Source organism: Emys orbicularis, chromosome 8 (genome assembly GCF_028017835.1).
Source record: "Emys orbicularis isolate rEmyOrb1 chromosome 8, rEmyOrb1.hap1, whole genome shotgun sequence".
Taxonomy (NCBI): Eukaryota; Metazoa; Chordata; order Testudines; family Emydidae; genus Emys; species Emys orbicularis.
Genome location: NC_088690.1, coordinates 76,149,119 through 76,219,264, shown reverse-complemented (window position 1 = coordinate 76,219,264; position 70,146 = coordinate 76,149,119). Strand labels below are relative to the sequence as shown.

The following is a 70,146-nucleotide window of genomic DNA, read 5'->3' as shown; positions in this document are numbered from 1 at the left end:
TTAGAACATTCTGGCAGTACTAGTAGGGTTACCATTCGTCCGGATTTTCCCGGACATGTCTGGCTTTTTGGGTTAAAAATAGCATCCAGGGGGAATTTGTAAATAGCTACAAATGTCCGGGATTTCCCCCCCATGCAGAGCGCGGCAGGGCTGCAGGGCAGCAGCCAGAGCCCTTCCCCCACAGCTTCAGATCAGCTGCCGGAGTCCAGCCCGGCCAATGTAGAGCTACTCCCCTCCCCTCCCTCCCTTCATTCTCAGATCGCCGGCCCGGCCGTTCGCATGGGGCCTCGGCAGCTCCTCCTCCTCCCCCCCTTCTCCTCCTCCCCTGCTCCCCCTTCCCTGCTGCCCAGCGCCCTGCTCCGGCAGCACTGTGCGGGGGCAGGGACCGGGTTGTGTGTTGCGCTGGGGAGCGCAGCCACGTGTCCGGCTCCGCATGGAGCCCGACATGCTGTTCTGAGCGGCAGGGTAAGGGGGCCAGGGGGCTGGAGAAGGGGCAGGGGGTTTCTGGATGGGGGGTTTCAAGGGACAGAGAGTAGGGGGGATTGGATGGGTCAGGGGTTCTGGGGTGGGCTGTCGGGGCGGGGGTGTGGAGAGGGGTCGAGGCAGGCAGGGAGCAGAGGGGGTTGGATGGGTCGGGAGTTCTGGGGGTCCTGTCAGGGGGCGGGGAGTGGTTGGATAGGGCGTGGGAGTCCTGGGGGTCTGTCTGGGGGCGGGGGTGTGAATATGGGGTGGGGGTGTGGATAAGGGTCGGGGCAATCGGGACAGGTAGGGTCCTAGGGGGGCAGTTAGGGTGGGGGGTTCTTAGGAGGGGGCAGTCTGGGGACAAGAAGCAGGGAGGCTTAGGGGGTGGGTTCCTAGGGGGCAGTTAGTGGCAGGGGTCCCAGGAGGGGGCAGTCAGGGGACAAGGAGCGGGGGGGGGGTTGGGAGTTCTGAGGGGGGCAGTCGGGGTGGGAAGTGGGAGGGAGTGGATGGGAGCGGGACGGGGGCAGGGCTAGAGTGGGGCTCCCTCCCCTCCCAGTGTCCTCGTTTTTGATTGTGGAAATATGGTAACCCTAAATACTAGTCTAACAGTGAGAGTGTGTGTGACTGACAACCACACTGCTGCTGCTATGGCATCTGCTGACCAGGAGAGTGCGCGCTGTTTTCCACATGTGTCTCCTTAGTGGGTCTCCTGGGAAACGGGGGAGCGGATTGGCAGAGATTGGGGGCAGGAGTTTTGTACTGCAGTTGGAAGGCGTGGGGACAGGGATGTAACCCAGTAAGTTACCACAAGGCCTTTCACCTCTGGCCTCTACAGGCTGGGGGAACGCCCAAAAGAAACAACAGACATCTTGGCTCTCCTGACTATGGGGGCTGGCCTGACATTCCTTACTCAGGTTGTCAGCCTGTGGGGCTCGTTGTCACCGGGGGGAGTAGCCTGAGGGGGGAGACGTGTGGTGGGGGGAGAAGCCCCATGGGAGGGGGAGTGCAGTGGGCCCAGGTGTCTGGCTGTTGCACCCCCCCCCCCTTCAGTGTCAGCTTCCATTCCCGCATGCAGAGCCACTGCAGGCCTCCATTCAGGATAGTGATTTTCCCAGCACTCTTTTGGCTAGTGCCAGGCTGTCCGTGTTACCAAAGAGCAGCTTAGTGGGGGGGGGGCGGGGAAGGGGGGGGGGGGGGACACCCTAGAGCCCAGACCAGGGACCTAGTGTGGCCCTGCAGACAGCAGCTGAGATTTTCCACATGTGCATCTGACCTGTGTGAACGGGTCGGGTTGCCTATGCCCGTGTGTGCATCTGGAAACCCAAGAACCCTCATGCTCTGGGGCTGCCCCATCTGTACGAAAGACGAGGGCAACTATGGGGCCCATTTAACCCTAAGAAGAGCGGTTTCTGCCTTTGGCTGGGGAGGTGTGAAGGGGAGAGCTGGAAGCCTGTGAGGTTAGGTTTCTTGCCCTAAGAAGAGAGCAGCTGCAGGTGAGCTAGTGCTGTTGCTGTGGTGAAGACAGCTCTCTGCTAGTCTTGAGATGTCCGAGGCAGCCTTGTGGCACCAGGTTCCCCCACAAGACAGGAAATGCGGCCTCCTGGCTTCTCACCACCAGGAATAATGAGAACCTCTTGTGGAGGGGCTGGGGCTGGCTGACCTGTGCCCCTCTGGGGATAGCCCTGCCCTTCTAAGCGGCCTGGAAGGGAACAGTTCAGGCAGCAGCGAGCCAGACCCTGAGTTCAGGGAGGTTCTTTTTACCTGTGTCACTTTTTAAATGGGCAGAAAGCGGCACAGGGACTGATTTGGGCTGGCGCTGGAGTAGATCTCTTTGCATGGCATTTGTGCTGCAGGAGCTGGGAGCTGAGCACCGGGGATCTGGGGAACGGACGGAGCCTTGCCAAGCTCCTCGCTATGTGTAGTTGCTGGGGAGGCGAGGAAGAGAAGGTGCCATTGTCTAGGATACAAGAGGAAGTTCATGCAGTTGAGGTTATAGGAAGGATGTACTGGCCTTGAAGACAGACCCTCTGAGCTGGGCAGTCTGCGGTGCTCACAGACCTTCATCCAAACCTGGTTAGGAGGAGCCCCACCCCCGCCTGCCTTCCCTCCTCTGCTTCCTCTTCTCCCTCCCCCTCCCCCTCTGACACCAAGCTGCCGTTAGACCTCCAACTTCCCAGCCTGCCTGCCTGCCCTCGCTAGCCCCAGCAGAATTGTTGGTAATTTGAAAAAGTCTGGTTCAGGGTGAACAAAATGGGTTGTTTTTTTTTTGAGTATTTGTAAATGCCTAGAGCAGGCCTGCACAACTTGTAAAGCGGCGAGGGCCATATTACTCCAAAGAAAACAGCTGAGGGCCGAAACCCCCTGGCCCCGCTGAACCCCACCCCCCAGCACCGCCCAGCCCCCCCGAAACACACCACCACCACCCCAGCGCTGCCTGCCCCATGGAACCCCCCAGCGCCACCCAGCCCCCCCCAACAACCCCTCACCCCAGCGCCACCTGCCCCGCGGAAACAAACCCTCCTTCCCCATGGCTGCCCCACCGAAACAGCGGTATTGAACCTTGGTAATATGTTATAGCGGGCCTCTAAGGTAGTATAATTAAGGTAAAAGAAAAATGTCTTTTTGCTAGAAGTAGAATAAGATCTTCCCCCACTTTGTAATCAATTGCCCTGTTGAATGAATGAGGTGTGAACAAGGAAGGCATGGAAGGCAGGCACCTTCAGACAGCTGCAACTTTTGGAGAGGGGATGGGAGCCAGTCCAGATCAGTAGAACAGGTCAGCCACTGACTCGCCGCTCACCTCCTCAGCCCCCCTCCCACGGCTCGCCTGCTCACCCCTCACCACTGCCCGCCCGCTTGCCTTCTCAGTCCTCCACCCCCCCAGCTCGCCTACTCAGCCCCCCTCCCTTGCTGCTGGCTCACTTGCCCGCCCGCCTCCTCAGCCCCCCACACCCCCCGACTCGCCTACTCACTGCCCGCCTGCTCAGCCCCCCTCCCTCACCCGTCACTTGCCTACTCACCCCCCGCGGGTCGCACAGTGAGCCCACGCGGGCCGCATGTTGTGCAGGCCTGGCCTAGAGTCACAAAATGGCCAGTGGAGGCGCTGCTGTCCCTGCCACCCTTAAACATGTTAGCCCAGTGGATAGACACTCAGCTGGGATGTGGGAGACCCAGGTCTGAATCCTCACTTTGGGCTAGGGCTCGAAACACAGGTCTCCTTCCTTCCAGGTGCCTGCCCTAACCCCACGTTATTGGCATGAGGTGCTCTCAGTCTCTCCTGCAGAAGCTGTTCCGCTTTGTGTGATGAACTATTCTTTGGAGTAGAGGGCTGGGACTGGAACCTCAGTCTCCCAAGTGAGTGCTCTGGCCATTGGGCTGTAGAGTTGTTCTCACATTCGTATGCTGGTCTAATGACTATTCAGGCATTTTACCCAAAGTGGAACAGCTTCAAAGGAGAGATTGGGAGAGATCCACAATCTGGAGCCTCGGTCCAGAGCAGGGAGTTGAACCTGGGTCTCCCATGGTACAGGGGAGCATGCTAGCCACTGGGCTAGAGATTATATGGTGTGGGGAAGGGTACAAGCTCCACCATCTTCTATGGTGTGAATGGCACCTAAATCCCCTGGTGAATCAGGACAACAAAAAATGTACAGGCTAAAACTATCTGGCAAATTCATGTCAAATCTGTGAATATAAGAGGGTTAAGAAAATAACTAGATAAGTTCATGGAGGAGGATAGGTCCATCAATGGCTATTAGCTAGGATGGGCAGAAATGGTGTCCCTAGCCTCCGTTTGCCAGAAGCTGGGAATGAGCGACAGGGGATGGATCACTCAATGATTACCTGTTCTGTTCATTCCCTCTGGGGCACCTGGCAATGGTCCCTGTTGGAAGACAGGATACTGGGCTAGATGGTCCTTTGGTCTGACCCAGTATGGCCGTTCTTATGTTCTTAATAGTTTTGGGTCAACAGAAACTGCATTTTTTTTTGGCTAATAAACTATTTGTCCAAAAAAAAATTGCCTAGCTCTAATCTAACACAGTTTGGCTAACGCAGTTCTCAGAAAACAATTCGTTCCTACAACGGGAGGGAGACGAGGCTGGAGCCCTGCTAGCTGGACTCAGAACATGAGCAGGCTCTGGCTGTGCCTGGGAAGCAGAGAGAACCACGTTCTGGGTAACCAGGCTCTGATTCGCTTGGCCTGGTTACAGCTAACCCTGTTGGGGCACTCACACAGCAGCATGTTCCCGGCAGGAATGGCAGCTCTGCTGGCTTGTCCATGCTGCTTGGCAGTGTTTGTATCAGTGCATGCTGGGAAAAGGTGGCTGTAACTTCACAGAGCAGCTGGTGCCAGGGCAGCCATTTCCCAGGGTGCAGTGCACAACCTGGGAGAAAGGACTGGCTAACCTGCTTACATGGACACACAGGCAGATGCCACAGGCATTCTTGTGCACAGGGTATAAACACAATAACACCCATGCAGTTAGGAGCTGTGAGTTAGCCATGTCGATGTGGACATGAGCCATGTATGAAGTCAAACATGTGCCAACCTGTTAAAACTCAGTAAGTCCTCGTGCGTTCAATTATGATGGAGCTGGGAACCTAGTTCTGACATGGTTCCAGTGTGTAGGGTATGTAGGACCTCAGCTTTGTTTCCCTACGTGGGCGAATGCCTTGGATGTACTCATTGATTCATAGAGTTTAAGGCTAGAAGGGACAATTAGCTCAGCTAGTCTGATCAGTACATTACAGGCCATGATATTCACCCAAATGTCCCTGTTGCTTTAGTCAAACTAAAGTATTTTAGCCCTCAAGAGACTCAACTGTTGTGTGCCACAGGCAGAGAACAGGACAGACAGAGATGCCACCTGCCTGAGACCTCTGTAACGGCAGGGAATTGATCAGGTGAAAATATGGCCAGATGATCCGGGGATCCATGCTACAAAGGAAGATGAAACACACACCCGCAAGGCCCCAGACAATCTGACATGGGGAAATTCCTTCCTGACTCCAGACCTAGCAGTCAGTTAGACCTGAGCATGTGAGCAAGACTCACCAGCCAGGCATCTAAGAGTGATTCTCTGTACCACCTCACAGCACTAGCCTGCCACAGCTGGTAGCCCACCTCTAGCTGTGGTCCATCTCTGATGCTTCACCCCCACCCTTAGATTGTACTGGAGAGTGTTGTAACCAGGTGCTCTGACTCAGCTGTAATCTGGGCCTCCCCCACTACAGAAATAGGTTCAAACCATGTTAGAACATATTCTGTTTTTTTCTTCTTGTCTGTGTGACTGTGATGACCTGTTTCAACCCTAGTAGGAATGCTCCCTGCCTCCCAGTTCTCTGGTCAATTTCCACACAGGATGGTTTCTACCTTGCAGGGTGGGGAGGATGGACTGGCTGGCAGGAAGCTGGTGGCTGCAGATGAGGTTTATCTTGTAGGTGCCGCTGTTTGCTCTGCATGAGGCTAAGAGGCTTCCTGCAGTCTGGACTGTCCCTGGGTATGTTGGCCCTGCTGCGATGATAGTGCAGGTGAAGCAGATTTGCTGCATTTGCGTGGGCTACATCCAGGGCCCCATGTGCAGTGTCATCGCCCAGATGTGCCCAGAAATCACTGTCACCATGGTGGATGTGAACAAGGAGAGGATCCGGGCCTGGAACTTGGATCAGCTGCCTGTCTTTGAAGTACGGCTCAGCAAGGGGACTGCATTCCAGTGACTGGGGCAGGGTGTGGGGAAGGGCAGCCTTCTCGCTTTGATCGCTGCAGATCACTTGGTGGGGAGAAGGGACTCCCTGCCCCAACCTGGGCTGAGCTGACTCTCCGCCGCAACAAGTGTGACTCCAGTGCCTTTTCAAAAGGTTTGTTTTATTAGCTCAGCACAAAAGGTGAATGAGAGCTGGTAAGTGGCTGAGTTTGTCTCGCTGCAGTAACAACGCCCAGTAACCTGGGATTGCCCAGTGGGATTGGATTGGACTGGCCAGAGATGTGGCTGAGCCCAGCATCCCCTCTCCAGCAGCACGTAGCGTCTGATGACTCAAAGGAAGCTGTTACCCCACAGTTATACCTGTAAGTGCATGTCTTGTCCCTGACACGCACCTCCCAGTTGGTGCCCTGCAGCACAAGGCCTGCAGTTGATCCTGGCCAGTGTCACTCTGCTGCTGGCCTCTCTAATTGGTGGGAATGAGTCCGGTCTCCTTACCACCAAGAGCTCTGGCTGGGTGCTGATTGTTGCTTAGCTGGAGATGGGCCAGGGTGCTGGTGGGCTTCCATGTCGTGTTCCTCGAGGTCCCATGCAGGTGACATTGTGAGGGGTGCTCTCCTCTTGCAGTCCCAGCCAGGTAGGACCTTGCATAACTCAGTCTGAGAATCCCAGCCCCGGATGAGGTGGCTGCGGCTGAGGGTGTTATTGCTAAGCCCTTTCCCCCTCTATGTGTTGCACCAGGAGCTGGAGTATGAGAGAATCCACAAGGCGATGCTCAAACCAGCCTCTATCTTTGATGGCAGGAGAATCCTGGACAGTTTGCATGATTGGCTGCAGCAGTTAGGCTTTCAAGTACTTCCTCTGCAGTGTGTGGGTGTGTGGATGTGGATTCAGGACACTGGGGGCCATGGCAGGAGAAGGGAAAGGGCGGATGACGAGGGTGCAGTGGGTTGTCTGGTGATGTGCACACTGCCCTCTGCTGGGTGCAGTTTGTACTGATCCCTATGGGTCCATTGGCTCCCTCTAGCAGAGCCCTGGGTTTTGGGTGCTGGAGGTGGTGGGTTTGGTTTCTCTGTGGCTTCCTCTTTCCAGGTGGAGACAATCGAGAAGATCAGCCAGAGAATCCTGTTCACGGCAAATGACACCGAGCTGGACCTGCTGGCTCCCCCCTAAAGAAAATTCCCTGCCTGGGATCACGTGGTGTGACACGGACCAATCCTGGGGCTGAGATTGTAGCTGCACACAGGGACCCACCTGACCGCTGTGCCATCCTGTAGCCCCAGGGCTGACCCTGCCGGCAGGCCCTCCCACTGCAACCGGCTCAACCCAGCCAAAGCCCTGGTGGGCCTGTCCTGCCTAACATCCAAGCCTTGGCAGATGGCAAAACTGGTTCTAGGGCAGCTTTTTAACTGTTGCATTCACATAATGTGTGAACCTCAAAGTTCTTCACTTAACTTTTAAACTCCTGCCTTCCATGTGCTTGTCTCTCTGCAGTGAGTACATGGCACCATCCCCCACCCTCTCTGCTGGGCAGGGGTGGGGATGGAGCCTGCGGGCAGACTGGTCCCCCGTATTTGTTCCTGCTCAGGACATTCATACAGTGTTTCATAATAAAACACATTTGGCTGCCTTTAGGGCACTGTGGGGGTTGTGTGCTGTGAACTCCTGCCTCTGCTCTGTTCTAGGTGGAAGGGACAGGTGGGCTCTAGGGCCTCTATGGCTTCGTCTCTCATGCTGCAGTTTCCAAACTGCTCTGCAAGAGCCTGGTCCCTCCACCTGGGGTAGATGCTGTTTGGGAACCCCTGCTTTGGCAGGGTTAGTGCTGGTGCAGCGTGCTGGCTTGGCAGCTGTGCAAGGTGAAGGCCAGTGGTCCTCATGTGGACAGCACCAGGCAGGGAAGTGGCATGGTCCGCAATGTCCTATGGCAGGAGTGGGCAAACTACGGCCCGCGGGCCGGATCCGGCCTGTCAGATTGCCACCTGCATGGTGCTGCGGGCCCCACGCCGCTCCTGGAAGCGGCTAGCACCATGTCCCTGAGGCCCCTGGGGGAGGGGGAGCAGAGGGCTCCGTGCACTGCCCTCGCCTGTGGGTTCCTCACCCCGCAGCTCCGGCCACTGGGAGCTGCGGGGGGAGGTACCCATGGGCGAGGGCAGCGCGCGGAGCCCTCTGCCACCCCCTTCCCCAGGGGGCGCAGGGACGTGGTGCTGGCTGCTTCTGGGAGTGGCGTGGGGCCAGGGCAGGCAGGGAGCCTGCCTTGGCCCCGGTGCGTGCTGCTGTGACCCCGGAGCCACTCCGGGTAAGCGGCGCCAGGCTGGAGCCCGCATCCTGAATCCCTCCTTCACCTCGCACCCCAACCCCCTGCCCTGAGCCCCCTCCTGCACTCCACACCTCCTCCTGCACCCCAACCCCCTTCCCTAAGCCCCCTCATACACCCTGCACCCCTCTGCCCCAACCCTCTGCCCTGAGCCCCCTGCTGCACTCCTCCCTGCACCCCTCCCCTAAGCCCCCTCATACACCCCACACCCCTTCTCTGCCCCAACCTCTTGCCCTGAGCCCCTTCCTGCACACTGCACCCCCACACACACCCCGCAATTCCTCCTGCACCCCAACCCCCTGCCCCACCCCTACATTCATGGCCATGCATGCAATTTCCCCACCCAGATGTGACCTCGGGTCAAAAAGTTTGTCCACCCCTGTCATATGGCCTCCCATGGTTGGAAAACATTCACAGGAACAAGGGGCAGGGCCATCTCCGGTTGGTAACACCTTGTAAAAAAATGGTGCATTTTGGGAGGTCAATCCAGGCTTTCTATTGGGCAACCTCAATGACTAGCCTGACCCAGAGCAGCTAACAGCCAAGGCACACTAGTGCCGCCAAGGCCAGTTCTGCCATTGCTTTCCATGTGCTGGGCTCCTGGTTGGCTGCTGGCATTCATGTCTCCTTCCACATAACTGCTGGAGAACTGGCCCCACTCTGCCAGTTGCCTGTTGGTCCCCCTAATGGGCTTTGATTTCTCCTCTCATAAATTAGGGTGTGACAGCAGCACCTCCATGGCATCTCTCAAAGCACTCTGGAAGGCAAAGTGTGAGCCTCAGGCTGTAGTGAGGGAAACTGAGGCAGAGCTTAAGGCCAATGCTTTCAAATGGCAGTGTCCAAACCACGTCCCTCCAGCCATACAGTTTTATGAGGGCTGAGCCCCCCTTCAGCTCCCTAGGACCTCAGCCCTACTGCCAACAACACTTTGCTAGGGAATGAGGGGTGGGTTCCCAGCCATGGCCAGGAGCTGGAGGAGCACAAGGGGCAGTGAGCAGAAGCCATTGCTCCTGAGCTGAAGCTCCCATCTCTGAGCACTAGGCCCTTGCCCACCATTGTGCCTGAGATATATAAAAAACAACCCCCCGCCCAATGTAATTCCTTTGGTTTACCCCCACCTTGCCAGCCTTGTGAGCATCAGCTCCCCTGTTCCAGTCGTCTGCACTGCATGAGAGGGGAGGCCTGCTGGGGCAGAGATTCAGAGAGGAGCCTGAATGAAGAAGGCCCCCCCAGTGCCCCAGAATGGTGTTGACTCCAGCTTCCTGCTGCCTGGAGCTTCTGATGGAACTAACAGGGTGGGGGGGGGGGGTGAGGGGAGTTGTTGCTCCTCCTTTCCTGCTCGGCCCCTCCCTGCCACCACCCTTGAACAAGGCCAGGGCTGTGGAATACTCCGCTTCCCTCCCCTCTGTCCCATGGATGGAGGGGTGTGTCCAGCCCACTGGGTTCTCAACACCGTGCTTTGGGTTTAAGCTGCTGTCAAGCAGGGGTCCTGCGTCCCCATCTCTCTCTCAACCTGGCACCAGTAGGGATTTTGCCCTTAAGGTTCTAAGGAACAGAAAAAAACAGAGATCCCTTTTTGCCTCTTCTCCCTGCCTCCCCTCATGCGCATTGAACGTGACACCCCATAGGGCCCCCAGCTCCCCACCTGCCTTAGCTTCCTATGGCCATCCTCATTAGTGTATAATTGCTTCTTAGTTCTGTGCATGGAAGTGTTTTGCCTGGTGCCAAGTACCCTGTGCCCCTTTCCTGCTGCTTCTGGGGGGCAGAGGCAGCAGAGCAAGGTGGGGGCAGACCATGAAGCTCAGAGTTGGGGGCAGGATCCCAGGAGATGGAGGCACAGCTTGCTGGTTAGAATGGCCTTCACTCAGAAAGTTAGACTCAGACCCAGCCTAGTGCCTCCTAGTGGCCACACAGAGCAGAATAGCTCATCTGAGCCAGCACTCCCAGGGTTTCCTTGGATTTGTTCCAGGTACCCTGGCAGCATTGTACTGGCCAGAGGGGCAGAACCTGGCTCTGCTTCCTAGCTTCAAGACATGGTGATAGTCACACAGCTTCAGGCCTCAGCATTTGCCTTTCCTGAGGCTTTGGGAGTGTGAATTTCTATTTAACATCACTGATTGATGTAGGCAGTGTGAGCAGTGGCTGTGCTGGGGGGGGAGGGGTCAAAGGCTGGCTCGTCCTCACTCTCCTCTGTGCAGTCGAGCTTTCCTAGCCTGCCATTAGGCGAGGGATGCTGCCCGTCTCTGGAATACCTGGCTGTGGAATACAGAAAAAGGCTGCACCCTATATAATATCACAGGCACAGCAGCTTATGCGAGACATTTACCACTTTCTAGGCTGCTTTTAGGAGTGGATTTAATAAAAAGTGCATTTGTCAGAAGTGGGATTCGAACCCACGCCTCCAGGGGAGACTGCGACCTGAACGCAGCGCCTTAGACCGCTCGGCCATCCTGACAGCTATAGAGAAAAAAATCCTCCTGAGGGGAGCTGTGCTTACTTGCCAGGCCTACTCCTTCCAGGCACTTGTACCACTTTGCTTTTACCCAGCTGCACGCCCTGCTATTTCCTCTCCTTCCTCCTGCTGCATGCAATGGGTCCAAGGTTTGTTTCAATGTTTTGTGGTAAGCTGCCACCCTGTGGCTATTTTGAGCCATCGCGGTTAAACTGACTGCCAGCTCCCCCCAGCTTACAGTGTCCTTGCAGCCCTGTGACTCCAGGCAAAGCTGTACCAAGAACAGGAGTACTTGTGGCACCTTAGAGACTAACAAATTTATTAGAGCATAAGCTTTCGTGGGCTACAGCCCACATAAGCTTTCGTGGGCTACAGCCCACTTCTTCGGAAGTGGGCTGTAGCCCACGAAAGCTTATGCTCTAATAAATTTGTTAGTCTCTAAGGTGCCACAAGTACTCCTATCAGAGGGGTAGCCGTGTTAGTCTGAATCTGTAAAAAGCAACAGAGGGTCCTGTGCCACCTTTAAGACTAACAGAAGTATTGGGAGCATAAGCTTTCGTGGGTAAGAACCTCACTTCTTCAGATGCTTGCATCTGAAGAAGTGAGGTTCTTACCCACGAAAGCTTATGCTCCCAATACTTCTGTTAGTCTTAAAGGTGCCACAGGACCCTCTGTTGCTTTTTACAAGTACTCCTGTTCTTTTTGCGGATACAGACTAACACGGCTGCTACTCTGAAAGCTGTACCAGTTTGTTTAACCTACTGCCGTTGCCCTCACTTGTAGCACAAAAGACAGCCAGGCCTCACCCCAACACCCAGCAGGAGACAGGCACACTGGCATTTGGGAAGAGCCCCGTGGCTGGCTAATCGGCCCAAGAGTTTGAAACCACGAGAGAGGATTTGGGGTCAGGCTGTCAAAGGTATTTAGGTACCACAGCAGCTTAGGCACTTTTGAAAAATCCCATGAGGCACCTAAATACCTGTAAAGATCCAGCTTTCAGCACCTTGTGACTTCAGACTCAACCACAGTGGCCTTGCTTCACTGACTGATCTTCTGTTAGCCTGCCCTTTAGCACCCATTGCAACAAGACCTTGATGATACCTGTTCTGTTCATTCCCTCTGGAGCACCTGGTACTGGCCACTGCTGGAAGACAGGACACTGGGCTAGATGGACCTTTGGTCTGACCCAATGTGGCCATTCTTATGTTCTTATGATCTGGAGCGTTTGAGAGTTTGTTCATTCACTATTTCTCTTTATTGCAGCCCCTTGGGCCTGTGAACTCTTCAGAACAAGCACCTAGTTTGTCAGTACATTTTACCCATTGTGCAGCACCTGGGATTACTCTGCACCCCAGAAATCACTGACAGCTAAACTCTAAGCACATAGGCAGCAAGAGCGAGGAACTTGCCCTCCTGCTATACCTCACTTGGGGTCCTATGTGTGGAAACAGCAGCACATGCAGCTGGGGCTTTTAACATTTTAGCAGTGATCAATTAAAATGTTGTGAGCAGGGGAGTCACCTGCCCCTTTATGTAAAGACAGCTCTTAGAGCAGAGGTTCTCAAACTGGGGGTCATAAGCCCTCAGGGGGTCACAAGGTGGTTACATGGGGATCACAAGCTATCAGCTCCGTGGGGCTAAGAGCCCAAAGCCTGGTCCTGTGTGAGGCTGACAGCCCCAAGCCCCTGTTAAATTAACCCCCCATTTTTAATTTATAAGGGGGTCATACAGAGGCTTGCTGTGTGAATGGAGTCACCAATACAAGAAGTTTGAGAACCACTCTTAAGAGTAACAAAGGGGAAGGAAAGAAGGAATAGTCAGCAGCAATAGACCAGTTATTGGGAAAAAGCTCTTTGCTTTTTATAAATTAGCAACAAAGATGCTACCACTTGCAGAGAGACTACAGCTTGCTACGTGCTCTTAAACCTCAGAGGGGATGGGAGTGTAGCAAGACTTAAAACTCTGGCATGTTTTTATTACAGTAAAAGTCAGAGGCTCCTGTCACGGATCGACAGGTCCAGTGTTCGTTCAGAGAGCCCCTTCAGTATGGCAGCCCCCTCTGGGTCACACTCCCACTAGGGGAGGCCTCTTGGCTTCTCTGTCTCCTAGGATCAAACCTCAGAGCTTTCAGCTCCCCTGCTTCATGCCGTGAGCTCCCTGCTGAGTCCCCCTGGATTGGGCACCTGAGGGAGACTGGCACACCCAAAGGGAGCAACGCATCCCCTCCCCACTGCAGGAGTGACTCTTAGCCAGCAGGAGGGTTTATTAGATGTCTGGAACACAGCATAGAATGCCCTTAGATACCAGAGAACAGAAAGTTACAGAATAGGTCATGTGGGTTAGTGCCGAGCCCTCTGACCCCTTCTTTAGTCCCAGTCCAGAAGCTTCTCTCCTGCCTCCAGCAGCCCACACTTAACAAGTGCACCTGGCTCTCCTCAGTCCTTTGTTCTCCAGTTGGTCACACCACACAGGCTTCCTGTAGAGGGTGGGCCATCCCCAACCCTTTGTTGCTAGGTGCCAAGTGTATGGACAACTGGAGTGGCTATTGTTTCTGGGCCTCTCCCTGGGCATAGGGCCCCAGGCAGCCCAGCATTGATCACGGTTGTATCTCTGAAGCTATGAACACACTACAGTTTATGTCGGTATAAGTTATGTCACTAAGGGGTGTGACTAAGGGCATGTCTACACTACAAAATTAAATTGATTTTATAGACATTGATTTTTAGAAATCAATTTTATACAGTTGATTGTGTGTGTCCACACAAAGCACATTAAGTTGGCAGAGTGCATCCTCACTACCATGGCTAGCATCGACTTGTGGAGTGGTGCACAGTGGGTAGTTATCCCACAGTTCCCGCAGTCTCTGCCACCCATTGGAATTTTGGGTTAAGCTCCCAATGCCCGATGGGGCAAAAACATTGTCGCAGGTGGTTTTGGATACATGGTGTCAGTCGCCCCTCCCTCTGTGAAAGCACCATCTGTCAATCATTTTGCGCCTTTTTTCCTGTGTTACCCATGCAGATGCCATACCCCAGCAAGCATGGAGCCCACTCAGCTCACTCTCACGCACTTTAAAAGCTCACTGGTGGTGTTTGCTGACTAGGTCAGACCTCAGTGCAACTAACATTCCCATTGTTATTGCTGCTTGCTGTGTGCTCCAGAATATCTGTGAGAGTAAGGGGGAGACATTTATGGCGGGGTGGGAGGTTGAGGCAAATCACCTGGCGTCCAATTTTGAGCAGCCAGACACCAGGGCCACTAGAAGAGCACAACAAGGCACGCTGTGCATCAGAGAGGTTTTGAAAACCAGTTTCATGACTGGTCAGGCTACGGTGTGACAGTTGTGTGTGTTTCTCCTTGAAGCAAACCCGCCCCCTTTGTTGATTTTAATTCCCTGTAAGCCAACCACCCTCCTCCCTTTGAAATAAAGTAACTATTGTTTTGAAACCATGCATTCTTTCTTTATTAAAAAAAAAAAAAAAAAAAAAAAAGAGATAACAGACAAGGTAGCCCGGGTGACGTGGGGGAGGAGGGAAGGACACGGCCACATTGCTTATTATAGCCACACTAAAATTCAAACTGTTTGAATAACAGCCTTCTGTTGCTTGGGCCATCCTCTGGAGTGGAGTGGCTGGGTGCCCGGAGCCTCCCCCCCATGTTCTTGAACATGGGGAGGAGGGTAGGCAGTTATACAGTGGATGCAGCGTGGGTCTGTGCTCTTACTGGCTTTCCTCAGCATCACGTCCTGCCTCCGCTCTTCATGCTCACTTAATTCTTTCCTGGCCTCTGCCACTGAACGCTTCCATCCCTTAAGCTGTGTCCTATCAGTGCGGGAGGACTGCATGAGCTCGGAAAACATGTCATCACCAGTGTGTTTTTTTCACCTTCTAATCTGCGATAACCTCAGGGATGGAAATGATAGGGGGAGCATAGAAACATTCTACCCTCTATGATTCTGGGGGGACTGCATGGTCACCTGTGCTGCTCAGTTTGCCACGCTGACCAAACAGGAAATTAAACAAAAGTTCCCACAGCTTTTCCTGTATACCTGGCTAGTGCATCGGAGTTCAAAGTGCTGTCCAGAGCAGTCACATTGGAGCACTCTGGGATAGCTCCCAGAGGCCACTACCGTCGATTTGCATCCGCACTACCCCAAATTCGACCCAGCAAGGTTGATTTTAGTGCTAATCCCCTCCTCGGGGGAGGAGTATAGAAGTCAATTTTAAGAGCCCTTTAAGTTGAGGGAACGGGGTTGATTGTGTGGACGCATTTATTTTAAAATTGACCTAACACAGCTAAATTCAACCTAACCCCGTAGTGTAGACCAGGCCTAAGCAGCCCCTGGAGGGATGTTAGTTACACTAACCTAAGCACCAGTGTGGACATTGCTATGTCAGTGGGAGAGCTTCTCCTGCCAACATAGCCACCCCTGCTCGGGTGAGTGGGAGTAATTAAGTTGATGGGAGAGCTCTCTCCTGGCAGCATAGTGTCTGCGCTAACAGCACTGCCTAGGTACAGCTGCACCGTTGTAAGCTCTGTAGTGTAGCCATAGTTTACTCTTGGCAGAGAGTCAGGCTATCTTCCCCCCAGTTAAATATGTACTACACAGGGGAAACTGAGGCACACACAATAGTCCTACAAAATATTAAATTCCCCACTTCATCCCAGCCCCAAGCAGGAACAGGTGCTAGGTGCTGTACCCAACATATACAAAAAGGACAGTCCCTCTGCCCAAGTGACAGTCTAACTCAGACATGGGCAAACTACAGCCCGCGGGACCATCCTGCCCAGCCCGAGCTCCCGGCCAGGGAGCCTAGTGCCCGGCCCCTCCCCCGCTGCCGTGCTCTGGCCCACCGCTCCCGGGAGTGCAGCTGGTTCTGGCCTGGTGTCGTGGCTGCGAGCTCCTGTTGCTGGTAAGGTGGTCAGGGGAGAGGGGAGCAGGTAAGGGAGCGGTTGGATGGGGCAAAGGTTCGGGGGGGGGGGGCGGCTGTCAAGGGATGGGGAACAGGGAGGGTTGGGAGTGAGAGTCCCAGGGGGCGCGTATGTGGATAGGGGTCAGGAGGGCAGTCAGTGGACAGGGAGCAGGGGGGGTTGGATCCCAGGGGACAGTTAGGGGCAGGGGGTCCTGGGAGGAGGTGGTCAGGGGATAAGGAGCAGAGGGTGGTTGGATAGGGGGTAGGGGTCCCAGGAGGGGGCAGTCAGGGGACAAGGAGCAGGGGGGTTGGATGGGTCAGGGGTTCTGATGGGCGCAGTCAGGGGGCAGGAAGTGGGAGGGGGTGGATAGGGGGCAGGGACCAGGCTGTTTGGGGAGGCACAGCCTTCCCTACACAGCCCTCCATACAGTTGCACAACCCCAATGTGGCCCTCAGGTCAAAAAGTTTGCCCACCCCGCTCTAACTGGACAAAGGGCGGGAGGAGAAACAGATTAAGTAATGCACTCACATAGCAAATCAGTGGATGAAGGAGGACTTGAATCCCACTCCCAAATCCCAGTTCCATGCCCCAGGAGCTATGCCACACTGCCTTCTGGTAGCACTTATTTAAACTAAACAGCCATCCCTTGACTTCATAAAATCAACATATCTGGCCCTTCCCATAAGGGCTTAAAAAAGCCCAACCTTCCACTATATAGCTGACTGCTCCTGCATTGGCTGTAGCTTTCCTGATACTGGGGGTGGGGGGGAGGAGGGAGGCGAGAGAAGACAAGGGGGCGGGGAGAAACTTAGGCTTTGTACACCATGGAAAAACCACCAGTATGTCCTCTGCTGCAGCTTGCCTTGCGCACTGTCCCAAGCTGCTCTGGCCTGGACACAGCCCTTTCTCTCCTCTCCTGCCCTAGGCCTAGGATGGGTTTCTACTCCCTCCCTTTCCAGAAACCAGTGACAGACAGGTGGGTGGCAGTACAAGGGCTCAGTGTGGTTACCTGGTATCAGCCTGTCCAAAGTCAGGCCCCATTAAAAAAAAGGTGTCAAGTTAGGCCTGGAATTCCAGGAGTGACCAGTGATTTTGGGTGCCAACACATTGAATTTTAAGCACATGGTAGGGTGGAAAACAGAACCAGAGCAGGTTCATTCAAGCCAGTGGTTCCCATCATCTCAAGCCCTAACAGCACTTAGACATGGAGACATACTGAAGAGTTGCTCTGACAAAACTGGTCCAAGGGACCACACAGTTACCTGCACCAGTTCATGCAGAGGACAGCTGTGACCACCCTGACAGGTTGGGACAGAGACAAGGCAACACCACCCCTGCAGGAGCGAGTCACACAAAAGAGAGCACAGTCCCTTAACTGCAAGAGCCATTTGCATGGAGAGTTTACAAGCCATTCCAGAAAGCACTCAGCTAGGAAGGATAGGGGAAAGGTCACCCTCATGGGAAGGCACTAGGAGCTGGGGCAGAGATGAGGGGAGGGAGTCCAGAGAGGCGAGTATTCTGCTCTGGTTCTCCTACACCAAGCCCTCCAACAGGGCTTTCCACACCATAGACAGCACATTCATCAGTATGGAGTAGCCAAACTGTGTCCCAGCTGGGCTGTTTTATCACCAAAGGATGCCAGTGTACATCCCTTGCCCACCCCCCTACCACTAAGAGAGGGGGAACCCCCTAGTCTCATAACAGCAGAAGAGCTTGACAAAAGAGGGGAGGGGAAATGTGACAGAGGGCAATCGCCAGCAGATCCTTGGGAAACCTTATTGAATTAAGGGAGTTTCTGTACTGGGGAACATGTGATGTGAGGCTGCGGGATTCAAGGACTAGATTGAACAAGGTGGCAGATGAGAATGAACAGGTTGGAACCGTAAATGTGAAGTGGGTTTCCTGGGAAATACTTTGGAGGGGTTAATGCAAATTCCCTTACACAAAACCAAGCCTGCCAGACATAGGCCCTGAGGCTAGGCTGCTGCTTACCTGTAGCAGAGGCTGGAGATCAAGGGCCTGAGCTGCATCAATAAAAAGGCCAATCAACCCAGTCTGGGCTCTAGTTCTGAATCAGACAGCTATGAACTAGTAACAGAGGGAAAGGGATATTTGTGGATGCTGAATTTGTAACAGCTAGCAGGGGCCTAGGGTGGAGTGGGCATGAGCTCCAGGAAGCACTGTACCTTGCATGGAGGTTCTTTTAGTGTTTTCAAAAAGTTTTCACATTAAGAATAAATGTACTTGCTTAAAAACAGCTTGGTGTAACTGCAGGCAGTTACTCGGGCATAGGCAGTGGAGAGGAAGCAAAGCACAGACAGTGGCCAGTTTATGCAGTTTGGCTTGCTGGGAATATCACAGTACAGGCAGGGAACTGCATGGAACCCCCCTCCCCCAGGAGGGAGAACACAAACTGGTCTCTGCCACCACCATGAGGTGACAGCAGGAAGCCAGAGAACTTAAGTAGGTGCCCACAGTGGAGCATAGGAGAGGAAATGGGTGCAGCTGTCCTGAACTGAGAACTCCCAAGGAAGGGGCAGTTGGTTTCTCAAGAGGACGTGAGCAGCCACCATGAGGCAGGTGCTTCACTCCTAGCTGAGCCTTTGCAGTCACCCCCAAAACCCTCTCAAAAATCCTGCAAGCTCCAGCTCAGGAGCAGAGCCTCTGCCACCCCTCCCCAAGTTCTTTAAGGCCAGGGCAGCTCACCAGCAGACAGACCCTGGAGACACTCAGTACCGGGAGTGAGGCTGAGCACCTGCCACTGCTCCCTGAAGCATTTAAGCTTCCACTTTACCTTCAGCAGTGGCTGCCCCCTGCCAGCAACTCTCCCTACACCCCAGCAGCTCCTCCCTAACCCTGCCAGCCCCAGGCATTAGCTAATGGAGAGATGAGGTTGAGCTTTTCAAGGCCCAAACGCCATGTGAGCGGACAGGCCAGTGCTGGAGATAAAGCAGTGGGAAGAGCAGAGCTCATGCTGCTGGGGGCAGGGACTAGGCAGCCAGAGGCTAGACCAGAGGATACTCTAGAACAGGACCTCACTGGCCTGGCTTTGGGGAAGGAAGAGTGTAGCTGCTGACATGGAAGCCCACCAGCCCTTCTGCTCCAGCAGGATGGCAACTCAGCATTCCAGCAGTGGAGAAGGACCCCTCTCCCTGAGCCCAAGCCAACACTGGTGACAGAGGTAGGATCCATTCCACATATGGGGGGCCCAAAAGGCTGTTGGCACCATACTCCAGAGAAGACAGGACACAGCAGTTGCCTTTCAGGCTACTTTAATAGAACCTCCCAACCCTTCAGTCAGAGTCTGAATGACCATTCATACACAGCGGCATGGACTATCAATGCCACTGGGGACCAGAGAACCCCAAATGCCATTTCCTTACAGTCCCTTGCTCATAAATACCTTGGTGCCTCAGAGAGGTGGTCACCATTTCCTCATTAAAAACAGCTCCCATCAGCATGGCGGCCATGACCCTCCCCTACTTAGGCACTAGCAGGATTCAGGAAAGGCCTCCGCTCACAACTCAGCCCAGGAGGGATGTTTCCAATGGAGAACATTGGATTCTTCCAAACAGCGCCTAGGCCAGTGGAACAGGCAGCACTGCAGGGGGTATTTCCCACCCAGCACTAGTCCCATGCTCTTCCTTGCTTCACAGGACAGTTGTCTGACCTCACTGGCCAAGGCCACAATAAGAAACTCAACCAAGCTTTTAAAACAAAGTAAACAACCTTTAACAAAATAAGTCAAACAAAAAGGCAAGAGAACAAGATTTAGGCCCAGGAATTTAAACAGAGCAGCCCTTCCCCCAGATGGGGGTGGGGGAAGCAGAGGTATGCTCAGTGCACCTGCAGGGCTTGCTAACAATATAGCTCTGTGCTGTACATGCCAGGGACAGTCATTAATTGCCCAGTCTAATAACAGGGAGTTCCCCAGACCCTCTCCAAAGAGCACTGTACATCCCCCCCTCTACCACGCTGGCAGGTGTATTTCAATACAAATAAAACCCAAATAGAACAAAAGAAAAATCTTTGAGCCTGGTCAGACTCACCCAGTTGCCCAGCATGCATCCTCTATGACCCCAAGACCTATGCAGATGGGGTCCTTCATTGCCTGGACAGTTTAGCCTGTCCTTCTACGATGGTATGTGGGAATCCCCATGACATCCGCCTCCCCCCATCTCACTGGGTTAACCCACCTGGGCACACCAGAGCAGAGAACAAAAACATTTAAAAAACCTAAAACAAATCTGTGTCAAACAAACATCTGAGAGAAAACACAAAAACAGACAAACAGGGACCAGAAGCAGCCTCCGCTCAGTGCCCACGTCCTGTAAAACCAGCTTACAAAACATCAGCACATCAGCCCCATCCCTCCTCCCCGCAGGAACGCAAAGCCAATGCACCAAGCGCATGGCTCTGTGGAAACATCCAGCCTATGCCACCGGGCACCCTGTTGGGGAAGGAAAAGAGAATTAGAGCCATATGCAACACAACAGAGAGCTGAACAGTCAGACAGCCCACTCCTCCCCTTCCCAAATAGACCATTTACCCAGCCTTTCCTGCAGCTCACAGCTCCTCCTTCAACTTCAGCTCTCATCAATACACTCCAGCCACTGGAGTGCTAGCACAGGAAGCCCATAACCCAGAGTCACTCCACTGGGTAGCATTTCACCTACCCTCCAGCAGGAGGAGTTTCACATTCCTTTGATTCCTGCTCCCTTCCCCACCCTTGCAATCCCAAAGGCAACAGGAGATACTAGCATCCCCTAACCTGGAGAGCAGGAAATCCCTCAAGCAAGGAGATGTTCCCAAGATTAAAATTATTTCAAGGTTTAATTTCATCTTCCTCCTCGCTGGCTTATTTCACTTTCATTCGGAATTTCCCCCTTAGCCAGACTCTGGGCCGTTCATGCCTGGTCTCTAACTCTACCGGAAGTGTCTCACGCATAAGGACAAAGCTGCAATGGCTGGGTTGGGCATGCAGAAGAGGACCATCTATCAACCCCTGGCATTCCAGTGGAAAGAATGTGCAAGTGTTTCTATGGTTCTTTCCTAAACCTACATAAAAGGGTCAAGATACCAGGCTGAATTCGGTCCAACAGCATCCCCATAACTGAGACACTGGGTTTTTAATGCCCTAGCTGTTGAGGCTGAGGGGAACAAAGCCCAAGACGTCTGCAGAGCCATGCAAGGACTCACCCAAAGTTTTGAGCAGCTGCAGCGCTATGGCATTCTTGGCCTTGTCATGTCCACTCAAGCCAGACTTATCACGTTTGATCCACATAAACCCACTGAAGGGGGATGGGTAACCTGGAATCACCACCTGATACCAGAACCGCAGCCAGCCGTCAGGGTTCGCTTGGACACATTTAGTCAGAAACACCGGGATTCCCAGCCGCTGCTTCTTGCACAGTGCATTCAGGTAGTCTAACACGCAGAATGCCTGTGGCAAAGGGCACATCACGGCACCACGAGGCGTCTGGCTCGGACTGCCACTCTTGCAGCCACCAGGCTGCAAGCTTTCTGGGAAGGTTCTCTCTGTGCTGGCACGGAGTTTCTGCTTCATGTCTACTTTCAGCCAATCCACTTCAATTTCCTCTCCATACAGGCCCAAGTTACCTATGCACAAGAGGAAGCAGGTCTCAGTTTCAGAGCATTGGTGCTCCTGGTGCTGAGAATGGGGATGGTAAATGCAAGATACAGGCAAGAAAGCAAGAGGGAGTAAAAATGCACACAGATTCCTCCACACACACACACACACACACACACACACACACACACACACACACAAAGGTATTGGATACAAGACAGTGAGATCCTATTGATAATTCTCTGCAGTTCTGGGTTGGGTTTACACTGACAATGGCTACAGGTTACCAGATATAGGCCTAACCTAGAGAAAACCCCACCCCCAAACTCATCTAGCCTGAGGGACCAGCGACAGCTCTGCTGTCATTTTCAAGCTCTCCTTTCTGCCCTGGTGATTTATACCCCAGGATAGCTGGGGCAATCAACTGTCACAAACAAAAGCAACATCCAAATGGACATGGAAAGGGACAAGATGGCAACCAGTGTTGCCATTTTAAGGCGATACCAGCCTGTCAGGACAAGAGACGTCAGTAGACCAAAAGATACATGCACCCACTACTCCCAGACTAGTGCCCAGAGAAGCCACTGCCACTTGTGGGATCTGCAACGCCCCTGCCATTCTGACTCCTCTTGCCCTGGCCCGCTCCTCCCCACAGAGGTTGAGTACCTTCCACTAGAGTTTTCTTGGCCATGGCCGCAGCTCGGTGGGAGTTGTATTTCAGCACTGCGAGCTGTCCCCCCTTCCGGGAGGGGCTGGGATACAGGGAGATGTTCAGGACCCCCGTGGTCACCTCCTGCAACAGTGTCCGCAGCTGGCCCTGCTCCACCGAGGATGACAGGCCATCCACACACAGCTCACACTTCTCAGTGCTCCTGCAAACCATGATGGGGCAGCCCTTCTGCACCTCAAAGTTGTTCAGAGCAGCAATAGCTATTTGCGCACTGCGCCGATTGCTGTACTTGGCATAGGCAAAGCCACGGTTGAGCCCACTGAAGGTCATCATGAGGCGGAACTCGTACAGCTTGCCCACGCTTTGGAAGAGAGGAATTAGTTTGTTTTCATAGATGTCCTGAGGGAGTTTTCCAATGAATACCTCTGAGCCGGATGGAGGGGGCTCCCCAATCCAGCCTGCAGATACACAACAAAAGCCAAGCAGTAAGATTGTGAGAGACACCTAGTCTCCAACAACCGCGCTTCCCTGAAACTCAGTGTGACAAGAGGCTGTGCCCCCAGGGCACAAAGTGAACCAGGCCTCAGCTTATCCCTTATCTGCAGAAGGATCCTGGGTAGGCAATGGGCCTTGGACACCAGCTCTGCACACAGGACAGGCTGGAGCAGATCCAAAAGGATAAAAAGCAAGGCCGTCCTGCTCAGTGGGAGAGGACAGGGGGAACCCTCTCATCCAGGGGCGATAAAAATGTTAAAAGGTTTTTTTACTTTATAATAATTAAAAAAAAAAAAATTACTTTTTATAAGTAAACCTGTTTATAATGAAATCTGAGTAAATAATTGCTTAAAACATTTAAATAAAAAATGTTAAATCCATGAGCTGCTATCAAAAACTTGGCATTAAAGGCTGCTTTTCTATAGGAGGAAAGATGTCTTCCCCTGATTCTAATTTTGCTTTAGAAATATGGCACAATAGGTCATGTACTGCATTAAATGTTTTATTAAAAAAATTATATGCTGTTGTGTTTAATTAAATTCCCGTTACCATCCTAATGGAGCTTGACAAATCATGAGCAAAAAGTTAATTATCTAGTAAGTAAGCCATATATCAGTTACCATTCACTAACATACTAAAAACATACAATTAAGACTCTGAAAATATAAAGCTCTAAAGTTGCTTAAATACATGTAGCAAAAAGATGCACCAATCTAGTGTCAAGGCTCTACTTAGTCATAAAGAAACATGTTTTAATGGGTACACCAACCAATAAGACAGCACCTTTCTTTAGAAAAGAACTGAAGCACAAATGGAAAAGTTAATTAAAATCAGTATTTAAACAGAGGCTTTCACTTGGTGACTTGAGGATCAGTGATCTTCAAAGGCCTCGATTTAAAGCAATCCACCCTGCTCCCCTCACAGAAGCCTCCAGCTGAGGCCCCCCAGCTCTGGGCCAGGGTTCAGAGATTAAGGGGGCGTTGGGTTGGCTGTATGTGGAGCAGGGTGACCACAGTGCCCCCCAACCACATCACCCTGGGTGGTTGCCCATATAACCCACCTGTAAGACCAGCCCTGCCCCCACAAAAAGTGACAACCCCCCTCATACCACGGCAACCTCACTTCTGCGCTACTGCTGGCTGTGGCGCTTCCTTCCGAGCTGGGTGCCTGCCCAGAAGCCACTGCTCTCTGGCCGCCCAGCTCTGAAGGCAGCACAGAAGGGTGGCAATACCGTGACCCCCCCCCCCTCTACAATGGACAGATTTCACAGGGAGACCAGATTTCATGGTCTGTGATGCATATTTCACACTTGTGAATTTGGTAGGGCCCTAAGCATGAGTCTTTTCGGTACCTCTGAGGGCTCAAGTGGTAGGAGTGAATGCTTAACACATACAGACTTTGCACAGAAGTCTAACACATCCTTGATCTTTAATAGAGAAAATTACTCCAGTTTATAGTGTAGACATACCCTAAGTCAACCTCTATTAGGTCGACTTACAACCACCATAGTAATTACTGTGGTGGTGCATATCTACACTACTCTCCTTGGGTTGGTGGTGCACATCCTCACCAGAAGCGCTTCCACTGACCTAAAAGGGGCAGTGTGGGGAGCTGAGACCCTAGTCTCTCCATTTTGCTGGCAGCTCCCTGAAGGAAACTGAGGTCCCCCTCTGCCCAATTGCCTCCCCATTCCTTGCCAGGAGCAGGGGAAAACCACCTGGGGTTTCTCACGTCCCTGCTCCCGGCTCCAGAGCCATAAAATTGACAAGACAGCCAGACAGCCAACATTCCCGGCCGGGAGTAGGGTCCAGCTGCCCATCTCTCCGGGGAGAGAGAGGCAGTTGGGCTCTAGCTGCCCAGCTTTCTTGTCAACTGACAAGAGCCAACAGCTTATGTACAGAACGTAGTGTCTACACAGACACTGTCGCCCTAATTACACCAACATAAACCCTACACCTCTCGTGGCAGTGGAGGAATTATATTGGTGTAGTGGGGCACTCACATCGGTGGGACAAGGCTGCAGTGTAGACACTGACATAATTAGGTTGATGTAAGCTGCCTAATGTCGACCTAACTACATGCATCCGACGAAGTGGGTATTCACCCACGAAAGCTCATGCTCCAATATGTCTGTTAGTCTATAAGGTGCCACAGGACTCTTTGCTGACCTAACAGTAGCATATACCATGCCTCAGATTACAGATCATTTAGAAAACCTCCTAACTGCAACACCCCTCACTAGCTCACCCTGCCCTTGGCAGACCAACTCTGTTCAGGTAGCTAAGCAGGGTCCCTGGCCTCATCAGACTTCTACACACTGGACTGCTTCTCCTGCATGGCGACTTCCAGCCCAGCTTGCCTTCTCGGTCCTTGGCTGATCCATACCCTCCCTCCCCTCCTGCCCAACATATCGCCTGTACATTTATGCCTGACCTTTCCTAGTTTATACATCCCACCAACACCTCCTCTTTGTTCTGTCAAGTATCAGAGGGGTAGCCGTGTTAGTCTGAATCTGTAAAAAGCAACAGAGGGTCCTGTGGCACCTTTAAGACTAACAGAAGTATTGGGAGCATAAGCTTTCGTGGGTAAGAACCTCACTTCTTCAGCATCTGAAGAAGTGAGGTTCTTACCCACGAAAGCTTATGCTCCCAATACTTCTGTTAGTCTTAAAGGTGCCACAGGACCCTCTTTGTTCTGTGTTTGACAACTTTCAACTCCTGCCATTCCCCCATCCCTTCAGAGAGAGGTGGGCGTATCTTCTCATAGCTGGAGCACACCCAGGCCTGGTCTACATTACAAAGTTCAGTCAACATAAGCTGCCTTGCATCAACCTAGTTGTGCGTGTATGTGTAAACTGGTCTCCCACCAATGCAAGGTCTCCATTACACCAACATAGTAATATCAGCTCCCCGAGCAGCACTGAGCCATGGTTGACATACAGAGGGTGACAGTGCGAGTGTAGACCCTGCATTACCTATGTAGACCTTAACAGTCCTCCAGCAGCTGTCCCACAATGCCTGACACATTCAACTGTCATCTCCACTGCCCAGGACTCAGAGACCAGAAGCCACCCCCACCTTTGAAGTCCCACAAAATTTTTAAATGCCTTTTCCTGACTGTCCAGCTTGGCAAGCACACCTAGCAGATTGCTGTGTGCAGTTGCCCAGCTGATCATACGCTCCAGCCTGGAGTGGACAGGAGATATCAGAACTCCTGTGCCTGTGGGGAGAAGAGGCTGTGCAGGCATAGCTCCAATCCAGCTGTAGAAACATGGACACCTATGAGCAGGTAGCACAGGACAATGAGAATGACAGGGATCAGCAGCAGTGCCATGTGAAAGCGAAGGAACTGTCAGGCATGTCAGAAGCCAGGGAGGCCAACGGTCAATCTGGTTTTATCTGTAGCCAGACAGGACTTGTACCTGCTCATACTGGGGGGGGGGCAGGCATGGGGAGGGGGTGGGTTGGGGATTGACATAACCACCCTATGTGTCACCTCTGGGAGGAACCTTGCAGCCCCATGTCCCTGGGCCAGGACAGCCAATCCCACCAGCTCCTGGAGGGCTGGGCCCATTGCCTTGGGAAACTCACAGCACCACAGTGTCTTCCGAGAGCTCCTGTACCCTTGTGGACACCTCAGCAGGGGGAGGGCTGCAGGCAATGCCCCAAACTCAGGGTGAGCAGAGGAAGTGCCCAATATCTTTCCCAGCAAACCCCTGCACCCCCCCCAATCCTGAGCCCAGTTAAGGGCCACCACACTCTCCCCACAAGAGTTACCTGCAGGTGGGGGCACTGTCCTTTTCCCACTGCACCTCTCTCCACCCCCTCCTCCCCCCAGGCATATTTCCTGCTCACTCAGCCTCTGTCCCCAGCAGCTGGACCCAGGCTGGGAAGAGAGGGGCTGAGACCGAGACGCTTCTCCCACTGGCTGAGGGTGGCTGCTCAGGGTAGCTGCAGAGCAATGGCTGCCTGAGCAAGTGCCTGGCTGGGGAAGCAGTAGCAGCCCACCTCCTCCACTCCCACCTTGGCCCAGCTGCCAGGGACAGGGGCCGAGCTGGAAATAGGCTTGCGGGGGGGCACCTCTTACTCGCTTGCCCCCTGTCTCCAGCAGCCAGTCCTGGGCCGCTGCTGCCTCCACAGCTGGGCTTTCCCAGGCAGCAGCCACGCTGCACAGAGGCAGCCACCTTCACCCAGTGTGCAAAGTGGCTCCATCCTGCCCCCTCTGCTCCCTGCCTGGGCCCAGCTGCCAGGGAGAGGGGCTGAGTGAGCCAGAAACATGCCAAGGAGAGGCACAGCAGCAGGACAGACCCCTCTTGACCCACTGGCAGGACAAGAAGAGCAAGCGCAGCTCGGCGCCAGAGCCATCCTTACTCATACGCAAACTACGTAGCCATGTAGGGCACCAGGAAATTTGGGGCACCACGTTGCCCTACACAGCTGCATGCTGCTCCAGCAGCCAGCCCGATCCCCTGGCCAGGAAAGCTGCCCCCACTCCCACTCCACCCCTTCCCCACAGCCCCACCCCCAGCCCTGCCCCCACTCGACCCCTTCCCTAAATCCCCCACCCCACTCCACCCCTTCCCCTGAGCTACATGCCGGGGGACTGCAGCAGGGGTCGGGCGAGCCCTGCACTCACTGGGCAGCAGGAAGTGGAGCAACCCAGCCTGCTCCCAGCCATGCCACCGGTGAGTGCTGGGGGGGGTAGTTCCTCCCTGCCCCCCAAGTCTGGGAGCCCAGGGAGCAGGCTGAGGCCGGGTCACTCCACTTCCCGCCGCGCTGTGAGTGCAGGGTCAGGCCCGTCCTGCAATCACTGGGCAGCAGGAAGTGGAACAATCCAGCCCCAACCCACTCTGCCGGTTCATGCTAGGGGGGCGGTTTCCCCCCTGCCCCCAAAGACCTTGGGTGCAGCCCCACCCCACCCCCCCACGGAGGCCTGGGGCCACCCCCTGTGGAGGGGTGGCATAGGGCACCACAATGTCTAGGAGTGGCCCTGCTCGGTGCTTGCAGAAATGGGGCATGTGACTCCGCATACCCCCCACGTCACCTTTGTCTGTAGCTGTTATGGGCTTGAGGGGTTCCCCCTTCACACATGCAGAACACCTGAGCCAGATAAGGTGGTGAAAGAGGACGACTTGAGATGACATGCTGAGCAAGATCCTGCAAGCAAGAGCTGTATCAGATTGTGAACAAAGGACCTGGAGGTTGAATACTGCAGACTGTATGGAGAAGGATAGAGTGGACAGGAGAAAGATCCAGGAGTCCCAGCAGGAAAAGACGACAGACTTATCAGGATATAATGGAGCTTCTCCAGCAGCAAAAATCCCTATAGACTCTTGTGGGCCTACATGTTCAAACACAGGCTTGCCCCCCTTTGCAGTCCATGGAGAGCTCCATCATAGCACCCCAATACACCCCTCAACACTCTTCTTGTGGCTCTACAAATACCAAAAGTATTGTGTATCCTGTGCTTGCAACGCTCATGATAATAGTGCAGAGCTGCGCAGACTCCATGCTTCTATCAGAGATGGCCAACAGTGACAAGCCCTGCCTGGGTTCATAGGACTTTCAAAACAGGAGCAAAAATTATGGGGTAGAGAGGTTATGAGATGCAGAAAGTTGCATGATAGGAACTTGACCCTGCAGTTCCACTCACCCCTGTGCAACTTGTTTCTGCTCCTCCATGCACTGCCAAAACACAGCTGGATGGCAGTGAGTTGCACACCAGGATACCTATCCACTGCATATCATTATAGGCACACCTAGTGAGCGTGCAGAACACCAATGCAAGGAGCCAAGCATACAAGTGCACAAGCGATATGCTAACTTCACCAGCTTTATACCTATGTAACTTGCACTGGCAAGAGTTTGTACTGTGGATGTGTCCCAATGTGCTTCACCCTGGGTAAGTCGTCACTGAGTTCGAATAACCCAACATTGTCCCTGGTCTGGCAGAGACATGACAATTCCTTGCCAGCAGAGGTGGAATACACACACACTTACTTGTGATACTAGTTTTCATAGCAACAGCTTCACAATATCAATTAAAATGCTTACATTGTACAGATGCCCCCAAATCACCACACTTCCTCATCAGGAAACTTATCTAGGTTTTCCATTCATTGCTACCCGCTACGGAGCTGTGAATGGACTCAGCAGTTTGGAACCAGTAGAGTGACTGTATTTCTATGCCTAAAGCAACTGAAAAAGCTGTCTACATACCTGAGGGAGGGCCTCCATACTTCCTCTGACCATTGACCTGCACCAGTTGGATGCCAGTCTCCTTCACCCAGGCCAACAGGGCTGTTTTATTGTTCTGATTGACAGCATCACTCCACATCTGTCAAGGAACCAGACAGACACTTTGTCCAAGGTCCCAGTGGCTATTTCTGACCTCACATCTGAGGCCTTCAAAGGAAGCGAGTTAGCAGTGACCCATCCCACCAGTAGACGGACACCCATTTACAGCCCTCCTCCAAAAACAACTATCAAGTGGTATGTAAAACTTTAGACTGTGCTTTCTTATTCTCCAGGGTCAGAGAACATGTGACAAGACTCCTTACATCACAGAGACCTCCAGTGGCTCTTCTCAGTCAAGGTTCACCTACCTAGTCTGATTAAATGGAGCCATGGTAGATCCCATGTTGCAGGGAGCCTCATCAGCTCACTCCCACCCACTCCATGGTGATGAGGACCTATGAAGCTCCCAGGTTGCAGAAGGTTTTCAAGAGAAACACCTCAGTATTAGAGAAAAACTAAAGAGTAATACATAAAAAGGTGTAGCAAGCAGTCAGACAGCCACCAACTCAACAGACTGATGCTAAGATTGGCATCCTATTCCAGATGTATGTCCGGAGAGAATACCATACTGCTGTGAGACTCACTCGCTCCAATTAGAAGCTGCATTTATAAGACTTAAATTGCAACTCAGCTGGAGAGAACAGACTGGAGAAGAATTGGTAAAGTGGCAGCTCCCATACCCCACCCAAAGAGACATCAGCATCTTTCCTGGGTATGGAGATGCCATAAAACAAGGAGTTCTTAAAACCTTTCCTACATGGGACCATTGCATCAGTTTCACTCAAGTTTTTTTTTTTTTTTTAAACCCACTTTAATTAAACTGGTGCAAACCCCTGTGTAGAGGCTCTTATTCCAGTTTCAAAACAAGCATGTTTTGATTTAGCTTAAGGTGATTAGAAGTCAGTTTAAATTGCATTAAAATAAGTGCATCCACACAGGGGTCTGCACTAGTCTAACTAGATTGGGTTAGCAGTCACCCTTTACATTAATACAGGGCAGCTTTCCAATGTAAGCAAGCATTTTAGAGACTGCTCTCAAGCCTCAACTTTAGTTTCTACAGCTAGTACATATTTAGTTGTACTGTTTTTCTAAAGCAGGAAAAATCCTTCCAGAAGGTAGAGATTAGAGAGCAGGAAAGCGATTGGCCCTAAACTCTCTAGTTCTCTAAACCAGCAACAATGCTCCCTGCATACAGAATCCAACATGCCAGGGCACCTCACAGGGGCTTAACACAGCCATGAAAAGGCAGAGATGGCCATAATGCATGTTAAGATTTTAAGTCACCTTCCCCCTCCCCTTTTAAAGATGGGCTTCCTCCCCAGTTTGGGTTGTCATTATGGGGCTCTAAAAGAGTGTCTTATGAAGATGGTTTTCCCCCATTAATCTGGGAATGCAGCACCCTGCCACCAAAGCTAAGCACCTTGCATCTGTTGAGGAGAAACATGGTCTGGCTGCAACAGCCAGCTGAACGGAGTGGTAGCTGAGCAGTTGGGGAAATGGGTGTCAGTCAGAACAGGCAGTGGGTGTGCCAGAACTATCAACGTACAACAGATCGTGCCGAAGCAGCCTTAACAGACTGACATTTACACATAATGAAAACCAAAATTTGTAGCTAAATTCTGGGGAGAGTTAAATTAATTTATCTCTGATTGTTTGGAGGCTCCAAGCCTTTGAGGGATCAGTAGCACAGGCGCCGATTTCCAGACCCCACCCTTCCCCCAAGGCCCCACCCCACCTCTTCCTGGAGTTCCACCTACTCCCCTGCTCCTCCGCAGGGGACGGGCATCACTGGACACGGCCTCGCTGGTCTCCCACATCGGGGCGCACACAACCTCCGGGCTCCTCCACGCTGCCAACGGCGCCACCCCAGCCTCTTGGGACCCACGGGTGGGGGGGGGGTGAAAGAAGAGGTCCCAGAGGGGATCCAAGTTCATTAACGCTCCCGGACCCTGGGGCAGACTCCTCTCCGCAAAGCGCCTGTTTAGGGGAGTCTCCAGGGAGGGAGTTCGGCCCCTTGGCCAGACCCGCAGCAAAACTGGCTGGAACTGGCTGCAAGGCTCCGCCGGGCCCCTGAACCTGGCACTCGCCATCCCCAGGGCCAGTTTGCGGAGCCAAGAGGGACAGCACCTGGGAGCACTCGAGCGACTACCCCAAAGCAGCGATGACAACAACCCCGCACACCCCTCCAAGCCGGCGCCCCCCGCCCCAGGAGGGCCCCGGCAGCCCCGCCCTGCCCTCTACTAGAGGAGCCGCTCACAGCGAAGCTCGCTCCGCGGCCGGCCGACGGGACGGGCCCCCCTGGGGCCGGGGAAGTGCTGAGCCCCGCTCCAAGAGCCCTGTGCCAGAGGAAGGAGCCGCAACAGCCAAAGGAGCTGCGCTGCCCGAGGACGCTGGAGGTTCCCCCTGCCCTCGGGTGGGAAGCAAGAGGCGTCCGGAGCTACCCAGGGTTCCCAAGACAACGTGCTCGGCACCAGAGCCCAGGCCCCTTCACTCGCGCCACCATGCAACCAGACGGGCCCCTGCAGGGGGAGCCCGGGGCGCTCACCTGCGCCTCCAGCGCGCCCTCCATGCTACACCAGCCAAACCCCTCACAGCAGCGGCTGCGCCCGCCGCCCCTTTATACCCTCCCCAGGCCTGGAAGCTTCCAGTGGCCCCGATCGGGGCTCGCTCATTGGGCGCTGGCTGGGTTCACCCCGCCCCCGGGCTGCAGGGTGGGGCTGGCCTCGGCCTCGGCCCTGGGCGCCGACGGCGCACCTCGCTCCGGCACCCAGGGCGAAGCGGCTGAGGCGAAGTCGCCGTCTCTGGGCATCGCTACAAAGTTACAGCCCTAGGGGGCCTGCGGAGAGGGGCGCTGCTCCCAGCGGCTTCCGCGCCAGGTCTGCCGGCAAGGCAAGGGGGCAGGGGCCACGCGGGCAGTTTCCCCACGGAAGGGGTGGGACGGGAGCCCCAGCTGATCCCCTCCACATGCAGCAGCTAGGCGGATAGCACCTGTCACTTCTTCCTGTTCCAGAGCACTGAAGGATGGTTATGTACAGAACCACCCTCCCTCCCCATTAGCTTCCTTACTGTGCCGACACTCACACTAATGAGAAAGACCATGAGAAATAATGGCTGCAGAAACCCCCAACTACTAGCCCAATGCCCTGGCAGCCACAGGCCCAGCTACTGCCGAACCTTGAGGGCTTGATGCTGACACGATGCAGAATAACATAAGGGAACTGAATAGGAATGGAGACTGCTCAAGAACCAGCGCTGTCTTAACGATAATGAAATGTCCTTACATTTGCTAGCAGGGTCAGAAAAAGGCAACATGTTCTGGGGCGGTTTGTGCACTGCCCTGTGTGAACACAGCTAGCAAAGTGTCATGCTCCCCCCTGTCTCTAGCCCAGTCCTTTCAGATGCCCTTGCTGTAGGAGTCAACAATTTTTTTGTGCAGAAACTTACAACTACCTACTCGCAACCAGCTTCTCCAGAAAAGAAAGCAGGCACCAGAGCCAGTCAAACCCACCCAGTTCTGATTTTTCAGGGAAAGTGGCTCATGGAGAAGACAGTTTCTTCATTTCTTTTCTCCCAGAATTAATATAGCCTCTTCCAGCCCTACCCAACCCAGCACAGCACAGCTTTGGTTTGTTCAGAAGTTTTAAAGGAAAACTGCAGTGATCAGTTGTAGCACCTTGAAGTTAAGTATTATTAAATCAGAGGTGCCCTTTTAAGTCAGTGCAAGTTTTGTGACAAAGAAAAATGTCAGGGTTGGATCCTGTTCTATTTGCTTAGGAACCTTATTCCTTAGCCCACCCTCTCTGTAACACTACCAGTTATCTCAGTGAAAGCTCCCATATACTGATACTCTAATAAGAATTCAGGTTTTCCTGACATAACTTTAATAATTCAGCATGCATTTAAATGCATGAGAAAGTAGCAACTCTGCAATTTTCTTTCTTGGTAGTTGGAAAGTAGTTGCCAGTTCCTACATTTAAAAAATGTGCTAAATGTAACCACTCTTACCTTTAAAGAAAAATAGGAGCTGCTTTCTCATTAATTTAAGCAAAATCTGGGCTTTTGAGTTTTACTTTTAAGTATACAATCATGACAGTCTGCTGAAGATGCAACATTTGTTTTAAAGTGATTTAGGTTACATTTCAATGCATGCAACTTTCTAATCAGTCTGGGGTATTTCCAAAAAGCCCAAATCATTAGGTATCCAACTTCCACTAAATTTTGATGGGATTTGGACAAATTTGAAAATTCCAGCCTTGGACAAAAACATGTAATTAGCATTAGGATTTGAAACAGAAGAAGGGGAGTGGTTAAGACTCAACATTGTAGCTGCTTTACAGAATAATCTTGAGAGAGAGGATTTGGACAAAGATTAGGTGAATGGTCTCAGAAGTAAACAATTTCACATTCTACAAGCCTGAAGGGATGCACGGGGCGGAAATGTCTAAGGGCACGTCTTCACTACCCGCCGGATCGGCGGGTAGCAATAGATCTATTGGGGATCGTAGACGCGATAAAATCGATCCCCAATGGCTCTGCTGTCGACTCCGGAACTCCACCGCGGCAAGAGGCGGAAGCGGAGTCGACGGCGGCGCGGCAGCGGTCGACTCGCCGCCGTCCTTACAGCCAGGTAAGTCGACCTAAAATACGCAACTTCAGCTACGCTATTCACGTAGCTGAAGTTGCGTATCTTAGGTCGACCGACCCTTCCCCCCTCCCCCCCCCCCCCCCCCCCGTAGTGTAGACCTAGCCTCAGGTTTAGACAGGCTATAGCAGGGGTGGTCTAATTTTTTGGCCCGAGGGCCACATCTGGAAACAGAAATTGTATGGCAGGCTATGAATGCTCACAAAATTGGGGTTGGGGTGTGGGAGGGGGTGAGGGCTCTGGTTGGGGGTGCGGGCTCGGGGGTGGGGCCAGAAATAAGTTCCGGATATGGGAGGGGGCTCTGGGCTGGGGTGAGGGAGTGAGGTGTGGGGAGGGGGGTGCAGGCTCCAGCTGGGGGTGCAGGCTTGGGTGGGGCTGGGGATGAGAGGCTTGGGGTGCAGGAGGGTGCTCCTGGCTGGGATTGAGGGGTTTGGAGGGGGGGGTCAGAACGTGGGGAGAGGCTCAGGGGTGCAGGCTCCAAGCAGCACTTACTTCAAACAGCTCCCAGAAGCAGCAGCATGTCCCTGCTCCGGCTCCTGCTTGATGGCCCATTAAGGATCATCAGCTATACAACTGACCCATTGAGAGAAGGCAGATACGCCTTGTAACTCAGCAAAGTATGCAGGAACTTGCCCATGTTACTCCAAACTCCATTTGGCTGTAATTTTCCACAATAAGAACAAAGAGGAAAAGACTATAAAAGGCTGATGCCTCCTCTCCATCTGGTCTTCAATCCTGCCTTTTACCTCTGGAGGGACTTTGCTACAAGGAAGCTCTGCACAAAGGACTGAATGACCCATCCCAGCTGTGGATGTACTCCAGAGACTTGATTTGAGCCTGCAGTTTATTTTATCACTGCTACAAGCCTGAACCAAGAACTTTGCCATTACTGTATGTAATTGATTCCATTTAACCAATTCTAGCTCCCATCTATATCTTTTTCCTTTTATGAATAAACCTTTAGATTTTAGATTCTAAAGGATTGGCAACAGCGTGATTTGTGGGTAAGATCTGATTTGTATATTGACCTGGGTCTGTGGCTTGGTCCTTGGGGATCAGGAGAACCTTTTTTCTTTTACTGGGGTATTGGTTTTCATAACCATTTGTCCCCATAATGAGTGGCACTGGTGGTGATACTGGGAAACTGGAGTGTCTAAGGGAATTGCTTGTGTGACTTGTGGTTAGCCAGTGGGGTGAAACCAAAGTCCTCTTAGTCTGGCTGGTTTGGTTTGCCTTAGAGGTGAAAAAACCCCAGCCTTGGGCTGTAACTGCCCTGTTTTAAGCAATTTGTCCTGAATTGGCACTCTCAGTTGGTTCCCGACAGAACCAGCATTGTTAGTTTCCAATGGGAGTTTCCAGATAAGGCTTTTCACTGCACACTGCAAAATACCATCCCCAGTGCACTTTTTAAAAGGTCCCTGGAACTCAAGGAATGGAACAGCAGCAGCAGTGACATTTATCACCCGGCCCTTGTCCTGAGGGAGTGTGGGGGAAGAGTAACAGAGGCCCTGAAATCCTGGCAATCCCAGAAGACAGTCACACAAGAGGCAGGTGTGGGACTGTCAGAAGATTTATTAAGCTTGCTTAGAATGTTTTACACTTTGAGACGAGGTCATTTCCCCTCCAGGCAGAGAAGTGACACCGTGCAGAACCTTTATTCAAACAGAAAGGAACATGAAGCTGTGACCAAGATCCTCAGTGTCTGCCAATGGCCCAGGGCGCCACAGCTCTGCCCAGTAACAGTAATGATTACAGACACACAGCTGGCATTCTCCAAAGTGTCTCAGGAAACATCCTCTCCAGCTCTCTCACTGGCTATGCCCAGGAGCACAGTGTTCTTTAAAAGGCAAAGCAGCATCTCTGCTCCTTCTGGGAAAAGGAATTTCATGATAAAATAATAAATATGGCTTCAAAGACCCCTGTGCCCCCACTGACATGTCATGAGCAAGAACTCTGGCATTTAGAGAGGAAATCTCTACAAGTCTTCCCCTTCCCCCGTATCAGTTGAAATCCAATAAACTCGCTGATGTGGCTGGCTGGAAGGCTAGGGCTGGCACGTTCGCCTCTTGATTTCCTCAATGAGGTTTTCCCTGCGAACATCAACCTGAAAAACAAATAAATGAATTAACAGAACCACTCCCCTCCTATAATCCAGCCTCCTCCTGGAACCATTCTTCTCCAGTCCATCCAAGAATACCCCAAATCGCACGCACTGCCCTGTCTGACAAAAGAGCACCTAGCCGTCCTCCCACAAATCAAGCCAAAGTATTCAGAACTGTTCATTTTTGAAGTAACGTTTCTAATACACACACCCCTTCTCTGCAAAACAACTCCTAGGTAAGTGGCTCTCCAGCTTGATTCATCTCTAGCACAGGGTCCAATCTAAACAGTTTTTAATAACTCCTTTCTCTATGGCATCCTTAACACCCGGTTGCCCAGCACACAGAGAATGCTGCTATCCACCTTCTCATGCAAAGAAGCACAACCATATCCAACACCTTCACAGGCTCTCCATGCCTGTAGGAGCCAGTTCAAAGTTGCCCTTGTTTCTGAACCATCCCTCTGTAGCCTTGCTCCAGCCTATATGTGCAAAGTATTGTCACCAATTCACAGACCTTATCTCCACTCCCCTCCCTGTCCTCATCTAGCATCTACCTCCCCTCTGTCCCCCCACTCAGTTTAGCCATTGTCGGTGGGTGAGCCTTCTCCTCTGCAGTACCTGCCACATCAAACAGCCTTCCTGTATCTCACTGACTCTTCAAGTCAGATGAATGTGCCTAGCTCCTTTGATATCTTCTGCTGCTATTAATTCTAAGGCCTCCTGAGATGCAGTATATGGGAAGGTCCCCATACTAATACAGCTGCATTATATCCACTATTGGGGTATAAAGGAGAAATTTAGCAATGGTACCCAACAATCATTCATGTGGCTGAGAGATTACTGACACCTCAATCTCTCTTCCTACATCCATTCCCACATACTGGGGTGGCTTTGGTCCACTTCATCTTTGGCAAGACAAAGCCTGTTAATGTCTATCTTCAGCCCATCCCTTATATTCAAAGGCATCTGTGACGTTGTGCAGTCTATATGGTTTTATAAAAACATGATAATAAGTGAACATAATGTAACTGGGATATGCTTCATGCAAAAGGTCTCTTGTAAGGTATCATTACAAAGCTTATAATCTACTGAGTATGATCATCTGATTTGTATAAATGTACCACTCTTGTATCTAAATCTAGAAATATAAAATGTAACTCTGAGGGCCTATTGTAATTATGTAAAGTGTGGGCCATTAATGATGGTTTGGAATCTTGATGACTCCAATTAACCAGGACCATTGTCTGCAGATGGTTGTGTTTACCTGTTAGTCTTCCTGTATATGTGTGTGCTGGCAAGTGGGCAATGAAGTCTTGCAGTGACATGTGATCAAACAATTTATGAGTTTGCCCTGCATAAGCTTTATGCAGGGTAAAATGGATTTATCTGGGTTTAGACCCCATTGGGAGTTGGGCATCTGAGTGCTAAAGACAAGCACACTACTGTGAGCTGTTTTCAGGTGAACTTGCAGCTTTGGGACAAGTGATTCAGACCCTGGGTTTGGGTTGAAGCGGACTGGAGTGTCTGGCTCAGCAAGACAGGGTGCTGGAGTCCTGAGCTGGCAGGGAAAACAGAAGCAGGGGTAGTCTTTGCACATCGGGTGGCAGCTCCCAAGGGGATTTCTGTGATCCAACCCGTCTCAGCATCCTCACCTCTTCCCTGGTAGCTACGACTCGCAGCTTGACAACTCCATCCTTCAGCTCCTGCTCTCCTACGATGGCAACGAGAGGGATTCCCGTGTCTTCACAATACTGCAGCTGGTTCAGCAGCTTGGGGTTCTTCTTATACAGCATCTCTGCCTAGAGGGGACCCACAGTACAGCAATACATTTGATACCTGCTGATTTCTCCAAGCACCCACTTGCCATTCCTGTTCTTGGATTTCTCCATCTAGTTTGCATTTGAGGCAGCAGGACCAGATCTCTCAATGACCAGGCAGGGGGGCAGGGCTCCCCCTTCTGAAGAGCAACCCAATTAGAATGCTTCCAAAACTGAAACAGCTTACCCAACATTAGCAAAGTGTGCCATGGGCACAGGTGGAGCTCTTTTCCTCTGCACTGTTTTGCTGAAGCATAGGGAGCCTCTCCTACCAGTTCCAATGGTGGGTCTGGCAGCTGAGGTTAGAGAGCAAAAGATGCAATATTCCCCAGCTAGGCAAGGCATCAGGGGCGTGGCATGAGGCACATAGCACTTTGTCTTAGCTCTGCTGGCATCAGAAGGGCAACCGATGCATGCCATGCTAGAGAGTGCCCTTTGCCCTGTAGAAGAGGTTAGCAATATTCCCAACTTGGAAACCAAGCTGGAGCCAAGTGAGAGCTTGTGTAAAGGATTTCTAGTGCTGCACAACCCAGGGAAAGCAGGAAGTCTGGAAACCATGTGCTACTGCTGCCGCCAGGATGTAGCATGTACAGCTTTTCTTAAAGGGGTGCCAACCCCCCTTCCCAGCGACTGGCAGCTCTGGCCCTGCCTTGTGTACAGCAGAGTGAGTGCCTAACTGTAGGAATGGTGAGGCTGGATAGAAGAGAATAGGCAGCAAGGTCACATTCAAGTAGGCAGGGCTTGCTGCTCACGTGGCATGTCTCCCCAGAGCGTCTCCCTCCTCTCCACTTATGGGATTAGGGTAACACGAACAGGAGGATGGCTCTAGTTCATGCCCAGCACCGGGAATGGAAGGGCTGGAGCCAACCAGTTTCCTTCCTCTCCCTCACTCGGACTCTGCCCAGCCATACCTTGATCCCAGAATCCCACAGCTCAGAGATGAGCTTCAGTCTCTCTTCAAGGAGTTTCTTCTGTGCAGCTGCTACAAGCACTTGTGTCTCTGTGGTCCGGATCTTTTCTTCTGAAGCCTGGATGCAGGGACAGAGTCTTGTGAGAGTTGTTGATGACGTATAGAAACACCCAGCCGCTCATGAGCTGAGACACTCCTCACCCACCCAGACCCTTTCTATCAGGAACCACCACCACTTCACACAGAGCACTTCGCACGCATGGATTCAATGGGGACTGGGAAGCCAGTAGCTTAGACAGTGGAAGGACAAGCCAGCAGCAGCAATGCAGTGGAAGAGTCCCTAGGAACCCCAACAAGCCAAATCCCCACAGTTCTACATTCTATATCCTTGGGGATCCAATTTGGTTTAAAATGCAGTTTCTAGCTTTCCCCACTCCAGTGCCACGGGGTTGGAGTTTCTGCTGGAGATGAGCAATTCCATGGAAGCTTCCCCCCAGAGACCTTCCCAGTGTAACAGATGTACTCTCACTGACATAGCCTTACAAAAAACATCACCAGCTCCATAGCAACAGCAGGAAAGGTGGGACCCAGACTGAGCCAGGTACCACTAAGTAAGCAATGCCAAGCTCGAACGAACACACTCTCTCCCCCTTCTTCCCCACTGGAGGCCAGGAGCTTCACCATCTTTATGCTCTTCCTCCCCTTCTGCCAGTTACTCAAAGTGGCATTTTCCTGGCTCTACTTTGCCTGAGAGCCCCCCTGTAAAGCTCACCTGTTAAGAAGAAGCATTGGGCTTGTGCCCCAAGCTGGAGAGGAGGTGGTGGCCTAAATAGATTTGTTTTCTTAACATGAGAAAATCAGATCTTGTCTGGTCTGTATTTGCAGGGGGACTCTATGGCTGATGAGAGAGCTGGAGTCATGAAATCACAAGAAACCGAAACATAAGCAATTGAGCAGGGAAGGGATTTGCAGTCAGGTTGCTTTAGACTGGGTGGTCTGTCCCTTTAAGGGCCAGGCAGCCCTGTTATGAGGCAGAGCCCCTTTAAGAACAGGTATTTGGACTTGTGAGAGGGAATGATCAGCTCCAGCTGGGAAGGGTCAGCTGCTTCCCATACAGACTGAAAGAGCTCAGAGGAGGAGGGAAGCTACAGGAAGCAGGTTGGCTATTGTGGCAAGGGACCTCCCCCAGGGCGATGGCACTTAGGATGAAAAGCCTTGGTTTGTGTTAGTTTGTGAGTTGTGTGTCTGAACAATAAATGAAGCTCTGAGGAAAAGGGTCAAATCCAGCCTCTGGGATGGTGCCAATCCTGCTGGGACTGTGGAGATAAATTAAAATAGTCTAATAGTAGGCTACTGGCTTAACTCCTGACAAAAGACTTGGCAGAAAAGTTCCCAGGAGCAGACGTCCCTCCAGCCCAGCAGGAAGGGGCTGGGGAGCTGAGGAAGGAACAAGAGCAGAGGTCAGAGGTAGTGCTAAAGCAATGGGATGAGGCACCTTCACAATTCTGCAATGACAGACACTGCTTTCCCCAGTTAGAACGTGAGCTTCTGCCTCCCTGCTCAGTGTATTAAAACCCATGAACACTCCATGTGGTAGCTGTCACTCTGACAACCCTGTGCTGTACCACTTTATCTTTCGGTCAGTAAGCTCTTTGGGGCAGGGGGCTGTGTCTTCCATCTTCCTAGGTGTTAAAGCAGCATCTGAACCTGGGTCTTTTGTTGCCAGATGGAGTTACAGAGACTGCCCAGTCACTACTGTGCTGATCTAATATTTACCTGCCTAAAACTGGTTAATCATGTAGAGCCACAGCAATCTGACTTAGGCAACTAAGTGGCTGACCAACACAGGTTGTGAGCCTGCATGCTCCCCTGCCCTGCAGCTTTTGATCAGCCCTGTGTCAGCAGGGAGGAAGGGCAGGTGCCAGTCTGTCCTCCCCAGGATCAAAGGAGGAAGAGTAGCCAGGTGGCACTCACCTCCACTTTCTGCTCCATGATGGAGAAGATCCGCTCGATTCCGATGCTGACTCCCACACAGGGCACCTTCCGCCCCTTGGGATCGAACATCCCCACCAGCCCATCGTAGCGGCCGCCTCCAGCCACACTGCCCACGCTGACCGGCTCCTCCTTGTGGGCATTCTGAGGCTGCAGTAGGATGGCCTCGTAGATCACCCCAGTGTAATAATCCAGACCCCGCGCCAGGCTCAGGTCAAAGGAGATCTGTGGGACAGGAGGGGAATCCCATTACCAGGCACAACAAATGACCCAGTCAGGCCTGGTCAGTGTCCCTTCACCACTCACCTTATCTGCGATGCCAAACAGGGTCAGGTACTCAAACAGCAGCTTCATGTCTCCCAGCCCCTCTCGGGCCAGCTTGTTCTGAGACAACTTAGGGTCCTGGAGCAGCTGCTCAATCAGACCCAGCCCACCTGCAGAAATGACACACAACTTAAATATACCAGGGAGGGCGACGTGGTCAAGCTCCCATGGACTCGCTCCACTCAGCCTGGCTCACAGCCACCTGCTCACTCCTCCAGCTTCATGCATCTCTATCTCCCTCCCAGGGGATACCGACCATGCATCCTACCTGTGATGTGCAGGCTGCATGTCAGCTCGGCCTGGGCAACAGCAGCTAAACCTCTGGGGAACCCTGACCCTCCCCATGCAGAGACCAAGGAAATTGGAGTGGCTGGTGAAGTGACCCACATGGACTCTCATCTGACCTGGGTGAGGCTGGACAGGGAACCAGATCTCAAAGCTCCACAGAACTCACCATGCAGTTGAACGTATTCCCCGATGCGATCCGCAGCCTCTGGCGAGAGCCCCTTCTCTCCAACCATCTCGCTCTTCACATCTTCCCACGTTGCCTGGGGAGGGGGAGATGAGAATGTTAATCACAGCTCCCAAGGCTGAACCCACTGCTCCTGGGAGTTGTTCTCAGTGGAGCGTTCATCACCATCTCTCCCTGTCTGCCACTGTTCTACTTCATATAAATAGAGCAGCAAAGAGGAATTGGGAAATCAGACTCTAAAGCACCTTGATGCCTCAGAATTCCAGGATCTAGTCAATTTCTCTCATGTGAAGCAGAACAATGTGTGGCAAGGTATAAAAGAAGATACAATAAAAATCGTTATAAGAAGAGAAAGTGAGAACACAGCTAGAAAAGGCTAAGAGAAAATAAGAGGGGAAAAAAATACTGCAGAGATGACAACAGGGAACACTTTGCAGACAAACCTACCCCACAGCACCAAGGGCGGTAAGTATTTATCTCCCCTCTTTTAACAGAGGGGAAACTGAGGCACATAGTGGTTAAGTGGCTTTTCCAAGGTCACAGCTAGAATCAGCTTCAGAGCTGGGATTAGCCAGGGTACCTGGGCTCCTGGTCCTGGGATCACACCACTACAAAGAAAGAGGCAGCGATGGAGGAGGACAGATTGGCTACTTTTGTTAGTGACTCAATTGTCTGTGGAATAATGATGCAGGGTGCCAGCATTTACAAATGAATAGCCAATTACGTATTTTAGTAGCCCACTAGACCAGGCCATTCACCCCCCTCCTAACTACTATATTTCTTGGGAGTGCTACACTACACAGCATATCCAATGAGCATATCCAACACACACTACCCACTTACCAATGCATCCCCTCAGGGCATTGTTACTCTGATAACATTACCCCTTACCCTGTCTTAAAATCATCTTGTAAATCCACCCCTGGGACAGCAGCTCTAATGGAATTCATCAAGCAAGAACATGGAGCAAAGCTATCACAGAACTCAGGGATGCCATAGCAAACAAAGCTTTTGTTTTGATCTCAGGCCAGGGTCACAGCAGTAAAAACATCTGAGCCCACCCAGGACCTGTCCGCTCTACAGCTTCTGCTGCTGCACTGGTTGCGAATTGCAGGTCCCATGTTTGCCAGTGCAAATACAAACTTCCAGGCCACGTCTACACTAAGAAAAAAGGTGTCATTTTTAGAAGGAGACCACTAACACACTGTAAAAACCCTCGTGTAGACAGGGCAAAATGACCAGCTATACCAAGGTAAAACTACACCTTGCCCTTTCTCCACTAGTGTTTACAGTGTGTTATGATCTCATTGTAGAAGCCACACCTTTTCCCCCTAGTGTAGACGAGGCCTGAGTATGCAGCCAGCAGCCTGAAATAGCTCAGGCCTTGTTTCCACTTAAAAATGAGATTGTCCTAGCTACATTGCTCAAGGCTGTGAAAAATTGTGTGACCTCAGCAATATAGTTAGGTTGACCTAAACCCTGGTGTAGATGCAACTAAGCTGATGGAAGAATTCTTCTGACAACCTAGCTACCACCTCTGAGAGAGAGATTAACTACAGCCATGGAAAAATCCCTTCCATCGAAGTAAGAAGCATCTACACTACAGCAGCACAGGTGCAGTGCCACACGCTCAGAGAGAGACAAACTACATCTGGCATTTTGGGGTTAATGATGGAACCGCAAAATGCTAGCATTAACTCTTTCACTGCTGAGCATTCAAACCTAAGCATCCAGCTAGTAGCCTTTCTTGAATGTTGTTAGAATCATTAAAGGAGGCCTCCACAGGAAGAAGAACGCAAGTGTTAGAAGTACATTCTAGAGCAGTGGTTTTCAAACTGGGGTACGTGTACCCCTAGGGGTACAGGAGCTTTCGTCAGGGGGTATGTAAGAAAAATCCTGTAATGGCAGACAACGCATTTTATTTAGGAAGACTCGGCAATCTAGTCATAGGTATATTATGACCCTATCTCAGATGGGGGTACATGGTAGGCTACATTATTTGGAAAGGGGTATGCAGCCTAAAATGTTTGAAAACCACTGGTCTAGAGCAGAGGGCTGCTAAAGACAAGACCAGCTGCTGCAGATTTTGTTTTATTTACAACTACTCAATATAGTTAGTTTACTAACCACTCTGCCTTTTCCTGTGTCCCGAGAGATTTCACTAAAGCAGTTATGTAAATTTTTCTCCCCCAAATTCCTCTGAATTAGTAAACGTTCCAGCAAGTTTCCAAGTGTCCTACTGACACCCTTTGCTAGCCCACATAGGGATGCGCAACTCCCAGTGACGCCAAGGGTAGTGCTTGCAGTGCGCTTGCAGGGGTGAGCCCTGTGTATAAATCTCTCACTGTTAATACTTTCAAACACTGGAAGATAACTGAAGTACAGCCGGGGCGGCTCTATGTTTTTTGCTGCCCCAAGCACGGCAGTCAGGCGGCCTTCGGCGGCATGCCTGCGGGCGGTCCGCGGTCACGTGGATTCAGCGGCATTTCTGCGGGTGATCTGCCGGTTCCGCGGCTTCAGCGTACCCGCCGCCGAAACCGCGGGACCAGCGGACCTCCCGAAGGCCTCCTGACTGCCACCCTCGCAGTGACGGGCAGGCTGCCCCCCGCGGCTTGCCGCCCCAGGCACGCACTTGCTGCGCTGGTGCCTGGAGCTGCCCGAGTACAGCAGACATCTCAGCTGCAAGGATGGCTCTCAGCGCTGTGAGTAGAGGCAGAGCCAGATTAAGGCACAGACACTATAGGCCCCGGCACAAGGGTTCCCCGCTCCTACAGTCGGGTGAGCACATCAGAATCTCAGCTTTCGTAAAAAAAGTTCCTAGCCCTCATGCAGTAGAACCTCAGAGTTATGAACTGACTAGTCAACCACACACTTCATTTGGAACCGGAAGTACACAATCAGGAAGCAGCAGAGACAACCCCCTCCATCCCCCCAAAAACAAGCAAATACAGTACAGTACTGTGTTAAACGTAAACTACTAAAAAAATAAAGGGAAAGCAGCATTTTTCTTCTTCATAATAAAGTTTCAAACCTGTATTAAGTCAATACTCAGCTGTAAACTTTGAAAGAACAACCATAATGTTTTGTTCAGAGTTACAAACAGTTCAGGGTTACAAACAACCTCCATTCCCGAGGTGTTCATAACTCTGAGGTTCTACTGTATTTGCAAAGGAAAGCTCAAAAATACAAACAAAGTGTAACTAGTGTAGCTATATCTGCCTGAGTCTGCAGAGAGTCTGAAACAGTAGCTCTTAGAGGGGGAACTGTCCTATGCATCTCAATTGGGTATGAACGTCAAGACCCAATGCATGGCATAAGGGATGGTCAACACCACCCCAGCACAGGACTGTGTGTATGGCAGGAGAAGATTACAGTGGGCGCAATCCACCCTCCCAAGCAACTACATGTCAGCTACCAGGTTAAGTACTGTGGAAGCTCCCTGCTGTAATTGCTGCCCCTCTAGGAGAGAGCTGGGCCCCTCCTGCTGCTCTATGGGAGGAGAGTGAAGAAGGGGACCCTATACTAATGTCTGTGCCTCTCTGGGAGGGGAGAGGGCCCCCCGCCATCAGGGCTCAAAGTGTGTGCGGAACCACGGCACAAGGAGGTCACAGGGCCCCTCCTCTGTCACGGTGTCCCTAGGGCCCTAGGCTGCCTTACCCTGGCTCCTTACCTGGGCTTTAACTCTGTTTACAGATTTTCCAGTGGTCTGGTTTCTGGCTCCAACTCCTTATAACGTTCTTTTAAGGTTTCCCCCTTCAGTTAGCACAGAGGAGCAAAGTCATTTACAGCCTTAACTCCAGCTTTGTAAAGTCTGCCTGGGAATTACAGTCAAGACTCAGCGGCAAAGAAAACTGTCTAGAGAGGCAGCTGAAGGCCAACTCACTTTTTGACCTCATTCATCTTTACAAACCAAAGTGGAGGTGAGAATTGCTGCTATTGTTCCTCCTGGAATCAAAGCTATTGACCAGTGCAGAGTGCTGGGCTGTTATCTTTAACTCTGGCTACAATACAGAATTGGACCATTACAGCTCATCCACACTAGCCAGCCTGGTTGGCATAAGCCTGTCCACCACAAGAAACGTGCATATCCCACACACTGTGGGTACCAATCTCAGCGCTCACAGCTTCTTCAGGCTGGTCTCTCTTTTCTTCCTCTGTACTTTCATTTGATTGGAACATGGAGATGGTTTCACCATTACCCCATCTCCCTAAGCATCCACAGTGCAGCTCCTTCCTTCCTCACAGGACACACAAGTTGCTAGGGCAAGGGATGCTTTGAAGTGACAAGTCCGCATATGACCCCAGCCTCCCACAGACACTACAGCCAGCAATGCCCAGCCTCCACAGACGGTGTGTCTCCTGCTTTGATGCTGGCTGGAGCATTGTTGAGCAGTAGAGCACTTGCTCACAGGGTGATATTTACAGAGCCATTGACAGGACAATGCCGCTACATCCTATTCATTTGCAAATTCACCTGACAAAACTCAGTCCTCAGTCACCTGAAGTGTGGCTGGCTTGCAGGATCCTGGCCTCTATACTCCTCCTGCAGCAGTCTGCCACTATGCCAGATACCAAGGCTTTAGCAAGGTTCCATCTGTGCTGGAGAACAGCTGGGCTGTAATGAGATCCCCAGCACAACAGTGGATGTTGATGGCCCCAAAAACACTGAATTAGAAAAAAGCTTTCGAACGTTCTGATGCAGCATGGATTCCAGGTGGCAACCAGGAGTGGGGTGGTGGGATCCCTGCTCCAGACACACAGGAGCTTCACTACTCCAGGTTAATAACCAGCAGCTCATCCTTTTAAGTCTTGTGATGGTGAATTAAGAGACCTGCAGAATCCCATGGATTTAGGGTGACTTGCACTGTAAATCTGTTTGCTCAGGACCCATTGGGGATGTTAAAGGAAATAGGGTGTTTTGTGGAGACCTAGTTACACTATCTAGGTGCTGAACCCCCAATGTCCAACACACGGGGGAAGAAATTAAATAATTCAACATTTACTAGCATTCTCTAACCAGATTCCACTGCCCTTAGTCTGTCTGAGCAGTCTGTGCTGACTGGGAGGGCTGTGAAACCCACAAAGCAACAGTAACAGGAAACCTCAGCCCTTACCTTGTCTAGTTTGTCCACAGTGGAGCAAATCGTTCGGAACTTGCTGTCTGGTACCCCGCAAACTGCAAACATCCCATCGAGGATACGCCGGTCGTTAACCTGGAAGGAAGCAGAGTCACTCAATGGGAACCCAATGGAAATATCCCAATTACAACAGAATCTTCAGCTCCACTCCTCTGAGACTTTGGGGGTAGAGAAGAGGGGCTGGCTACCACCCCAACCCCACCTAGCCAGCTACCCCTACCACCATCAGCTCCCAGAAGTCCCAGGGGCTTAGCTGCTCCTGCTACGAAACAGTGGACAAGTGAAAACTGGATGACAATTTAGCTGGACTTTCAAAAGCCTCTGACAAAGGGCCTCACAGGAGACTATTCAGGAAGGAGAGGCACGGATGAGAATTAAAGTCCCATCATGGAACAGAAACTGGGCAAGACAGAAAACAAAGGAGGAGGAGGAAATGTTCAGTTTTCAGCATGGCAAAGGTTAACAGCAGGTGCCCCAAGTTTCTGTATGAGGACCAGCGTTTACTGAACACATCAACAAGCAGCAAGGTGGCAAAGTGACAATTATTACAGTTAGCCAAGTCTGAGGAGCTAAGGTAGGTGCGTGGGTGGCACAACAGCAGACAAAGCTCAATGAATTCCAATGCAAGGTAATGCACAGCAGAGAAAATCATCTGAATTACTCAGACACTGCTGGGTTTCAAACTAACTACCACCACTCACGGGGGAAAAAACCTGAGCATCAATGAAAATCGAGCAGCAGTGGCCAATAATGAAAACAGATGCAAAAGGAATGGGACAGGGAATACTGGAAATATTCAATCAATTAAATGCCTCAATGGCATGCCCTCACCTGGAATACTAATGACAGTTCTGGTCACCCTCTCTCAATGGAGAAAAAGCACAAAGAGTGGGGGTGCAGAAAGAGGGGAGAGCAGAGATTCAAAGCCTGTAAAGTCTTCCAGATGGGAAGAGACTAAAACAATTGGAATGAGTCTACAACAGAGATTAATTCACTGACAAAAAGTTTCATTAACAGAGAGTTAAGATTGCTGGATGGTATCTTGTGGCCTTGCAAAATGTTGACTCCAGCAAAACTTAAGACTTCTGAAAAGAATCAGGAAATACAGAGATAAGGTAAATACCCAGACCTCCTTCATTCTGCCCCCCTGTAGCTGGCAATAGCCCCTTGGAATTAGCTGCATGCACTCCAGCTGCTTTCACTGCCTTAGATGTCACTGCATTGAATGGTGGAGGGATTAGCTGGAGCAGATTGGAAGAGCCTGTGATTGAGATATGAAGCTATTTTTTGGGTGGAGGGGGGTTGTGCCCCTCTAAGGGTATGTGAGAGCCCCTCTCCCTGACCTGCACATGTGATCAAAGGAAAGAGGTGCATGCCTATGAGATAGGTATATCTCCATATATGGGGGGGGGGGGGATAGCTCAGTGGTTTGAGCATTGGCCTGCTAAAGCCAGGGTTGTGAGTTCAATCCTTGAGGGGGCCACTTAGGGATCGGGGGCAAAAATCTGTCTGGGGATTGGTCCTGCTTTGAGCAGGGGGTTGGACTAGATGGCCTCCTGAGGTCCCTTCCAACCTTGATATTCTATCTTGGGAGATACTCATGCAATGTAACACTGAAATGTGGGAGTCTTCTTGCCACAGGGATTAGCAGTTAGGCGGAAGTAAGATGAACCTTGTCTGTGGGTTTAATGAAGGGTAAGGGAAAGTACAGTAGAAAGCTGTATGGCATCGTGTGCCTAAGAATGAAGGGGGGTGTAAAATTTAGCAGCTGTAGTGTTCTTTCTGTGTAGCTGTATGGGGCAAGCGTAGGCATCTCCTTTTCAGTACAATGCAAAGGCAGAGAGCAAGTATGTGTTATGGCACATGGGCACTCTGCTCCAAGAAGGCAGAGATATGGTTGTGTGGGCATGTACCATAACGCTCTATTTCATGGTTTTCACAAGTTTGAATTTTGCTGAGCACGAACTGTCACTCAGCAACCTTAACTCTGCTTTAACCAAATTTCTTGTCAGTGAATTTCCTGTTTTGTTTTGGATCTTTTTTTTTTAAACAGAAAAATGTTGTTGGTAGGAGTTAGTGTTCATTATGGGGCAGTTGTAATTATCATATAGATTTGTAGTTGAGATGCTCTCCCATAGTACTTTTCATCAGATCTCAAAGCACTTTACCAAGAAAGGAAACAGCATTATCCCTATGGGGACACTGAGGAACAGAGCAATGCTGCGACTTGGGCAAGGTCACTGAGCAGCCTGTGGCAGCACCAAAAATAGAATCCTGGTTTATTGAGTCCAAGTCCATTATTCTAACCACTAGACCACTTGGTGGCTGTCAATCGTGTGTGCCCCTGCCATATACTTTGTGAGGCTTAGGAATAGTTAGGCATATGTCTAACTGAAAAGCTAAGCTCGCTCACAAATGTTGTTCTCAATTTCACTCCCCCAAAGGGACAGTGGGTTCCATGCTGGGTCAGATGTCCAGCATTAGGGACCTCTGTGACAGGATCAGAGCCAGGTTTGATCCATAGATCTGTGCACAAAAAATGCTGTTAAAATCTCTCAATTTTGAGAAAAGCTGGGGTTTTTTTTGGGGGGGGGGGGGAGGGGTTGTCCAGGAGGGGCTGTATCTCCAGAACTCCTTGATCAAATGATCCCAAATTTGGACCAATAACTCTACCCCATGAGGCACACCAAATGTCAAGGCATATCCAAATAACTATGTAGACTTTCAGAGGGGTAGCCGTGTTAGTCTGAATCTGTAAAAAGCAACAGAGGGTCCTGTGGCACCTTTAAGACTAACAGAAGTATTGGGAGCATAAGCTTTCGTGGGTAAGAACCTCCCTTCTTCAGATGCAAGTAATGGAAATCTCCAGAGGCAGGTATAAATTTATACCTGCCTCTGGAGATTTCCATTACTTGCATCTGAAGAAGGGAGGTTCTTACCCACGAAAGCTTATGCTCCCAATACTTCTGTTAGTCTTAAAGGTGCCACAGGACCCTCTGTTGCTTTATGTAGACTTTAGAGCACATAGAGCAGGGGTGGGCAAACTTTTTGGCCCGAGGGCCACATCAGGGTACTGCAACTGTATGGAGGGCTGGGTAGGGAAGGCTGTGCCGCCCCAAACAGCCTGGCCCCTGCCCCCTATCCACCCCCTCCCACTTCCCACCCCCTGACTGCCCCCCTCAGAACTCCCGACCCATCCAACCCCCCTTGCTCCTTGTCCCGTAACCGCCCCCTGGGGACCCCTTCCTGCTCCCTGTCCCCCGACTGCCCCAACCCCTATCCACACCCCTGCCCCCTAACAGGCCCCCGGGACTCCCACACCTATCCAACCCCCCCGTTCCCCGTCCCCATACCGCCCCCCCAGAACCTCCGCCCCATCCAACCACCCCCTGCTCCCTGTCCCCCGGGATCCCCTACCCCTTATCCACCCCCCTGCTCCACGCCCCCTTACTATGCCGCTCAGAGCACCAGGACTGGCAGCCCCGCCGCCCGGCCAGAGCCAGCCCCGCCGCCGCGCAGTCTAGAGCACCGGGGCAGGCCGGCGGCTTTCGCATCTGCACTGCCTGGCAGGAGCTCGCAGCCCTGCCACCCAGAACGCTGGCAGCATGGCGAGCTGCGGCTGCAGGGGAGAGGGGACAGCAGGGGAGGGACTGGGGGCTAGCCTCCCCTAGGAGCTCCTCGGGAGCTCAAAGGCCGAGCAGGAGGGTCCCGCGGGCCGGATGTGGCCTGCAGGCCGCAGTTTTCCCACCTCTGACATAGAGTCATCATTTAAACAGAAAGCTGTTCTTAACTTTAACTAGCAAGGCACCGGCTCTGTATATGAGAGTACATGACAGAGAACTAATCTTTAATGAAGGATAGAGAGGAGGCAAATTGGGCACTTCTAGTCACTTTCTCTCAGAATACAGAACAGCGGGACATCCAATTACACCTAAAACTCAAGGAATTTTAAAATTGCACAATGCATAATTAACCTGTGGAACTCACTGCTACAAGATGTAACGGAGGCCAACAGTTTAGCAGGATTAATTAAGCAATCAGATGGTTATATGGAGAATGGGCACACCTGCAGTTACACAAGGGAGGGAACAAATTTTTGGAGGATTCTAAATCCTCCTGTGTCAGGGCATAAACCAAACACTGACTGATGAAGGTCAGGGCAAGCAGCTTTCCCTGTGGGCAGGTTATTCCATAATTGCCCCTTCCTCACAAGCACCAGCTGCTGCCACTGTCAGAGAAGATACTGGATTAGATGAACCTTGGGTCAGATCCAGTCTGGCAGTCCCTGGCAGCTCCCCCTGGGGTGGTCCAACAACACAGATAGCCCCCATCATAACCAGATATTCCACTAGGAAATCCCAGCAACAAGTTCGCAGCCAGCACTGGCTTCCACCCCTCCAACTGATCCACAGAGCCCAGCAGTGTCTCGCTAGGTCTATGAACTTACAGGGGGCCTTAGCTGCCTCCAAGGTTCTCCCGACACCACTACTCCCATTGCTGTCTCGGGGCACCCGGTCCCTTTCTAACAACCTAGCTACCTCTAATTTTCTCAGGTCCTATTGCCCCCATTTGTTCAAGGTAAACTATAAGAGAGGCTGCGTCTGCACAGCAGTATGTGCTGCATGCTGCCACACATGGGCCGGGAGTTCGTCTCTTGTTGCGCAGCAGGGGCTGAGCCCAGGGACAGATTCCCTGGAGGAGGTGATGGATTCTCAAAAGGGAGCAGGGATGAAGGTCATCAGTACAAGGGTGGAGGTGTGGAGCTTGCAGACTCAAGGTGCAACACGCAGGACCTCACCATGAGCATCAGAAGCCCTGGAGAAAGAGACGAATACTACCGGACCCTTTTTTTTAGCACTGGGTGCCCAACATAGCAGTCGCCCTGCTGCCTGAGCTGGGTTTGAGAGCTGCTGTCTGACTCCACCCACCAAAACATGACAAGTTCTACACCTCCAGGAGTAAAGCACGTTAGACACGTAACAGAAATGAGGCATAACACCCTTTACTACAACAGGCAAAGAAGTTGGGTGACCCTGTCCACCCCAGAACTCCCTTCTGAAGAGCAGCTTGAGATGGTGGTTGCTGGGTGACAGCCAGTGTCAGGTAGTTTCTCTAGCACAGACAGTGCATAGAGAGGAGATGCCACAGACACTAGGGGTTCTGGATCAATCTGCATTGTGCATTACAGAGGGTGTAGGTGCTGCCGGGCTGAGACCAGGAGCAAGCAGAAAGCAAGGAGAATGCTCTTCACTTCACAGCATCGTCTAGAGAAACCAGCACTGGCACCTGGCTCGGGTTTTACCTTAATGAGGAAGTCTCCAATCTGCAGCCCGCTCAGGATCTCATGCACAATCTTCAGACACTCAGCATCGGGAATCATGGGGTCAAACTGGCCGGCGATGTCAAAATCCTGGGGCACAAGCACAGGCAGTGAAAATCTGGGCAGTGTAACACAACTGGGGGAGCCCAGCAGCAACCAGGGTCCCCAGATATCCAGCTCCCCATGTGGCACCCAGGCCCCAGACACAAATAGAGTTCTCTTCCTCCCTGTCCACTTCCTTGTGCTTTGAGCCAGCACTGTAGTCACACATATAGGTCCACCTTGACTGAGTTCCTGGGGAACCCTGGCCCAGACACACAGCTCCCCGCGGCATGGAGAGCACTCAGGCTGCCGGTACTCACACACTGGTAGAACTCCCTGTAGCGGCCCCTCGTCATGGCCGGATTATCCCGTCTGTAAACTTTGGCAATGTGGTAGCGCTTAATGTTGGTGATTTTGTTCATTGCCAAATAACGAGCAAAGGGCACCTGAGCACAAAGGGTTAAGGATGGAACGTAAGAAGACTCTCCTGTGGCTCGGAAGGTCTAGGACAAGAGCCACCCAGCCCTTCCAAAGGGGTTTGGTGTGGACAGGATCACCCAACTTCTCTGCATATAGTAGCAAAGGGTGTTATGCCTCATTTCTATTATGTGTCTAACCAGCCCGGTTATCACTCTGCAGGCAGAAGTCTGGTTAACCCCTCCCCTGTTATCCTGGCTCAATAGGGTACACACCCTTCTCCAGGAGTAACAGCTAAGAGGCACTCATGCTCACTGCCTCAATCATTGAAGCCAAAGGAAAGAAAAGGAGACAGCCCTGCAGCAATTATTACTATCAGACATTCTGCTTCATGAAGGCATCACAGCTTCATTAACCCCCATAAGAACGGCCATACTGGGTCAGACCAATGGTCCATCTAACCCAGCCTCCTGTCTTCCGACAATGGCCAGCAGCAGATGTGTCAGAGGGAATGAACAGAACAGGGCAATTTATCAAGTGATCCATCCCCCATCATCCAATCCCAGCTTCTGGTAGTCAGAGGTTTAAGGACACTCAGAGCATGGGATTGTGTCCCTGACCATCTTCGCTAATAGGCACTGATGGACCTGTCCTCCATGAACTTATCTAATTCCTTTTTGAACCCAAGCATAGTTTTGGCCTTAATAACATCCCATGGCAATGAGTTCCACAAATTGACTGTGCGTTGTGTAAGGACGTACTGCCTTATGTTTGTTTCAAACCTGCTGCCTATTAATTTCATTGGGCGATCCCTGGTTCTTGTGTTATATGAAGGGGAGAATAACAGTTAAAACAGCTGAGTACAGTGAGTCACAGCGAGTCTGGCATAGCCAGGAACAGAACCCAGGTCTCTATTCCCAGACCTGTGCTCTTCCCATTAGGTCCTGTTGCATGACTGCCCCACCACTGAGGACCTGGAATCAAAGACCCAGGCAGAGACTGCCCTCCCCATCTCCCTCTTGAGCCCTCCACATGATACTGCCCATCAGTGAATGTACTGTGTAGGATGAAATCGGCATGCCAGGAGCAGGAACTGTGGCAGGATACAGTCAGGTCATAGCGAAGAGACAGCAGCTCTCCCCCCTGGTCTTTCAGGTCATAGATGAGCTTCGAGTCCTCCCCATACTTCCCCGTCAGAGTTTCCTAGATGAAACAGAGAGATGACATCTCAGGTGAGAAGGGACAAAGCCTAGGAGCACAAAGCTGCAACAAGAGGCTCAGTGAGGAAGCAAGGAGATGCCACATGTCCACATGGGGGGGAGGGATAGCTCAGTGGTTTGAGCATTGGCCTGCTAAACCCAGGGTTGTGAGTTCAATCCTTGAGGGGGCCACTTAGGGATCTGGGGCAAAAATCAGTACTTGGTCCTGCTAGTGAAGGCAGGGGGCTGGACTCGATGACCTTTCAAGGTCCCTTCCAGTTCTAGGAGATGGGATATCTCCATTAATTTAATTTTTTATTTAATTTATGATAAGCCAAGGCTGCAACCTTTAAACCACAGTTTTACTACAGAAGGCTCTCACTTTTCATGGGAGCTGCTCACACTGAGGCCTTAGTCAGGGCACCTGCCCTTCAAGTTATGACTAATGCAGCTACTATACTTTAAAATGCACCCAAAGATTTCAAGGGGCAAACAGCTACAGGCCTGGGGATCATGTCCAACTCACGGGTCACTGCCTTAACCAGCACAGCCACCCCCTCCCAGATGTCACCTCACAGCTCCTGCACTCACCTTCAGCTCAAACACAGGGGTGTCGATGACCTCAGCTCCATGGCGCTTGAAGGTGCTGATAATGATGTCAAAGACTTTCTCCCGGATGGCCATCTGCTTGGGGTTGTAGTCCCGGGTGCCCTGAGACCCCAAATCAAAGGGAAGTGGGTGAGAAGAGCAGAGAAACATGGCCTGAGCTAGTGGAATGATTCTGCCTAGATGAACATTAACATGGATGGGTACATTCTGCTTCTTCCATGCACAAAGGAAGGAAGTGGTGGACTAGGTGTGTCATGTGTCTAAAATACTTACAAAGCCAGAAAGACAGGGATACACAATGGGAACAGCATCAATACACCTGGTGAAAGGGAATTAACCAAAAGCAAAAGCTCCAGCCCAGAGAAGAATGAGAGATCCTTGGACCATCTCTAAGTGCAGGTGAAAGCCATAAGATGCTGTCCAGAAGTGACCTGGCTACTTATACAGCTGCTGGGTAGCACACAGCTAATGGGAGCCAGAGGTTCATAGAATACAGAGGGAAACTTCATGAGCCAGAAGGTGGAGAATCCAGCATGGATCCAATTACTTCTACAGGACCAATAGCATGCTTGGCCCTTTATAGGCGCGTATAAAGGCAAGGTCCCTGCCTTAAGGAGCTCACAGTTTAGAGAGGCACCAAAGAAAGGAAGATATTTCTGAGTCAGTGTCTGGTAAAATAACCCAACTAGAGGATAAGGCTGAGACGACAGAGGAGCTTTCGAAATTTAGGAGTAAAGCATCAGGCTTATAGGTGTTTTAATCTAAGAATTCCTTTAGACAGAGAAATTGGACATTTTAGCAAGACCAGAGGGTCTGATACTTGTCTCCTGAGTGCACCTTTGCTATGTGAAGGGGAAGAGATTTCTCATTCCATTTCTTCTTTGTAAGAATCACTGAATCATTCTGATCATCCCCTCCAGACAGCCAAAAACCACTATGACTGACTATTCATAAATTCAGACCTTATTCTCACATGGCAGTTACCGGCTTTGCCTCTTCTACCAATAGAGTCATATGTGGTGCCAGGGAGAGAAAGGGGGCACACAATATTAAATAATGTGTGATTCTGTGGGCCAGAAAAGGAAGACCGGCTTTTAATGTTATGTTTACTGCTAACATTTTTCCAGATCTTGAGAAGCTGGGAATTGTCTCAAATTTTAAACAACTAGAGACTTTCTTCCACTTTTGCAGTCTTACTAGTTACTTTTTTATTTTAGCTAAAATTTGGAGCACAGGAGCAAGATGGATCAAGGGATCAGGTTATCCAGCCTTTCACCTACTAGTCATTGATTCAAATGCAGCCCACATTCATTACCATCAACAGGTTGCTTAGTGGTCTTTGTGGAATGAGTTGAGGGGTCTCTGTCTAGTGCCTAGTGGACAGATGTCCACATCACACACACTACTATCACAAATGGCATTAATTACCCCCTTGCTGCTGTTCTCAGCAGAGGCCAAAAAATGACAAGGCCCAAGATTGAACTCCCATGCCCACAAGGATGGGCCCTTCTAGAAGAAGGCAGACACGTATGCTGGTGGCATGCCCTGCTGCTAGCCATCCCAGACGTTGTATCTCACCTGACACCAAAAATCTCTAGAAAAAGACATTTCCATTTTTTTTAATTAAAAGTTTCTAGTGACTGCTTGTGATGTCTCTAGCCCTGGCCACACAAGCAATTTTTTGCAATTATCCTGCCATTGGTCAAGCACCAGTGTGGCACCCCTGAGGCTAGGACGCGCAGCAGTGCTAGTGTAGGCTAGCTGCCAGCTTTTACAGTGATAAAGACACTCTGCACTAGTGCTCCAGCTGCTGCCAAGGCCACTGCTTCTGTAACAGCAGGAGGCTGCCTGAAGATTGTGCCATGTGTACAGTGGCACAGCCTTTGAGCCTACAGATCTATTCAGCCATTTACACCACATTCATCACTGTTATTTGAGCAAACCATAGCTCTAAGCCAGCGGTTCTCAAACTGTGGGTCGGGACCTCAAAATGGGTTGCGACCTCATTTTAATGGGGTCGCCAGGGCTGGCTCAGACTTGTTGGGGCCTGGGGCTGAAGCCCGAGCCCCACTGCCCGGGACTGAAGCCAAAGCCCAAGGACTTCAGGCCTGGGTGGCAGGGTTCAGGTTACAGGCTCCCTGCCTGGACTGAAGCTCCTGGGCTTTGATTTTGGTTCCCCCGCCCAGGACGGTAGGGCTCAGGCTTTGGCCCTGCCACCTGGGGCAGTTGGCCTAAGGCTTTGGTCCCCGCTCCTGGGGTCGTGTAATAATTTTTGTTGTCAGAAGGGGGTCACGGTGCAATGAAGTTTGAGAACCCCTGATCTTAGCAATGCTAACTTCCCTCATTTACTTGAATTGAGTGCTAATGGAAGCTACCTTATTACCTTTGAAATTGGGGACATATTTAAAGGAACCTGAAACAGACAGAATCCCTGAGCTTCTGTAAAATTCTAAAGAGAAAAACATCTACAGCAGATTAAAACTGACTGACCTATGTCCTATTTGGCCAGCCTCGGCATGCTCAGGGCCCCACAAGACAAAGAAAATGACAGTCCCTATTCCAGGGACTGTACTTTAAGAACCGTCAGTTACTGCCCCAGCAAGATCCATCATCAAGCAGATATCTAACATCAGCTACAAGGCTGGGGAACCTGAGCTGTTAGCTTCCTGGTTCCTTCACTAGATGTGGCAACCACTGTAAATGGTCTGACTGCTCCAGGGAAAATGCCACATAACATCCTTGCACCCTGCCTGTACTCATTACTTGAGGGCGGAGCTGGCTTTTGCAGGGGGCGCGAGGTTTAAAGTCCACAGCTGTGATTGCCCTGGAAGAGCAATATTTTAAAGAAAAGTTTTCTAGTTCTTCTCCTGGTGAATAGCCTTGAAGATGTAACTGATGCAAACTGGTCACCAGGGTTACTTATTACCACTATGCCCTAAAGATCACAGGTTAGTCACAGTCATCTCACAGCCACCCTGCGCTGGCCTTTGGGTTCCCTTCATTTTTCGGAAGACCCCAGATCAGTTCACAGCTAGATGGGCACCGTTGCCCAGGCAACCGCTCATGGAGCTTGGAAGGCCACAAGTGCCCTTCGAGACGGATGCCTTCAGTTATCAGCTCCTCTGCTGAGCAGCCAGCATGATCTCTGGTCAAAAAGGAGCAAGTCAATAGAGAGAGGCAGCATGGTCTAGGGTTTTTCAACCCGTGGGTCGGAAAACTGGGTTGCCAGAGTGTTTCAAAGGGTCACGTGGCAGCTCCTGTGGCTCCTGTACCATGGGGCTGGCTGGGTTTGCCTCCCTGCTCCAGGCACTGCAGCCTCTGGGTTCCCAGCGCCACTCAGGTTTGGCCCAGCTGTCATAATAACTGGAGTCCGAGTAGGCCAAATTTGAGTGAGTGGCACGGCAATCCCATGAGCTAGGTCACAACTCCACTCACCCAAATTTGGTCCAGTCAGGAAGCAGAGCCAAACCTGAGCAGTGCTGCAGCCCTGGAGTTTGCAACACCCAGAGCAGAGAGCCAAGCCCAGCTAGCCCCACAACACAGGAGCTGCAGGAACTGCCACTGTGGGGAGAGTGCCGGGCAGGACCCAACCCTCCCGGGATCCAACCAGAACCACCCCAGGGCCTCCACCCCCAGACTATTTACTGGGTTGTGATAGGCCATAAACATTTACAAATGGGCCCTGAGCCCAAAAAGGTTGAGAACCACTGATTTAGGGAGACTATACAGGCTCCATGCAGGGCAAGGTGGCAGCATTACCTGCCATATGGGGTGTCCCTTGCAGTGCACATGTGCTCACTCAGTCTGCTGTCAGTTACACCAGCTCTTCTGGGGTTTATGAAAACCAGGATAAAACTCTGTGCTTTGTTAACTATCAGGAGGAAGCCCTGAAGTCTGGGACATTCATCTATCTCGAAGGCATAGGGTTAAATGATTTATTTATCAGCAGTGGAGACAGTTTCTCTTTAATGCATAGTAAAGTGTGGTCATAATAGGCAAGACAGTGAGGGATTTCTGGGAAGGTAGGGCTGGGATACACACAAAGCTGCACTGTTTAAACTAATGATGGGTGTGACGTTGTGCAGTCTACATGGTTTTATAAAAACATGATAATAAGTGAATATAATGTAACTGGGATAGTTTTATAAAAAATTTGATAATAAGTGACTATAATGCAAATGGGATATGCTTTGTGCAAAAGGTCTCTTGTAAGGTATCATTACAAAGCTTATAATCTACTGAGTGTGATCATCCTATTTGTAGAAATGTACCACTCTTGTATCTAAAACTAGAAATATAAAATGTAACTCTGAGGGCCTATTGTAATTATGTAAAGTGTGGGCCATTAATGATGGTTTGGAATCTTGATGACTCCCATTGTCTGCAGATGGCTGTTTACCTCTGAGTCTCCCTGTATATGTGTGTGCTGGCAAGTGAGTAATGAAGTCTTGCAGTGACATGTGATCATGTCACCTGAACTGGAATCCATCTTTAACCTGGTGCTTTTCCAGTGAGGGGGGGTGGAAACCCAGAGGGACAAAGGGTTCCCGCCTTATGCAAAAGATATATAAAGGGGTGGAAGAGAAGAGAGGGGGAGAGGAGCCATCATGAAGAATCCCCTAGATAACACCTAAGCTGGAACAAACGCTGTACCAGGGGAAAGAATTGTGCCCAGGCCTGGAAGGTGTCCAGTCTGAGAAAAACTTACTGAAGCATCTCTGAGGGTGAGATTATCTGTATTTAGTTTGATTAGGCATAGATTTGCGCATTTTATTTTATTTTGCTTGTGACTTACTTTGTTCTGTCTGTTACTACTTTGAACCACTTAAATCCTACTGTCTGTATTTAATAAAATCACTTTTTATTTAGTAATTTACTCAGAGTATGTATTAATACCTGGGGGAGCAAACAACTGTGCATATCTCTCTATCAGTGTTATAGAGGGCGAACAATTTATGAGTTTGCCCTGCATAAACTTTATGCAGGGTAAAACGGATTTATCTGGGTTTAGACCCCATTGGGAGTTGGGCATCTGAGTGCTAAAGACAAGCACACTCCTGTGAGCTGGTTTCGGGTAAACTTGCAGCTTTAGGACAACTGATTCGGACCCTTGTTCTGTGTTGGAGCCAGACAGGAGTGTCTGACTCAGCGAGACGGGGTGCTGGAGTCCTGAGCTGGCAGGGAAAACAGAAGCAGGGGTAGTCTTGGCACATTGGGTGGCAGCTCCCAAGGGGGTTTCTGTGATCCAACCCGTCACAGTGGCGTAGTCGGCAGGATCTGTGCACAGCTGATTGCTTTGAGATACTGGTAGTAATTTTAAGTGAGTTTTAAGTGTGGTGGCTGGAGAACAGACAAAGTGGTTACTGGTTTGTTATTTTCTGTTTGCTTATTTCGGGAAAGGGAAGTAGGGACAGAAAAGGAAGCAAAATAAGTAAGAATGAAGATCAAAAGAAGCTAAAACTACACAAGGTGGAAATTGCCCAGAAAGACTGAACAATGGGCGCTGGAAATGTCTCTGTTAACAAAGAAGCCCCTAAGCTAAGTGCATCTCAGTTTCAGTGAACTGCAGATGGGTGTGGCCCAACCTCTGTCTGTGCTGAAGCTGACTGGAGTGTCTAACCTAGCAAGACAGGAGGGGAGGGGTGCCTGTTCTGGCAGGAGGGTGTTCTCTGTGGTATCCCAGCTCATCGAGTGGTGGTCTCAAGGGAAGACAAATAAAAACTGATGTACAATTTGCCTGGGAAAAGGCTGACCTGAAAAAAGAAAAGGCTGCCCACCAATCTGGACTTAAGAGACAAAGCAAGTAAGACCCAGAAGCATGACCTGGCTGTAATGGAGTGGAAGAGGTGCACAGAGACATGTATCCTGGAGCTGGAAGTTGGGGTCCTGGTGACTGCTGCGGTGGGAACAAACCCCAAGGACTCTAGCTGGAAGCAAACCCAACCTGAGTGAAAGGGGGGGGATTTTGCTGGCCAGCGAAAGGTCCCTCATAGCTGGTAGCTGTGAGCCTACAGCTGGATCAGGGTCTCTTTCCCTTTTGGGGGACACAGGAGTGTCTGCCCCATAGGGGAGCCCAAAAACGAATTTTAGGTATACTGCCTCCGCCATGGTCAGTGTCCAAGTCTCTGGCAGTAAGTTCAGGAGGAGGGTGTGACGTTGTGCAGTCTACATGGTTTTATAAAAACATGATAATAAGTGAATATAATGTAACTGGGATAGTTTTATAAAAAATTTGATAATAAGTGACTATAATGCAAATGGGATATGCTTTGTGCAAAAGGTCTCTTGTAAGGTATCATTACAAAGCTCATAATCTACTGAGTGTGATCATCCTATTTGTAGAAATGTACCACTCTTGTATCTAAAACTAGAAATATAAAATGTAACTCTGAGGGCCTATTGTAATTATGTAAAGTGTGGGCCATTAATGATGGTTTGGAATCTTGATGACTCCCATTGTCTGCAGATGGCTGTTTACCTCTGAGTCTCCCTGTATATGTGTGTGCTGGCAAGTGAGTAATGAAGTCTTGCAGTGACATGTGATCATGTCACCTGAACTGGAATCCATCTTTAACCTGGTGCTTTTCCAGTGAGGGGGGGTGGAAACCCAGAGGGACAAAGGGTTCCCGCCTTATGCAAAAGATATATAAAGGGGTGGAAGAGAAGAGAGGGGGAGAGGAGCCATCATGAAGAATCCCCTAGATAACACCTAAGCTGGAACAAACGCTGTACCAGGGGAAAGAATTGTGCCCAGGCCTGGAAGGTGTCCAGTCTGAGAAAAACTTACTGAAGCATCTCTGAGGGTGAGATTATCTGTATTTAGTTTGATTAGGCATAGATTTGCGCATTTTATTTTATTTTGCTTGTGACTTACTTTGTTCTGTCTGTTACTACTTTGAACCACTTAAATCCTACTGTCTGTATTTAATAAAATCACTTTTTATTTAGTAATTTACTCAGAGTATGTATTAATACCTGGGGGAGCAAACAACTGTGCATATCTCTCTATCAGTGTTATAGAGGGCGAACAATTTATGAGTTTGCCCTGCATAAACTTTATGCAGGGTAAAACGGATTTATCTGGGTTTAGACCCCATTGGGAGTTGGGCATCTGAGTGCTAAAGACAAGCACACTCCTGTGAGCTGGTTTCGGGTAAACTTGCAGCTTTAGGACAACTGATTCGGACCCTTGTTCTGTGTTGGAGCCAGACAGGAGTGTCTGACTCAGCGAGACGGGGTGCTGGAGTCCTGAGCTGGCAGGGAAAACAGAAGCAGGGGTAGTCTTGGCACATTGGGTGGCAGCTCCCAAGGGGGTTTCTGTGATCCAACCCGTCACAATGGGTTTCTAAACTGACGCAAGTTCTGTGTGCAGACAAGCTTTTAGTTTTGTGTTCTGTTTGCGGATGGGAGTTGCTGGTGGCCAGGTGTTTCACAGACCTGGCTGAGAACACTAAGGGCAGCTTTGAAAGTGCCCCTCCCAGTGCAGTTACCAGGCTGTTCAGTGAAGTCTAGCTGCTTTGACTTGGGACAGCCCATGAGAACATGGCACCATACAATCTGGATCACCAGAGAAACTGTCCCCTGCAGATCTTCTGTCTGGGAGAACAGTTATTTGGATTGTGCCAGTGTATTTGGTACTACATAAACAAAAGAGCAGGACTTTGCCCCAAACAGCTCACAAAAGATTACAGGAATTACTCTCCCAGATTAGGTCAGTAATTGGTGCTTAAAAAGGTGCAAGAAACCCCCAAATGGACAACTATGGTATGGAATAACTTGTCCACAGAGGACATTCTTCCTAATCCTAGTCAGTTTGTGGTTGGCTTATGTCTCGAAGCTTGAGGATTTAAATCTACGTTATTTTTGGGGTATTTTTGTTGTTGTTTTTGGATGCAACATGTGGATATTCTCATTACCCATGAGAATGGTCACACTTTTTTTGAATCCTACTAGAGAAAAAGAGAATGGGAGACAAAAACAGAGCAGGGTGATGGAATAAGGAAGATAAGCTTGTGGCTGATTTTAAAACAATTGTTTTTTAATGCACTGAGTCTATGATCTTTTGGCCCTTCATTCATTTTGAAGGCCAAGACTATAACAGGGTTCAAAAAAGAGCTAGATAAATTAATGGAGGATATGTCCATCAATGACTATTACCCAGGATGGGCAGGGATGGTGTCTCTAGCCTCTGTTTTGCCAGAAGCTGGGAATGTGCGACAGTGAATGGATCACTTGATGATTACCTGTTCTGTTCACTCCCTCTGGGGCACCTGTCATTGGCCACTGTCGGAAGACAGGATACTGGGCTAGATTGACCTTTGCTCTGACCCAGTATGGCCGTTCTCATGTTCTTATATGTTCTTAATCTATCTACATAATACTGTTTAGGTGTATAGTCCTATTGAAAGACATATATTCTAAAGAGAAGCATGTGAAGGCCTGGGGCCACACAGATCATGCACACAAGGCTCTTATGGAAGATGACCCACAGATAAGGTAAAAGGAAGGAAGATACACAAAACCTTGTCTACACTGAGATTTCTCCTAAAGTTCCAGTGCCATCACCCTCAGCACAGTTCCACCAGACATCAGGTGCCGGAGATTGTAAATGATTTTACCACTGTGTCACATTCACAAAGTGGTTAGACAACATGGTTCTTACACTGCTAGCAGTGAGTCAGCGGCCTGTCTACACTAACACTCCCAGTGATGCCACCACTTGTGGAAACTTTTAAGAACTTGCAAAGCTAACTTATTCCTCTAGCTGTGTTTATGGGCATCTTCAGTGGAGTGAGGAGGGTACAAATAGATGGGGGTCGGGTAGGGGGTTCAAGATGAATTTATTTAACTGCAGGTTTCTCAGACGGACAGGTACTCCATTGGCAGAGCCTGCAGTGGCTGTACAAAGTGGAGTGAAAGCATGCTTTCCTGAGCCTCCTGTCCTGCTCCAGTCCTGGCTGTTTACACACCTGGGTCTCAGGTTTCCATGCCACTTGGTACCTTTGTAAGTGCACACGGAGCCTTTGAGGTTCAGATGCCCCTGCCTTCAAGCCCTGCACCCTGGTAACGTACTGGCCCTGGGCCAGACTATGCTGCAGCTCATTCCTCCAGGCAGATGCACCTGAGCCATGCACTGTGGGGACCAAGGCAGGCTGTCCACCACCACAGGGAGAGGGGAAGCGAAGAGGGGCTGCCTGTCACAGCCTCAGAGTCCAGGGCTGGGGACTTACCTTTGGGGTCTTAAGGACAAACTTGTGTTTCCCCTCATCTGTGCCCAGCTGCGCCTTCAGCTCCAGCAGCTTCGCCACCTGCTCAGCCACCTGGGTACAGAGACAGGGCGGCAGATGAACACCACAACCCAGGGGAGGCAGCTGGGCTTCCCGGCCCTTTCCCCTTCCCCGGCCCGGACATCCTGCTTCCCCAGCCCCGGCAGCCCCGAGCCCCCAGCCAACCCCCCCGGGAGAGGCGCGTAGGGGCAGGGGCGGGAGGGGGCGCTACAGCCCGGACAGGGAGCCGCGGGGACGGGCCGGGCTCACCTCTTCCGGATTGGCCTTCTCTTGCTTCAGCCGCCGCACCGTGTCCGCCTGGCGCCGCAGCGCCTCGCCCAGGTCCGCCGCCTCGTCAGCCATGGTCACCGCAGCGCCCGTCAGCCCGGCTGCCGCACTCCCGTCTCCCACCCACCCCGGAACCTCACTGCACTGCGCATGCGCGGATGAGCTGGGCATGCGTAGTAGCAGCGTCCGAGGCCGCTGCCCACACTTTGCCCTTCCCTGCTCTCAGAGAGTGCTCCCTGGTCAGCGTGTGACCGAGCTACGGGCACAGCGAGACAGTCAGCAGTTAAAGTTACGCATGTCTTGTGCCTTGCTGCATCAAGGCCTCAATTAAAAGCTTGGTTGACATCCCTGACACCTCCTCACCCAGACTACTGATCCAGACTCCAGAGTGATCTGCGTGATGCTTCGCAGAGATGGGTCCAAGAGGTCTGAAAAATACTGTTTGCACCTCTAAGTCAGTGGCTCTCAACCCTTCCAGACTATTGTACCCCTTTCAGGAATCTGATTGTCTTGCCTACCCCAAGTTTCACCACACTGAAAAACTACTTGACTACAAAATCAGACATAAAAATACAAAAGTGCCACAGCTCACTCTTACTGACAAATTGCTTACTTTCTAATTTTTACCATATAATTTTAAAATAAATTAATTGGAATATAAATATTGTGCTTACATTTCAATGTATAGTATATAGAGCAGTATAAACAAGTCATTGTTTGTATGAAATTTTAGTTTGTACTGACTTCACCACTGCTCTAAGTGACTCTCTCTCACCCACCCTTTTTTTTCTCTCTCTTGTGGGAGAGGGAATGGTGAGTTTGTTTGTATTACATCTTCCTTCCCTGGCTTGTGTAGTTGTGCAGATGATTTTGTAAGTTAATAATTGTTACCATTTCTTTATTGTTGTTATTACAATTATAACATATTAAGGGAACTACTGAACTCTAAAGTCGAGTTCAATATAGATTCAGACTTTCATATTAACAAGTTGGTATTTTCATTAGCTACCATGTTAATGTTACTTTTACTTTTAACATGGCTTGATTTTTATAATTGTTTTTATATTAGCTGCTGTTGTTCCTAACAAAATCATCATGTACATATTTCAATATTATACAGTTGGCTGGCATGGTGTTTCTAAATATTAATTACAGATATTCAAAATTGAAGATCCTAGCTAGGTTAAAACCTCTTAGGCTGACTGGAGTTATAATACTTCTGTTATTATTGTGAATGTGTAATTCTCCATACTAATTTTCCTTATTTGTCTGCCAGTTTCCTTCCTTGTACAGCACAGGTTCATTCTGGTCACATTATGACTCCCATGCTAGATGCTTTGCTGCATTGGCTTCACGTCAACGACCACTGTCTTTACTTTGCCAACAGTGAATTACCTGTCACCAGTTATTTCACTTCTCCCACAAACAGTTCAATACTTTGCCACTGTGCCACATGTAACCCTATGGGTGTTGAACTTACTCCCCTGAATAATCACTAAAGGTACTATTGTATCTAACTTAAAACCCCTCCCTCAGGCCCACTTCTAACGTGATGTCTATTGAACACTGCTACCTGGTAACAGTTAAGTAACTGGGAACTGATATGTCTAGCAGTGATCATGACTTTCTTAACCTCTGTGCTAAAAAACTACTAACACAGCTATTTTGTGTAAATTAAAAAAAATATTTGTACTAGTTACCATGTCATCCTCCCCTTTTTAAATCCGCCTCTCTGTTTTGTTTTGTCTTTTTACTATGACCTGGATTCTACAAAGACTTATGCATGTGCTTAATTTTAACCACGATTAGTGCTACTGAAGTTCCCACTATGAGAAAGCAATCTGAGTGTAACTCATGCTGCCTGAATATGCAGACAGCCTGAAACTATGAATAAGAAGTACAAACTGCTCCATACTTATACTGTGTGGTTAACTCTAAAACACAAAGCTCTGTGGGGACTCCCAAGTCCCCTGACACTACCCCATCCAGGTACTATGACCCTGTTTACTCCTGGGTTTTTAGTAACCTGCACCACTCTACACTAGGAGTTTGCACTGTTGCCGAAAAATCACTGTTGCTACAGTGGTGGCTTAAACTGTCACTGAAGACAAGCCCTGTGTGCGTGGGTGGCCCTTTCTCTTGCCAGTCCATCCTGGCTCTTCTGAGTCCATGTCAGTAGTGCACTCTGCACACACACACACACACACTCAAAACACATCTGAAGACAGGGAGCACAGATCTGGAGGTCTTAGTCTCCTCAGTCTCTAATGGTGTGGCCTCCACCAGCTCAGCTGATGCGTATGGTATATAGATAACTCCTTCCATAACCACTCAAAGCAGGGGCACTGGAGTATTGCAAGCTGGGCCAGAGACACAGGGGTGTGTTTAGAGTCACACATGTTGGGATTCTCTCCATGACCTCTTTGTACTCGGCTTTCCAAGAACTGAGTTTGACTCAAGACTTTGTCATTCAGGTATCTTTATTTGACACAGAGCAATGCTACAGTGCATTGATCAGACTCAAACACAGGAGATGGATACAGGTACATCACAGATCCAAAGTTACACAGAAACAAGTCCATCGATACCAGACAAACTACTGTGGAACATCAGAGGACAAAAGACTTTGCTGATTGCTCTTCTCTCACCCTTGTGAAGAGGAGACATCCAAATGAATTCCTCCCAACAGCTGAACTTGCAACTTAAAGCAGAAGGGGGGAAGGAATAAAAGGTCCTAACAAGGAGAAACTGTATATTTTATGCTGCTTGAACTCTGAAGGGCAAAGATTACTAAGCATAAGATCCCCAGTGCTTGGCCTGGGTTAGCCCTAAAGGACATATAGAGCTTGTTTATTGTGTCAGCTTCTATTACTTTTTGAAACTTAAGATAGAAACTCATTTGTGTGCATATACATTTACCTGCTTTAACCTTGTAAATAACTCATTTCCTTTTCCTAGTTAATAAATCTTTAGATAGTTTATTATAGGATTGGCTACAAGCATTGTCTTTGGTGTGAGATCTGAGATACAACTGACCTGGAGTAAGTGACTGGTCCTTTGGGACTGGGAGTAACCTGAATATTGCTGTGATCTTTGGTGTAAGGGCCCATCTATCACAGAGGTATGCTTACCTGGATGGCAAGATAGATTGGAGTATCCAAGGGGACTGTCTGTGACTCCATGGTAAGATTGTTACAGTGACCCAGAAGTTCACATTTGTTACTGGGTTAGTGAACTCTTTTATAGAACATACCCCAAACTGGTTGGATCTGCACTGCTTTTTGACAGTTTGCCCAGAGGCTGGCACTCTTGGTCATGAGTCACTCCAGACAGTGTGACAGGATGCTAGTGGGCAGCTGGAAGAGATGGACTGAGACAGGCTCTGTCCTGGGGGGAGAAAGCCACATTGGAGTGGAGCTAGCTCCTGTGGGGGTTTCTGGGGTAAGGGGCTCAGGGAAGCAGCCCTAGGGCTGTAGCTCCAAGAAAGGAGCAGAGCTGACTGAGACTGGGAAATGGCCAGGAGCAGGAGTGCCAAAGGCTCCTGGGAGGGGTGGGCCCTGAGGCTAAGGAATAAGTTAAGACTGTTTTTGTGTTGTTTGCTAACCGCTGTTAAGGAAATAAACCTCCTTGCAAAAGACATGGCAGCACATGCTTTAGAGTGGGGAAGAAGCCAGCCCTGGTGACAATGACCCTTGACAAACTGGAGAATTGGTCTGAATTCAACAAGATGAAATTCAGTAAGTAAAGTATTTTGCACTTCTCTTTAGGAAGGACAAATTAAACGCACAACTACAACATAGGCGGGGAGGAAATGGCTCAGTGGTAATACTGCTGAAAAGGTTGTGGGGGTTATAGTGGTTCACAAATTAAATGAGAGTCAGCAATGTAATGCAGCTGTGAAAAAGCCTAATATTCTGGGGGTGTATTTACAGGAGTGTCATATGTAAGACATGGGAAGTAACTGTCCTGCTCTCCTTGGCATTGGTGAGGCCTCAACTGGAGCAGTGTGTCCAATTCTGGGTGTCACACTTTAGGATAGATTTGGACAAACTGGAGAGAGTCCAAAGGAGAGCAACAAAAATCATAAAATGTTTAGAAAACCTGACCTATGAAGAAAGGTTAAAAAAACTGGGGCATGTTTAGTTTTGAGAAAAGAAGACTGAGGGGGGACTTGTTATCAACTTTGACTATGTGAAGGGCTGGTATGAAAAAATCTGAATAGTTGTTCTCCATATCTATTGACAAGAAGAAGAAGAAATGAAAAACCCACAAAAATTTTGAATTAAAAACTAATGTTGCAATACAAACAGGAAGTGCTATACCAGAAATACAATGAGATGTGACTGCTGAAGCTGAGCAACTATTCGTATTTTAAATTGTTAGTTATTAAAAGTATTAGTTAAATAGCAGTGACATCCATTTGCACAATGTGAATGAAGATAAATGAGGAAGTGCTAAGAGTAATAACATTTTGAAAAGTATATAATTTACAGTGGATTACAAGAAAAAGCCAGTGCAGTTCAGGCAATTAGCCATTCACACATTTGTCTTAACTGCAGTTCTATGAGGCTATATACAGACAAATAAACTAATAAGGGATTCTTCCAAACAGTGACAATTATAATATTTGGGGGGTGTATGTAAAATATTTAACGGAAAGTCTCCTTTACCAGCTCAGTACATTATATCGGACAGGAAAGTGCTGCCTCGTCCAGGCAGTGGGATGCACTCTGCCTTTAAGAGCAAAGCCCTGGGAAGCCGGGGCTAAGATCTACGTCCTGCGAGGGAGGGCAAAAAACCCCTTGCCCCCCCTTATGTGCAGCCACTGCAGATGCTCACCCCATCTGTGTTAACTTCGGTACCCTCTGCGCAGCCCGATCCTGATGATTGGCCCCCCGCCGCTGTCTCGCAGTGCCCCTACCCCAGCTCCAATCCCTCAGCCCCCTTCTCCTGCCTCCAGCTGTTTGCCTCTCCTGTGCATTCAGTTGGGTCTCTGCACAGTCTGTCTGTCCCCTCCCAGCAGGAACAGACTGGCACCCCAAGGCAGGGTAGAGCCAGGGGTCGGGCAGCGGCTTCAGCCGCTGTTACTGAGCATGCTCAGTCCCTACAAGCCGCTCCGGACCGGCACAGCGGCAAAGTCTGACTGGCTCAGTTTGTAACATAAAACTGTCAGTGTCACCAGAGAACCGGGAATGGGGGCGGGACTTCCGGGGGCTAGGCTCCAGAGAGGCCGGCCGCCGGGAAGCGGGAGGACTTCAGGGGAAAGGTTCCTCCTCCCGGAAAGAGGAACGAAAAGGAAATGAGAGGAGGAGGACTTCCGGCGCCCAGGCTAAAGGAGGGAGCAGGAGGACTACGGAACCTACCGGAAGGAAGTACATCGCCTACCGAGCCAAGGGAGTCTCCTGGAGGACTTCCTGGTATGGTGCGTCATCGGAAGAGGAGACTAAGTGTCAGCGCCGGGAAGCGAGGCGTAGGTCTGCCGGAGAGCGCCGGACCCTGGAGGGTTTAGAGTTCGGCTCCCAAATGGAACCATAGAGGCTTATGGGGCTGAGGGAGCGGCCTGACCCATAGAGATCGATTGTGCTCAGGGGGCGGGGCTGGAGGACTTCCGGGAATGGGGCTCATCCGGAACGAGGGAGAACGGGAAGGAGAACGCTTCCGGCTGCCTCTGCGTGAGGGTAACAGGGGGAGGGGATCGGAGCAGTGTCCTGACTCCCGTGATGCTCCGCGGGGCGGGGATTTGGGACAGAGCGTGACTCCGGAACCTCCCCTGCCACAACACTGATTATCAAGGCCCTTCCCGTTCCCATGACAACCCAGCATGGGTGCCTACGTCTGAGCCAAAGAGCCACGAGGGGATTTCGTCTCCAGCCCGTGCCCTCGAACTGTCTGTTCAGTTTGTACAGCACCTAGCACAGCTGGGGCAACTGAGTGCGACGGTAAAACAAGTAACAGCGAAAGGTGTCTCTGAAGAGCAGAGTGTTTGCTATTGAATGTGCGAGCGATTCTGGGTGAATTGCTACCTGCCTGAAGGTAGGATCCCATCTCACCCCAAGTCAAGGGTGAGAGTTTGGAATTTCCTACTAGTAAGGGGAGCCCCCACCACACAAGTAGGAAAAGGACCCTGATTGGAGTCAGTGCCCTTGGCCTTGTTGCACAGAGAACACATCCCATCCTTGAAAACATGTTGCTTTACTGCCTCTTGCAGTTCCCATAGGGGCAGTAATTACCACACACGTCATAGGACATCTTTACAGATGGGAAAGGGCCTACAATAGGGAAACCAGGACTTAATTTGTGCCAGGGCTGAACCCCAGCACCTCTAGGTTTGGCAGTTCAGCGCCCCAGCACCTCTGGGCTTGCTGCATCAATTATGAATGTAAAACAATTGTTTGAGCCCTAGCATCTCTTTCATTACAAATTAAACACACAGGGAAACCATTATATTTTAGTAAATTCATGTTTCTTTCTTGTGAGCCCTGCAGAGCCAGCTGGAGCCTCTTTCAGCTTTGTGCATTGTCAACTATACTGCTAATTAAGTTCTAGGTTAAAAAAACACCACCACATTTTGCTCATTGACATCTGTACAATCCCACTGAAGACAAGAGGGCTCCTTGGGTATCCAGGAAGGCAAGATTTGGCCCTGCCACCTCTTAGTTATGATGCATGGGTTCCAAAGGACACAACTGGCTTACAGAGTTATTGGTGCTGGTA

The 70,146-nt window shown here is 50.7% G+C and overlaps 2 protein-coding genes and 1 non-coding gene across 5 annotated transcripts; all 3 read right to left on the bottom strand.

Annotated features, from left to right (window-relative positions):
* Positions 1–10,850: 10,850 nt before the first annotated feature.
* TRNAL-CAG (transfer RNA leucine (anticodon CAG)) lies at positions 10,851–10,933 on the bottom strand. The gene has a single exon. It is a non-coding gene; the product is annotated as a tRNA-Leu (tRNA).
* Positions 10,934–20,981: 10,048 nt separating this feature from the next.
* DND1 (DND microRNA-mediated repression inhibitor 1) lies at positions 20,982–31,464 on the bottom strand. The gene is made up of 4 exons (XM_065409980.1): positions 31,441–31,464; positions 28,818–28,935; positions 22,101–22,562; positions 20,982–21,463 (listed from the first exon to the last, which is right to left on the bottom strand). Exons 1-4 carry the CDS (start codon positions 31,462–31,464, stop codon positions 20,982–20,984), a joined length of 1,086 nt encoding a protein of 361 aa, XP_065266052.1.
* Positions 31,465–35,091: 3,627 nt separating this feature from the next.
* On the bottom strand, positions 35,092–63,507 carry LOC135882862 (histidine--tRNA ligase, cytoplasmic). Of its 3 annotated transcripts, none has more exons than XM_065409892.1 (13): positions 63,415–63,507; positions 63,109–63,198; positions 53,861–53,980; positions 53,178–53,273; positions 51,974–52,099; positions 51,594–51,701; positions 46,268–46,366; positions 41,136–41,229; positions 40,664–40,791; positions 40,340–40,582; positions 38,367–38,483; positions 37,291–37,437; positions 35,092–35,641 (listed from the first exon to the last, which is right to left on the bottom strand). In XM_065409892.1, exons 1-13 carry the CDS (start codon positions 63,505–63,507, stop codon positions 35,582–35,584), a joined length of 1,521 nt encoding a protein of 506 aa, XP_065265964.1. In that variant the 3' UTR covers positions 35,092–35,581. The 3 variants fall into 3 exon arrangements, with proteins under 3 accessions (XP_065265964.1, XP_065265966.1, XP_065265967.1); XM_065409894.1 differs by having other exon boundaries at positions 52,034–52,099; XM_065409895.1 differs by lacking the exons at positions 51,974–52,099; positions 53,178–53,273.
* Between the last annotated feature and the right edge of the window lie 6,639 nt (positions 63,508–70,146).

Bases quoted from the DNA above. Each gene is read 5' to 3' on its own strand.
- DND1 (XM_065409980.1), bottom strand. From the start codon at position 31,464: ATGGAGGGCGCGCTGGAGGCGCAG. The intron at 28,936-31,440 runs GTGAGCGCCCCG...GTTCCTTGACAG, and splicing joins AGGGCGCGCTGGAGGCGCAG to ATGTGGAGTGATGCTGTCAA. The intron at 22,563-28,817 runs GTATGTAGACAG...GTGTATCTGCAG, and splicing joins GTATGGAGGCCCTCCCTCAG to GCTGGATTGGGGAGCCCCCT.
- LOC135882862 (XM_065409892.1), bottom strand. From the start codon at position 63,507: ATGGCTGACGAGGCGGCGGACCTGGGCGAGGCGCTGCGGCGCCAGGCG. The intron at 53,274-53,860 runs GTGAGTGCAGGA...TGTTTCATCTAG, and splicing joins CCCCTGTGTTTGAGCTGAAG to GAAACTCTGACGGGGAAGTA. The intron at 40,792-41,135 runs GTGAGTTCTGTG...TCATTTCTGCAG, and splicing joins GGAATACGTTCAACTGCATG to GTGGGCTGGGTCTGATTGAG.